Here is a 60,948-nt window from a genome sequence, read left to right as displayed (position 1 = left end):
CCATTGGAAACTGCATAAGTTGTGTTGTCGTGTACATCTCCCCAACAGCTTTGTTGATGCCACAAGTGCATCCTCAGGTACATTTAGGTGACGGAGCCAGACAAAACAACTCATTCCATAGCTTCTTCACCTTGGTTAAGTATCTTGCCAATGTCATGTCGCCTTGTGTAATCGTAGAAATTTCACGCTGCAGTTGATAAATCATAGGACCGCTGCTTCTTCCATACCGAGCTTATATTTCCAGCCATAGCTCATGTGAAGAGCTACATACATGAAACCTTCTACAATGTCTTTGGAGATTGAATTCCAGAGCTAAGAGGTTACCATGAGGTCTGCTCATTTACACTGTTCAAATAGAGCAGAGCCTTTGGCAGGTCGTGGGAAAGTTCCATCTACGAATCCGAGTTTCATCTTGCATCCTAAAGCAACATAGACTGCTCTGCTCCAAGTCAAATAGTTGGCACCATTCAACGACGAGGAGGCCAGCACGAAGCTAGAGTTGTCGGAGCATGCAGGTACAAAACCTCCCTCTCATATTGATCTGTCTGCGAATTTTGCGAATCTGCCATGATCACACTGCAATTTGCAGCAAGTTCTACAATTTAATCAAAAGAGATATCGAGAGACCTTCATAATGAAGGCTCTGATACCATGTCGAAGTCTTGAGCAAAGGAAAAAATTCAGAGAAGATTGGAGGCTGAATTGAGCCATGATTCTCATTCAATCTATAATTCTATTACAGAGTTCTGCTATGAAGAAGGTGGAGTTCTGTTTTAAATAACAGATTGCCGCTAAGCTAATAACAAATCAGCAACCGCCTCGTCATCCTACGTGGACCAATGAGATGAAATATAAATGACTGTACAAGTGACTGCACAAAGAATAAAAGCAAACACGACTACACTTAAGAAACACGCCTTCTTCTTCTGCTATCCTTGATCAAGAAGATCAGCCTCTACACCAGTAGAAGCTTGTACCTGCGAGCTTGGAGGAAAAGAAAAAGCAGCAGCAGCATCTGCTGCATCATCATCATCAACACCAACAATAATCGTGTATGCCCGATCCCTATGACCAACATTGCACACGAATATGGAAAATCGCCAGTAGTATTCATAGTATTCATATAGGGGAAGGGACATTACTTGGTAAAATTCCATAATGCTGATAACTTTCATTGCTCTAGCTGGCGAACCATGGTTTCTTTTCAATTCTTATCTACATGTTCAACAATGGCAGTCTGCTTTGTATCGTTAGATGAGCTACCAAATATGATGTTTATTTGGATTCAACTCCCTAATTTTCTGATCGAATATTTTGATTTTGATGCTCTATTTCAAATTGGTAAACATTTGGGTAGGCCAATTCAAACAGCCTCGCACACTCACTCTCAAACAAAAGGGCGATTCGCTAGAATGTGTATGAAACTGAAACTCCAAAGTGGCTGCCTCCAAAAATAGTTGTAGATAATCATCTTCAACAAATTACTTATGAGCTCCATATGGCGTTCTGCACTAAATGTGGTCATATTACGACGTCCTATACTCTTGTAACCTCTGCACTTCGAACACCTGAGACCCCCAAAGTTTAGATTCCTTCTCCTAGCCATCCATGGTCAATTATAAAAGAACACAGGAGAACACGTTCTCAAACCCAGACTCTACCATACTCTTCTCTGAACAAAAATCACAAGAAAACAAAAGCTTGTAATCAAGCTAATCGTCCATTCTTGTCTTCACTATATAAAAGCTCACAACGACAACTTATTACAAAAAAATGGGGTCAGAAAAATCCCAAGGCATAGACAGGCAGTAATTCTTCCGCATCTCCAATCCTAATTCATAATTCTTTCCAAGAACCGCAGGAGTTTGCTCCTCTTGCAAAGGGGCACACTAACGGCATCAAAATACTCTTGCACCCTCTCCTCAAGATGTGAAGTGCAATTATAATACTCCGCATAAAACCTTTCATATACAAGATAAAATATATCTCGTTCGTGGTTTTGAATACTTCATTTTTACACTTCTGACAAGAACAATTAATTTTCTCACAGTTCATATATGCATGTTGAGACTTTGCCCATTCTATAAATGTAGTAACACCATCCTCAAACTCCAGAGTAAAAGTTGCCCTCCTTGGCAGGTTCTTCTCATACTTCTATCTTCTCAACTATCTTAACATGATCAGTCATACACACATATATATTATTATAACATTAAATTTAATTGAAAAAAGTACAATAAATATAATCAATTGACAAATAAAGGGTTAAAGTTATTACTTGACTAAAATAACTTCAAATGTCAACAAAAATTCAAGAGAGATTGATGAACGAGAGTGTCAAAATATTACTGGGATAGTGAGAGATCAAGAAATTTAGAGAGAGATTGAGAAAATAAAGAGAATATAAGAAGAATGGAAGAAGATAGTGAGATTAAATAGAAAGAGAGAAATATATATATATATATAGAAAAATTTGGAACGGTCTTTAAAATGGTTACTGGAACACATAAATAGCCATTACTTTACATTTTTTGATGATCTTTGGAACACAAATTGGGACGGTTTTTTATCCGTTGCATTATAGCCGTTCTACACTCTTTGGAACAGTTTTAGTAACATAATATTAATAATATACACAAACCATTCCAAAGTGTAATACAGTTAGTCACGATTTTTGTAACACAATAATCTTAGACCAGTTGTGCACTCATACCATTCCAAATTACACCTCCTTTTGGAAAAAATTTACTAACTATTTTTTTTTAACATTAATTGTCTCACATATAGGAACGATAAGCTCAGGATCGTTCCTAATTTAACTAATGTGTTTCAAAAATAGTTCCAATTGTTTACCATTACAAGTTTGGAATGGTCGTAAGAACAGAAATTATAACTGTTGTTTTGGAACACTATGTGGAATGGTTTGGTCGTTCCAAAAACATAACACATAAAAAATATGGATTATGATATCATCGACCACTTTTCGTTCCTCATGGTTCCAATACCCGTTCGAATATGACACAGTCTTTGGAACGGTAACAGGATTCGTGCCAAATCCCTCTTTGTAGTGAATAAATGTGAAAAAAATCCTATTTCATGCCATTCTAGTCCAATATGATGTTTTCGAAGTTCTATAGTTGAATTGGTTGTAGTGCTTATGGTACATTTGGAAAACCCAAAATCAGGCTCTTTTTAATAATGCACCTAATAACATCACATAGTTATGGAGATTATTAAGCTATTAATAGAGAAACGCCCAAGCAAGCCAACTAACAACACCTATTCTGAAACTAAATTGGGCTATACCACCACGTAACTGGGTTAAACTTAATATCGATGACTCTGCAACTTCAAATCCTGGTCAAGCAGGAAGTGGAGGGATCTTCAGAAACAATCAAGGATCTTTCATTATGGGATTCCCATATTCCATCAGCACTACAACCAATTCCAAAAGGAGAAAGACCGTAAAGCTCTTTTTGGAACAAAGTAGGCTTGCTAGTAGTCTGTTGGATTGGATCCAATGAAACATCTATAAGTCATTGAATACACAGGACTAGTATAGCGTTCACAAGTCTAAGGACCTTTAGAAGGTTCAAGGAGTTAGACTTGGAGTGGAGAACCAAATTGGTTGAAAAATTAATCCCTTTGATTAGATCGAGGTGGCTTGTACCTAGTGGTAGTTCTTGAATATCTAAATGAAAATAGAATTCTCACTCAGTGGAACTCTTCCTAAAAGGATCATGGTTGAATAGTCTTTGATAAGGAAACAATAATACTTAGTTGAACTTTGTTCAATCAGTATTTTATTGAACCACCTTAGGCCCAATTGCATGACAAGCTTGTGCTCTACAAAGTACTTGAGTCTGTAGGATAGTCCTACACGTCAAGGAACTAGTGGGAGTCTGGTTTAATGCAACTTCTTGCAAACATCATCTCTAATAATTTGTTATTGTCCTACTCAATATATTCCAGTCCTCCAAGGGGTGACTAGAATACTTTAGATACCTAAGAGGCACAAGTTTTTTGGATCTAACTGGTTTATTGGATTGCAATCCAATACGACATAAGGAGACGGAATGTTGGACATCAGCTTAAATTGATGGCTTGGAGCATACGATTCCACATAGAGTTCAAACCAAGTTTGGGATTTCATGCTATTGGGATATTCATTTTGTCAAGATCATACGGTGTATAACTCGATAAAACAAGCTTAAAGGTCAGCGGGAGCTTGGTTGTGTTCCAAGTGTTGACTGTATGATGCTTTACTCATTTGGAATGAGGTTAAGATTTTAGGCAATACTAAGACACGGGCATTATTCATGCAATTCTCTATATAAGGAATTAGATTCCTACATAAAGGGTTAAGCTGTTGAAAACTCCATCACGGTAGACTAATGAGAAAGATTAGATGTTTGGCATCCCCTATGTCTTTGTTGTAGGTAGCATGAAAATGTTGTTCGGTGTATTGAATCTGATATTGTGTATGTTTTGGGCATGATAAAACAGATATTAGGAATACATCAAAGATGCAGAAAATAGTTGTAGAGAACAATCTGTAATAACTGAATAAGAATTAAAGATGTGTTCTTGGTGCACATTTTGTGGAGAGTTGATTTTGTAAGACTAAAGCGGTATTAGCATCCAAGTTCATGTAATTAATGAGTAGTCCTCAATATGTAGGTAAGTTGGGACTTAATAGTGAGTGTGGTAGCTTGGAAAGATTTCAAGCAGGAAACCACAAAGTTTTCATCATAAAATTCGAATGTATGGCGACTTTGGAAGTCGTTTCTGGAAAGTGGTTTGAATTAAAAACTGCATCTATTAAATGAAAGTGGTGCCTAGCACAGTCGAGCCAATAGTTGCCTGGCAAACAACAAGGCTAGGGCAAAACTTTTTGGGCCTGAGATCTCATCATAGGATCCATGAACAATTCTTAAACAACCAACATCTTCAAGTAGAGATAGTAGAAAGTGGTTGGATCTTGTAGCTAAAGTAGAAAATATAGTGGACCCGCAAGATCGAACCTATATTGTAGATTGCTCATTCTTAGAAAGTTCTAAGGGACTTGAGTATTTGGCTTATTGGACAAGTGGGAGATTGTTGACCAAAAGGCCAATTATTGTCCTCATGAATATAGTAAGGTTATATTTACTAGGGTTTATAAAGACGGATAGTTAAGTTAATAGACTCCAATGGGCTGTTTACTAGTATAAAAGCCGGCCCACTATCAAGTCATATAGCCCTCTACAAGTTGGTATTCAACCCCCTAGAACAATATGAGGCATGCAGGTGATATTAACAATTGGTGGACCCCGCCACTCATACAACTAACATTTTTTCCATTTTTTCTCCCTGCATTTGCTCCCATTTTGTTTGAATTTCCCACACTTTTAAATAAAATTACCTAAATCATTAATTATTATTGTGACAGGAAGGAAATAAAGAGGCAAATTTAGTCATTTTTTCTCTCCTCCAATGGTGTCTTCTCCGGAGCTCAAATGTGAGGCCTCTTCTGTTGTATGCATTTCTTGAATGAGGTACTGTAAGTAGATTGAGTACTTGGACGGTAGTAGAGTGAGGTTCTTCTTGGGGTTTGGGTATTTGGGGCACAATTGGTATTGGCTGCCATTTGAACCAAATAGGCAAGTTGTTAGTGAATCATTTCTGCCCAAAGTAAATCCCACACCAATGCAATAGCTGTAGTCACCGACGGTGATTGGAACAGGGAATATTAGGGCAGTGTATGATTCAGAATCATGTTTTTCGAATTTACGTTCTTGTCTTCTGCCTTCCTCATGCTCAATCCATCAAGTTAGCTTTCTGCCATCCAACTGCAATAAGGGTTTTATCTCCCACAATCTGTTTAATGGTTCACTTTTATTGTTGGAAGTTCCATAACTTCAAAATTCACTGATTCCTTTTCCTTTTCTTTTGGTATGTCTTATGTAGAACTTGTAGCTTTGAGCTTCGACGTGATAACCACTCGGTGCTACTTCAAATTGAGAATGCTAGGAAACCTTGTGCAATTAAGATGATACAGAAAAGGGATGGAAGAAAATACCCTGTTCCATTATCTCCTATATGAGATTTGACATGGTTGGCGGCAATAAGAAAATGAAACAACTTTGGGGTTACTGTTCTCCCTTTATGTAGATAATCGGTCTTACCAGTTATACCTCTGCTATAGGAAGGAAATGAAATTTACTCGGAAAAGGAAACAAAACCTTAGTAAAATGATAAATAACTGCTATTTATTGAGTCTTGCAACTTCTCATGATTTCAGGCTGGAATAGTTGATTTGGGTGGGTAAAATAGTAAATTGATGATTTTGTCCTTGTTGCGATCTATTAGATTAAATAAATTTTCACTTGTCTGTTCATATTAACCACAATACTGTATGCAAAGTAAACAGCTCTTATCCAAGTTAATACAATATATAATGTGAAATTAATCCAGTTGGAGTATATAGCAAGAGGGATGGATTTCAGGAAAGAATTTGTCACTTATTAGCATTGTGAAAGCGAGATCTCCTATGCATTTTGAGATAATTTAGACTCTTTAAATCTATGGCCATAGCAATTGATTTACTGGAAAGATATTTCATACGTCTATCAGTAGAGTAAACACATCTCGAATATGAAGTAAACATGTTTTCGCCCCGCTCAGGTATTGTTTATTCATAAATAAATTTTATTTAATTATTTTCAAGAGTCTTATACCAGAGGCTACTCAAGGATGCTGCAGAACTAGAGTAGGCCAACAACCTGCCACTAGAGCCATTAGATTAGAATTTATTTTACTATTTAATTTATGCGCTTTGTAAAACAACGGTATTTGTTTATTTTAATTAGTTATATTTTATTTTATAAATTATGGTCTCCAAACATTTATTTTTATAAAATACTAAAAAAATAAAAACAATATTTTTATAAAAAATATAAATACTTGGGATGAATTTTGAGACGAAAACTGTTGGAAATGCCATCTTATACTAAATTGGGACGGAGTATGGGACAGAACCAAGTCATTGCAACTTATTTTCCGAATACTTTGGGACAAAAATGTGACCAATTCGGTCCCATCCCAAATGCATTTCTATTCTCAAAATAATTTGTAACGGTTTCCGACGATATTTTCAACGACAAAATATACATCACAAGTTTTTCAACTAACTTTCGAACAAACGTTTCGATGGATTTTCCAATGATAATACATAAAATTTTCAAACCGAAATTTAGCAGAAATCCTCGAATTTTGTCTCAAAATCCATCTCAAAATTCATTTCAATAAACCATCAATTTTCCTTCCCATGGATGAATTTTCCAACAGCATTACATTAGAATATTTTGGGACAGGAATTGTGATCAATTTGCTCGCATTTTCATCCCAAATGCATTTTAATTCTCAAAATAATTTAGAACGGTTTCCGATGATATTTCCGACAAGAAAATATACATCACAAGTTTTCCAACTAACTTTCGGACAAATGTTCCACTGGATTTTTCAATGATAATATATAAAATTTTTAAATCAAAATCCGTCCCAAATATCATTTCACATAAACCATTACTTTTTGCTTCCCATGGACGAATTTTCCAACAGCATTGATGGACCATCGGAAGACCATCACAAATATTCCGACAGAAATGCTTGTCCATTAGAAATTTCATCGGAGATACATTCTGTAGTCCCTTTTTCACACAAGTTTCTGTTTGTCCCAAAACCATCATAAGTTTTGTCAGAAACCTTATAGCGGCGAAGTTTCGTTGAAAATTTCCTCCCAAAATTTCCGTAAACCTTTCGAACCATGAAAATTGAGGCCCAAAAGAAAAGTCTAAAGTGGAGGGCTTGAGAATTAGCATTTTAAATACCTTACATTGACCAATGATTCATAACGGGCTCCATGGATCGCATTGAACTGGGTTCATAATCATTCAACGAGGGTGTGTTAGGCTTTATTTGTTATGTGGTGCATATTTATCTATGTACTTGTGCAAGCAAACCTATACGCCTATATATATGTACATATATACTAGATAAGCAAGCAAACAAGAATTAAAAATATTATGATGAGCTCTTGTATAAATAAAAAAAAAAAAAAAGAAAAATTGAACTCTCACTGAAATATCCAACTTTAAAATACTAAGCTCATGATGGATCAAATCAAATTGAATTTAATAGCACAAGCCTTTGAAAATTTTAAAATTACAAGACTAAATTGCAAAAATCAATTAGTAACGCACAAAAAATGTCGCCCTTTAAGTTGCAAGATTTAAATTGCATTTTTTCCATTGGTGAGTAGTATTTTATGTTAATTGCACTTGATTTTATAATTTTATTAAATGTTTAGATTTATTTGACATCGTATATCGTTGTATACACATCTGGATGAGCCCTTACTGATTCAATAACATCTACCAATGCATATTATTCATCTCCAAGTATATATGTATTGCCAATGATACCAAATGATATTGTCAATGTACGATGATTGGTTGTATAAGGATAACATGGTAATAATATCCAATAGCATCTTATTATTGTGAATGCTATATACATTATTGGAAGTTAGATTTGTTTTAAGTCTTGGTGATATGATTTACATAATGTATTATTACATATATAACGGATATTCTCTTATTACTTTTGCTAATCAATTACTTTTTCACTACAACTTCAAGTTTGAGAATAACGTTTCATTATATTTTATTTTGAAACTTCTTAACATATACTAATGTCTGGAAAAATGCAATTTTAGTCGTGTAATTTAAGGGATGATATTTTTGATCTTGTACAAACTGATTTATGCAATTCAATCAAGTAAATTTAAAATTTTGACAATTTTAATCGTTTTCCGCTGGAATCCACAGTTAAATTTATGTCATTTGCAAGTTATATTAATTTTTCGACAAATTTGATCAAAAAGGGATTAAAACTGTCAAAATTTTAAACTTACTGAATCATCCAATTAAATTATATGATTGAAATTGCATTTAGCATTTAACCCGTGTTTTAATAAGGAAATCATATAATTTTCAAACTATCATCTATTTTCAGTAAAGGTAAATTGCATAAATAGATAAAAGGAGAAATATAACAACATGGTTCAAGTCAAGGTCCCGTCAAACCAAGGGATCCTCCAAAGTCGGTAAAAAGCACGTGTACTGACTATTGAGGGGAGGGTATGACTAAGTATGACATGTCTAATTGTTGATTTTCACAGAAGAAAACAAGAATAATTCGGTCATTGACACAGAGAATAGAGGTTGCAACTGTACTGATTCAATATTCCAGAAAAATCTGAAGAAGTGTCAAGATGGGAACTCGAACCCGTGTTTAAATACAAAGGCAGCAACTAACAAAACTACCTGTAACAAACTAACCACCTCATCTATGACTTGGACCAATAATAAGCAGAATAAATGACAACAACACCACGTCACTGATATGGAACAAAAGGAACAAAATAAAGCTATAAAGCGCACTTCGGAAATGCAACATCTACCCAACGTCAAATACAAAGGAAATAGCATCATCTCCATCTTCAACGTCTATACCAGTGACAGTAGCAGCCTTGTCATCCATTGCTGAAACATTTCCAAGCTCAACAGCCCCCCCACAAGTGGGACTCAGATGCAGAGCAGCAAGGCCCAACTTGGCCAGTAAAAATGCAAACGTCTTGAGAGGCAGTGACTTCGTGAAAATGTCGGCAAGTTGCAGAGAGTTACGAATATGCAGGGGAGTCAAGAAACCATCCTTGTACGCAGAACGAACAACGTGACAGTCAATCTCAATGTGCTCCGTCCGCTCATGAAAAACGGGATTGGCCATAATGTGTAAGGCCGCCTGATTATCACAAAACAAACGAACAGGAAGAGGCAAAGTAATGTTGAAGTCAGACAACAAATAGGATAACCATTTAAGTTCACAAACAGTAGCGGCCATGCTCCGATATTCCGCCTCTGCAGTAGAGCGAGATACCGTAGACTGTTTCTTGGTCTTCCATGAAACCAAAGCAGCACCCAAAAAAATGCAATAACCAGTAAGCGATCGACGTGAATCGGTACACAATGCCCAATCGGCATCACAATATGCAGTGAGTTCAAAATTGCAAGTGGCAGGGAAGAACAAACCTTTGGAAGGCTCACCCTTAAGGTACCGAACCACATGTAAGGTTGCTCGCCAATGAGCATCACACGGGCGAGTGAGGAACTGACTTAATTGCTGCACCGAATGAGATATGTCGGGGCTTGTGAAACCCAAGTATAATAAACGGCCAATTAAACGGCGATACTGATCAGGTTGAGAAAGGGGAGCACCAGAAGTAGTGGCAAGTTTAAGACCCAAAGGAAAAGGTGTCTTAATAGATTTTGCAGCCGACATTCCAGTATCCTTTATGATATCACGGACATACTTAGTTTGAGCTAGATAAAGTCCATCAGAGCTTCGCGCAATCTCAAGGCCAAGGAAGTAGCGTGCGTTACCAAGATCTTTTATGGTGAAGAGTGAGTGCAAATAGTCTTTTACTATCTGAATCAGTTCCAAGGAAGGCGTTGTAACGATGATATCATCCACGTAGACAAGAAGAGCTAGGAGTCCATTGTCTGTCTTCTTGGTATAAAAACAGTGATCATAGGCAGACTGTGTGAAGCCAAAATCTGTGAGTTTAGCCGTGAGTTTGACGTTCCACTGTCGAGAGGCTTGCTTCAAGCCGTAAAGTGACCGCTGCAATTTGCAAACAAGGCCTTTCTGGACAGGATATCCTTCGAGGGGCTTCATGTACAAGTCCTCCTCCAAACAGCCGTGCAAGAACGCATTATTCACATCCCTCTGTTGCAAAGGCCAATTATGAGCAGCAGCTATAGATAAGAACACTCGTACTTTGTCATTTGCAGAGGCTTCGCGACCGGAGAAAAATTATCCGTATAGTCAACCCCAGGAACTTGAGTGAAGCCCTTCGCCACAAGGCGTGCTTTGTACCGCTCCACAGAACCATCAAACCCGTAGTTTAATCTTGTACACCCACTTACACCCTATAGGCTTCTTTCCTGCTGGTAAAGGAGTAAGAATCCAGGTCTGATTGTCTTCTAAGGTATTGAGCTCGGCCTTCATAGCATCAATCCATTGTTGGTGTCGCGTAGCTTCTTGAAACGACTTAGGTTCCTGCAAAATTGACACAGGGGCTACAAAGGATGTATATGCAGCATTAGAGGGATGCACAATGTGAGGATTAGATGTGACAGATACAAAATCATCAAGCCATAAAGGTCTACGAGTAATTCTACTAGAACGACGGACAACGGGAGAAGGTGTTTGTTTAGGCGCTGAAACAGGGGTTGAGGCAGGAATATGTCCAGAGGGAGTAGGTTGAGATATAGAGGATTGGGTATGGTCTGGATGTAAGTGCAAAGAACCCGCGGAATCCAATGGAACCATAGGCAAGGGCAGGATAGTATCAAGTGATGCAGGAGCTTGAGAAAAGGGAAAAACTTCTTCATAGAACTGCACATCTTTGGAAAAAAGAACAGAATTAGATTCTATATCAAAAAGTTTATAGGCTTTCTGATTCATTGAGTAGCCAATGAGTATACATTTTAAAGCTCGAGGATGGAATTTTGATTTATGGGGATTTATGTTGGTAGCAAAACACAATGAACCAAAGGTACGTAGGTAAGCATATTCAGGAGGGTGTCCATGTAGCAACTCAAAAGGTGTTTTCCATGCTAACAGTTTACTTGGGGTTCTATTGATCAAAAAAGTAGCTGTAAGGATTGCATCTCCCCAGAATTTAATGGGAAGAGATGCCTGAAAAAGAAGAGCTCTAGCTATGTTTAATAAATGTCTGTGTTTTCTCTTGACACGACCGTTTTGTTGGGGGGTGTATGTGCATGAAGACTGATGAATAATGCCTAACTCGGAACAAAGGGATTGACACTCATGATTCATGAATTCTGAACCATTATCAGACCGCAAGATTTTGATTCTCTTATCAAACTGATTTAGGATCAAGGAACAAAAGTGTTTCAAAGTAGTAGGTACTTGGGATTTTTGTTTAAGTACGAATGTCCAAAGACACCTTGAATAATCATCTAACAAGGTTAAGACATATGTTCCCCCTAACAGATTAAAAGCAGCATAAGGACCCCATAAGTCCATGTGAATAAGATCAAACGGAACATTAGAATGAGACACACTAGTTGGAAAAGGAACACGAGTTTGCATTGCTTTGTGACAGATTTCACAAGGAATTTGATTAGCATCAATACTAAGATCAATGTCAACTAAACGTTTAACAGCTTGTAATGAAGCATGTCCTAAACGCTTATGCCATAGGCTTGAAGTACAATTTACAGAATCAGCAGAAATAGCAGAGGTGAAACATGAAGGGTGCTGTCTAAAAATATAGAGATTCTTGAATAGATGAGCTATGGCCTTGGTCGTCTTATTTTCCAGGTCCTGCAAAAAACAAGTGTCTTTAGTAAAGTGAAGTCGGTAATCCGTATGGCTGCAGAGTTGGCTAACAGAGATTAGGTTGACAGAAAAATATGGAACAAAGAAGACATTGTTCAAGGTAATATCATCATTCAAGGTCAACCCACATATTGAACTTGATTTCTGGAACCATCTGGTAAGTATATGAAATGAGGATTAGCAGGTTTAGCAAAAGAATGGAACAATGCAATGCTAGCACGTACATGATTGGTAGCCCCCGTATCAATGATCCAAGTACTCAAATCGATACAAGAAGGTTTAGCAACGTTACCTGCAAACTCTTCTTCAAATTGTGCGAAGTTTGCGTGATTGGTAATTGGATCCGGGGAAACATTCGCCTTCCTTAGCAATTCAAGCAGCTGATTCATCACCTCTGCAGCATTGCCTGTGTATTGTCACCTTTATCATCAATATTTGCTGCAAATGAACGCCCCTTATTCTTACGATCATTGAGAGACTTGTACCAATCAGGTACTCCATGTAGTTGAAAACATGTTTCTTGCCCATGCCCCGGCTTATGGCAGTGAGAGCACATCAAACTCCGTTTGTTTGCAATAAACTTCTTTTTCTGTGCATATCTGTCATCCTCCCTCTTGTTCCCTTTCAAATTCAGCTGGTAAGCCACATTACTAGAATTCATGTCAATGGATGTATGGATTGCTCTCTGTTGCTCAACACTGAAGATCATCGAAAATGCCTTTTCCACGTTACGTAGCGGATCAAGCATGAGAATCTGACTTCGTTCGTTATTGAAGACTTCATGAAGACCCATCAAAAATTGCATTAGCTGCGTCAGTGAAGCTAATGCATCGATTTCTTCGTTGATCCCGCAGCTACAACCCCCACACTTACACTTCGGTAGCGGTGCCAAACAATTGAGCTCGTTCCAGAGCTTCGTTATCTTAGTCAAGTATGCCGTGAGACTTAAGTCCTGCTGTGCCATTGAGGACAGTTCCCTTTATAGTTGATAGATTAAAGGTCCGTTACTCCGTCCGTATCGCGCCTGTATCGCGAGCCAAAGTTCTCGCGAGGTGTTGCAATACATAAAAGATTCCACTATGTCTTTAGACATAGAATTCCACAACCATGAGGTCACCATCAGATCAACGCGCCTCCATTGCTCAAAAATAACCGATCCTGCAGCTGGTTTGGGAAAAGAACCATCTATGAAGCCAAGCTTCATTTTGGTTCCAAGAGAAACGTATACTGCTCGTCGCCAAACCAAAAAATTAGTACCATCCAACGGTGAGGAAGTCAGTGATAATTGTGCGTGTTCAGAAGGATGGATGGATAAAACATCCTTCTCGTACTGAGCGGCCATTTCACCGGGTCTCTGTCCCATTGTCGATGAAGCTACTTCATCCGCCATCATTCGAGAGGTAAGAGCGAAATCAACGCAATGTATCACACAGAGACCTTCACGAAGAAGGCTCTGATACCATGTTGATTTTCACAGAAGAAAACAAGAATAATCCGGCCATTGACACAGAGAATAGAGGCTGCAACTGTACTGATTCAATATTCCAGAAAAATCTGAAGAAGTGTCAAGACGGGAACTCGAACCCGTGTTTAAATACAAAGGCAGCAACTAACAAAACTACCTGTAACAAACTAACCACCGCATCTATGACTTGGACCAATAATAAGCAGAATAAATGACAACAACACCACGTCACTGATATGGAACAAAAGGAACAAAATAAAGCTATAAAGCGCACTTCGGAAATGCAACATCTACCCACGTCAAATACAAAGGAAATAGCATCATCTCCATCTTCAACCTCCATACCAGTGATAGTAGCAGCCTTGTCATCCATTGCTGAAACATTTCCAAGCTCAACACTAATCTCCTCAACTATAATCCTAGCAAGTGTCTCATATGTACGGCTAGTATGCTGAAAGATCCGTTGATTCCGTTCTTGCCACAAGTGATACACTAACAAGGCCAATAGTTCTTTGGTATGAGGCGTTGATGACGTACTTCCCTCTTCATTTAAGTGACATCCACTCTACGTCAATATTCCACGATTGAATAGGCCATCGGACCCATGCAGTCCTCCAAATATCTGCAATGCACTGACGAACATAATAGCGCTAAAAGAATAAATGCTCACGTGTCTCAAACTATCATCTATTTTCGTGTCCATTATAAATGATTTTTTTTTTGGTTTTTTCTATCTATTGTTTTGACAAAACATTTCTTTTGAAAATTAATTTGTATTCAATAAAATTAATATTATATATTATCAAGTGGATTAGAAAATATTACGCCTCTTGTGTTTTGCCAAAATTTTAAATTGAGCGAAAATTTTTATCTAGATTAGATCTGGCCAATAAACATAATGTAATTAGTATATCAATCTTCATAAATTATATATATACCCTATGTATATAACTGTATAATAAAGATATGGTAAAATTATATTCTTGACACTGTAACTTTAGATTATCAACACTTTTAGTCCTTTAACTTATTTATTTATATATTTAATCTTTTTTTAACGAATATATTCCTAAACATCTCACATTTGATCTTTTCTGGCAAATTTAATCCTGTATTATAATTTTTATTCTTAAAAACTCATAGCTACAGGACAAAAAATGAGATTTATTGCAATGTGATGGCGATCAAAATTGTTAATATGGGACTAAATTTGTCAAAAAAAGAACAAACATGAGATCTTAAGAACTAAATTCATCAAAAAAAAAGACTAAATATATAAATAGAATAAGTTATAAGACCAAAATTACTAACGATCTAAAGTTACAGAATTAAAAATATAATGTTGTCTAAATATATTAGGGTGAATAGTAATATATCCCCCTGTGATATTGAAAATAAGTACATTACCCCCCCTGTGAAAAAGATATAGCAAATTACCCCCTTATACTTTTTAAAATGAAGCAATTTACCTCCTTATACACGGAAGTAAAATTGCTTCATTTTAAAAATCATAGGGGGTAAATTGTTGTATTTTAAAAAATATATGAAAGTAAATTACTATTTATTTTTTTATAAGGGGGTAATTTGCTCATTTGGCGATATCGCAAGGGGTTGTTTGTATTTTTTTTTAAATATATTATATTTGTAGTATGACGGATTGATTAAGCTCTCATTAATTCAGGCGAGATGTTTTTTCCCATCAATTGAGCATATTGTGAGCCCACAAACGTTAGCAAATGATACGGGTACATGCACATTGCCCATATTTTGGGAGTATCCTTGTCGTTTGCAACGACGAGGTCCATATGCAATGAATCTCTGATAAAAGAACAAACTCAAAAGCAGTATTAGCATCATCTGAATTTAAATGTTATTAAGCATTAGCAGTAAAAGCTGATCTGATTCATGCAACTACTGTAAACAAAGGGTCCAACTCCTATGGGAATAGCTAGAAAACCATCAGACTCTCATTTTCCTGAGAATAGCAGTCTTTAGAGCCTCCTCACTCGGAAGTCCATCAGGAACCCTGATTATAACATCTTGGAACATCACATCCCTAACACTGGACACACTGGCATGACTAATTTGAAACTCCAAATCTCCCAGCACATTCATTAGCCTGGCGCATGGATAATTCACGTCCGGGGATTGAACCCGAATCATCGCTTCTGATCCTAAAATCTTGACCTCAACATCCATGATCACACAACCAGAGGCTGACCTTGTGAAATCCACAGTTGAAAACGTGCTTTTAGTATCGTACATTTCCAACAAACCTGTTCTTGGCTCTTGTTTCAGGGATTCAACACGGCATTTGGCCTCTAAACCGCTGATCTTAGCCTTGAGTTCTTTAATGTATGTGACAGCATCTGCAAGTAGAGAGGCTTTGTCCATTCTTGAAACATTCGGGACGATGCTTCTCAGAGCGTAGAATCGTTGGTTGAGCTTCTCCCTTCGCTGCCTCTCGGCCTCTACGTGATTCGCGGGCGTCATTAGTTGGTTTCTTCCCACGTTTTCTGAATTTCTGGCACGTTTTCTTGATGGCAGAGTTTTGATTGTGGAGTGATCGGGGCCAAAGGGGTTCCCTGAAACATCAGAATTCCCCGAGTCCGGTGATGACTTCCCATTAATATTATTGGCCAAAACTTTCTTTTCATCTCCATAATGATTAATGTTATGGGTACTGAAGATGTTGAATGAGGAGGGGCTCTGAGATGATAGTGAGATTTGAGCTTGATCAGGATCATAATTTGTACCGTAATTGGCATTCAGCAACGACTTACCAATCAGCTGCATGAGCCCCCAGTCTTCCTTGATCAAATCCGAAGAGCCTAATTCAACAACTCCAAAAGAAGTTGGCACCCAAACCAGCGTCGTGATTCCATGCAGCTGAGCTTCTTTAGTCCTTTCGCAGTCAGAAAACTGCAGTTCTTGATGGCCCGCCAACCAGACGTTGGAGGCGGTGCTGAAAGCCCGGAAAACGAGATCATCGGCAGCTTCAAACGTCTTGGTGACTGAGGCCATGTAGAACCACTCCGACTCAGTTACGTCTCCACCGCAGCTCTCCCCGAACAGAACCTCAATTCCCAATGCAAGCTTGCTCTTCTCAATGTTGGGAATGCTGTTTTGAGGTGTATGGCCGTGGGTTACAGTCACATTGGCGGCGGACTTGGTGCCTTGGTAGTGACCGTCCCCCCAGGAGAGGACGAAGCGGCCGTCGGCATCCTTCGTCGCTTGCCAGAAAATGGCATAATTCCACCACTCACGGCGGCTTTGGAGGATAAATTGGAGGCGGTTTTGGAGTGTAGATGGTGGTGGTTCTTGGCAGAGAAGTGGAGAAGAAGAAGATGAAGATATGATGTCTTCCATAGTAATTCGTTTGTGTTTTTCTAAGACAAAGAAACCCTGACTTATCTGGAACTGTGGAAGGGGCAAGAATCGAATATATAGGATGTCAAGACCGCGTTTGGAGTGTACGAGAAAATGGGAGACTGAATTCAGAAGGTCTGTTTGGATGTTCACATGTGGGGGCGTGTAGACACCACTATCATGTGTGAATTGGGCACCGTTCGTTGCGGGAAAGTCTTTTTGTCATCACTCGTCAGCACTATACAGATGGCATGCAGAAAACTAAGATGGACCATTTTTAGAGTTCGGGGTTTGAAACCCATAATCCAATAGGACGTTGCCACGCCACAATCCTACTTCCGTGAGAGTGTATGAGTAGTATGATTGGTGGGATTAAAGTCATACTATATTCAATGTTTTGGATATTTGGTATATCAATTATTGTTTTATATTGTTTTAATTTAAAAATAGATATGCGACGGTTATTTAATTATTTTGATGTATTAAATATTGAGTACGTGATTCGCAAGACCATTTGTATCAGATGGTTGAGCATAAGTGTGCATGATTTAAGTTTTTATTATTTTTATTTATGATAGTATTATAAAAAAAATTATTTTACTAGAATGATGTTATTGTAATGATCTTTTGTTAATTTGTATTGACTTTTTTGTTTGTAACGATTTTTGTAACAGAAAGGCCTATCGAGGCTGAACAAGGCATTACAAATTTTTTGTAACGACTTTACAGAAAGCCATAACAATTTGTAACGGTCTTTGTAACGATCGTAGGTAGCCGTTACAAAATTGGTGACATGGTAAAAAATAAATTTGGAACTGCTTTTGTAATGGTGCGGTTGAATTTGATTTAATTCTTATTGTAACGGTTTTGTAATAAATTTAGGTATGATTGTACTCGATTTTTGGAACGATTTTTGTATTGCTCTTAGGATTTTGAATTATATTGTATCCATTTTTGCCTCTAATTTCTAACAGCTTTTTTCACTATTTTTGTAACAGTTTTTGGAACGACCTAGTTCAAAATGAATAGCTGGTTTTGGCACTTTTTTTTTGTAACAACCTAATGATTTTATATGTTCTTTGTGTATACAAATGCAATTACAAAAATTATTATTTAATTATTTAATATATTTTAATATTTATATTTGTAAAATAAACTAAATAAATTTATATAAAAAAAACACATAATATAACAAAAAAGTAAAAAATATTATTACAAAATTGTACTTTTACAAAATACAAGCAGCCACTTGTTCGTTGTTGTCGTCGTCGCCATCAGGTGTCGGGGAATCAGTTGGAGGCTCGAGTGCTAGATTATCGGGCCAGTAGGGATCGATGCTTCTGATGTATCTCTCGAAGGCCAACACCAGATCATCTATGTCGGGCGTTGCGGCTGTGGTGGCAAGAGTAATGGAGCAGTCGAGCGGCTGGCCTGTGATGGTCCAGCAATCCAGTGGTGGGCTCGGAGCTGAGACCGAATACTCGGCCCTCTTCCGGCCACCCGTTGCTGACATCCAGACATGGGCCACGAAACCTTGAGACGACAATAGAGGCTCTTCATTGCTCTTGTATTGTCTCTAGCATTCCTCCATCATTCTCAAGAATATTTCCCCCAAACATGTTAAATATTTAGATTCAAAACAATAATTTAAAATTAAAAGAATAAATTACGTAATTTTTTTTAATTACTCACGACGACCTCCTCCACCCTCGGGCAGCTGCACTATTCTTTTATTATAACGAAATAATTTACTCATTTATAATATTACACTAAAACTAATTACATTAAACCCAAAAGAAATATAAGACTATATAAAGAAGGACAAAGGTAAACTTAGTTAAGGATGGCAGAAAAGACAACAACAAACTACCTTGAGTAATGAGTAGTTATTCCAATGTACAATCTTTTCATCTTAGGGTTTTCAGTGACTTGGCCTGTTGTTCTCCACTCATCCAGAGGTTTATGAATAATGGGATGAAAATAAGTGAGGGCGATGTACCAAAAATTAATTAGACATGTGATCCATTAAAATTTTTGGTCTGCATCATTTTCGTATATATACACATCTAATCATGTTAGTGAAATTGGAAGGTCTGGAGAAAAGGAAAATCTTGTCAACAATTATGAATTTGCTTCACTCATCAATCAGACTCATGTCTTGCAAGTTGGCATCGACGAGGATTAGACACTAATTTCTAGTAATTTATGGGAAAAATAAAAATAGGTGTAAATGACAACACGGGTAAATAAAATTAGGTTTTCATTCTCACATCTCAGACTACCTCCAACTAATAATAATAATAATAATAAGTGTTCCCTATAATATAAATGAATGTATGGCTTGAAAATCATAGTGGACGCATGCTATCTATCACAGAAAAATAAAGATTAATACGAAAATTTAGGGCCCGTTTGGTTGTGTTTTCATTTTCATTTTCAGTTTCCAACATTTGGAAATGGGTAGAAATGCTTTATTGGTTTTTGTGCGAAAACTGAGAATATGTTTGGATTAGTTGTTTCCAAATATAGGTATATAGGTGTGAGAATGTTGAATATAGGTATATGTATTTTTGATGTGACAGATGACCAAATTGATTGAATATGTGAAATTATAAAATAATCAAAGTGAGTCTTGCTATTTGAAATAATTTTAATTGATTTGAAATAAGAAAAGACATGTTGACAAGATAAGACAAGTATGACAAACCCATGTGACCTATAATTTCAAAAATTTGAGAATTAAAATAGAAATGCATTCTCAATGAAAATGGCTTGACCAAACAAAATCCCAACTACCCAAATAGTGAAAAGTGGAAAAAATCTCATTGAAAACACAACCAAACAGGCCCTTAAATTTCGATGATGATTAATTAATATTTAAGATTTAATGTGATTTACTTTCCTATAATATATATTGTAAATAAGCAAATTACTCTCTCGTAAAAAACTAATAGCAATTTATTTCTTGTGTTTTTAAAAATAAAGCAATTTTTCTCCCTGTCTTTTGAAAAATACATCGGGGTAAATTGCTGTATTTTTAAAAATACGAGAGAAATAAATTACTAAATTTTTTATAAAGAAATAATTTGCCTATTTATAATATCACAAGAGAATTATTTACTTTTTTTTCCTTAATATTTTATAATTTTAAGTATGATCAAAATATATATTATAATTTTGAAATAAAGTTAATGTTTTGGGCTTGACCACAAATAAATGATGATAGCTTTTGCGCGGAAGTGATTTTAAAAATAACATTTGTTGTCATTATTAAGCATCATAAAAAGTTATAGTTTTTCTAGGAAATTGGAGTACACACGCGCAGGTAACTTATGCAAAGATATAGTAATTTGAACATTTTACTATATATTGGTGTTATATTTTGTATTATATATTTTTTTTTTTTGGGGGAAAAGTAAATTTTATAAATAAAAGGAGGTATAATACAACAGTGCTCGTATGATATATTATCCCTCGATAGGCTAAGGAATACGCCATAATCTATAAAGTGCACTAGAGCTAACAGAGCTAGGAAGATTTTTGCTAAGAATCCGTAGTCTGACGTCCTCTATGATTAAGCTAGCTAACGTAGCCGGCGACCTCAAAGTGTACCCGAACCGTCTCATGTTGCGTTCCCTCCAAATGTGGTAAACGCATGCCCCACGGTATGCCATATTAATAATGTGTTTGCCCCTCCATTTTCTAGAAGTCTATTCAATATCCATCCGCCACTGTTTGTTAGGCCAAAGAAATCGAATAGTTCGTCTGATAATAGTCAAACAACGTCTACTATACTGACAATGAAAGAACAAATGCATGTGTGTCTCCAAGTTGTCCTCAGTACATAGGACGCATCCTCCTAAATGTGATAAACATTGCTTGTCCGTCGTAGCAAGCTTTTTCTGAATAACGAGCCAGAGAATGAACATGTGCCTAGAAATTTTTAGAGGTCCAGAAAGTAGTGAATACCAGCCTACTTTTGGACCCGGGGGTTCAAATAAACGATAGAGGGCTTGTGTGGTGACAATATTGCCAGAGAATCACCACAAAATTTGGTTATTACCTCCGTGAATGACAGGTAGTACTTGCAAGATCTCCAGACATTCGAAGTCAGTGTAGAAGGCCATTGCCACTGACCCTCGTGAATGAAAGCCCACAACCTGCTGGATTCCTGCAATCCCATAACACTAGGTCCATGGGGAACTCTCTCAATAAGAGGGCTAAATAAAAATCCCGCCCATCACCAATGCGGTAAACAACCTCCGATCGCAGTCATGCCCTTAACCGTATAAGTTTCTTCCAACACCATGAGCCTCTCTTTTCAGATACAGTCCAAATGGAAGAGTCCCCAAGTTATCCTTGGTGTAACCATTTCACCCAAATGGATATCCTGTCACAACGAATAACATCGCACAATTTTTTACACATGAGGGCCCGATTCATCGTCCCAATGTCTTTCAATCCTTGACCCCCCTCATCTTTCGATTTATACACTTCCCTCCAAGCAACTTTAGCATACCCACTACTCCCCGTGCCTTTCCATAGGAACTTCCGTAAGCGTTTTTCAATTTCATTAATGACTGTTTTTGGGAGAATGAAAGCCGAAGACCAATAAATACTAAAAGACGAAAGCACAGATTTAATAATTTGCACTCGTCGCGCATATGATAAAGCCAACCCCTCCCATCCAGCAATACGAGACTCAATTTTATTCAGCAAGGGTAGGCAATCAAATATCAAAAGTCTAGATGATATTAAAGGGAGTCCTAAATATCTTATCGGCAGTTGTCCCTCTTAGAACTTAAGCATCGTCAGCAGTTCCTCTTTCATTCCTTGAGCCGCTCGGGACAGTATGAGTTGTATTATATTTTATGGGAAAATTATAATTTAGTCGTTGTGATATGTACAAAAATATCTTTCTGAAAAAAAAATAGTAAAATACTACCTTGTGTTTTTGGGTAATTTTAATTTTGTAATTTAGAGGGTTGAACTTTTTAGTCCTGTATGAAGTTATTTTTATAATTTAGTCCTATAATTTTAAATGTTTGATAATTTTAGTTCTTTTTTGGTCAATTTGATCGAAAAATTGATTTACACATGACCCAATTAAATTGCAAATGTCGTCCTATAAAAGTAATTTGTTTAGAATTAAATGCCCAATTCTTTAAGTTATGGGACTAAAAATTTCAACTCCTCCTAAGATATAGGACTAAAATTATAATTTAATTTGGTCATGTGTAAGTTACAAGTAATATTTCAATCAAATTATCAGAAGAAGGACCAAAGTTGTGAAAATTCAAAATTGCAGGACTAAATTGAAACAAATTGATTGGTGTAGGACTAAAAATGCTACATGTCATAAGTTGCAGGATTAAAAATTATATTTCTCTCTATTTCTTACAATCAAGCAAAATAACCCCCTATGATCAGGGGTGCAACACACACGGTCGCAATCCCCCCCCCTCCCCCCCCCCCCCTCTCTCTACACACACGTATATATAAATTTATATATATTCAACTTATTTTATAAATAATATACATTCAAATTTAATCGTTATATAATATAATAATTTTAATTGTATATCTTCTTAAATTTAAAATATTGGTTCCAATTAAATAAAATCTAAATCCTCCAAAAACATAAGGAGGTAATTGTTGCTTCTCTTATTTCTTTTATAGCAAAGGGGTAAATTGCACTTAACCCTATATTTTATATATGTAATATACTAGGTATATAAAGTATTTATTGAAGTACGAAGAATGTAAATATTTTATGTCAATGTAAATATTGACCTTTTGATCTTCTATTGACGTATTTAGAGGGTGTTTGGGAGTTAACCTTATTTAAAACATCTTATAAGTTCATATATTTTGTAAAATATTTTAAAACTCATAAAATATTTAATCTTTATATAAAAGTAAACTCTTGAACTGTTTGGATGAAATAAGATCATAGAGCTTATAAGCTGTCAATTATTATAATTTTATAATTTCTATTGACACATATCAAATTTTTAGCTACACCACAATGGCCGAAGGATTTTAAAGAAATCCTAAGATCAAAGGGGACTAAACCTGCAAAATAAAAGTTAGCACTCTGATGCTTAAGTCAGTAACGGTAAGTCAGTAACGGTTTACTGAAAAACATAAAAAAATACTTGGATCAAAGTAAAAATAATAGTTAATGATGAGAAAGTAGTATATGTTCGTGTAGAGTACAAAATATAAGCTTACAATAGCCTAAAATCAAGAGAAAGTTGAGATACTAAGTGAGAATTTGAGAGTGAGGATCGATTATACCATATAACTACACAAGGTTTTTATTTATAGTCGTGTACGGAGTAGAATATGGAGTTTGTCGTAGAGAGTCATATACCATTTGAAAGTTCTTTGAATTAGTTAACTAACCAAAAAATTTGTGCACGATTTGATCTTGAATTGACTAAGATAAATCAAGTTAACTAAGTCTTACTAGATTTACCTGAAAATTCAATAATTGGTTACTTGTAGATTACGCCCCCCCCCCCACCCCCTTTCATTTTAAAGAATTGGTTATCGTTCAGTAACAAATACGAGTAATAGATCCTATTTGATGAAATAAAGCGAAGAATGAAGAAGATAATTGAAACCAATAATTGTAATGAATTGTTGGAGTGGATCTCAATCGAAATCTTGGTCCAGCTACAAGGATGAGACGTTATTTTAAACTATGGAAAGAAAAAAATGGACAAATTGTATTCCATAATAGTTTGATTCAAAACTAATAACTCAAAATCTTTTAATAAAGTTATACGATCCAGTTCATATTATTAATTTATGCTCAACAACTCCATTGATAGGAATAGCGAGATGGTTAGCTCGTTTGTAATAAATCCACTATGACCCACTTGGTGACATTTTAAGTTGACGTGTCTTAATGTATTGACAAATTGTATGATGTATCCGTCTAGTTGTATGATGACGTGTTCGGCTTGAATGAGCTCATTTGTTGAGTCTGTCATTCAGTAAACTTAAAGAATGATAACTTTATAGGTCTTATCTTCCAACTGGTAGACCAACTGAACGTGCAAGTAGTTGGACTGAAACAAAAATTATATATATTTAATAACAAAAATTTACCATAACATGCAACAAAATGAAAAAAAAGAATCTCACAAACCAAATCTGTATTTTTAGACTGTCTTTCTTACACAGTTTCTGAACTCGAATCATAACAACTTAAGCCAAAATTAGGAGGCGGCGTAGGAACAGAGAACTGAAAAAGGGTTGTCTGTGCAGACGTAGATAAGGGCACGTTTGGTGAGCCCCACAACTCGACACTGTGGAGATGGTCCTCCTAACTACTTAAGACATGGCCCATTTTATGACTTAATTAATTCCTAGTCCCCAATTATTGTTCTTCTTAGGTGAGGACTACGTGTACTGATTTGGTGATCTGAATAAGACAACATATGCAGTTCACGGGAAATAAAAAAAAAAATCATTTAATTGTTCAAAATTTAATTAAGTTCATGTTTGGCTGAACTTATTTAAAATGTATTAGATCACACATTTTATAAAATAGTTTTGAAATTTATAAGTATATATTACTTTTAATATAAACTCTTGAAGTATTGAATATAATAAAATTATAAAATTTATAATATGTTATTAATAGCGAATTAATTAATTTAAAAAATTTAACTAATTTGTGTTATGATTTTTAAAATAAATTGGGAACTCATTACGGTTTTTTTTTAAAAGGGAGGCACTGCTTGGGGTGGGGTGGGGTGGGTGGCTGGGAAAAAGAGGAAAAAAAATAAAAAAAAATTATTATTTTTATTTTACATTTTTGGTATATATATATATAGATATTTTATTGTATAAAGTATAAGGAGAATTACATAAATCATATATTTATTATTCTTGAAAGGGGGTGCTACATTAATATTTTGGAGAATAGCAATGAACTCATATAAAATTTTATTTATTATACCAATTTTAAGTATTATATTTGTAATCTTTATGAATGTTTATAAAATTAATATATATTTATTATTTGTTATCCTTTAATTCTTTTATAGAACCTATATATATAATTACATCTTCTAATAATTAGAATATAAATTTATATTTTTATATGATAATAAAATTAATTATTATGTTTTAAATTTCAATTGTAAAAGTATCTCAATCTTTTAAAACTTATTATATTTTTTTTACATTAAAGGATTTTTTATTTTTTAACTTAGCATTTATTTATTGTTTTTTATCTGCTAATTTTTAATAAGTATATTAAAAAGTATAATTCATTAACTAATTATAGTTTGATTATTTATAATTATATTAAATTTTTATAATTAATTACAAAAAAAAATAAGAAACAAGAAACGCACCCTTGGTCCCTTGTTACGGGACCTAACGGCCACGCATGCCCGACTGTTAGTTTTTTAACGAAAAAAATGCAAATAATCTCTTTGGGATATTATAAATAAATAAATTATTTTTTTATGAAAAAATTAGTTATTTAGCTCTCTATGTTTTTAAAAGTGCAACAGTTTACCCCTCAAGATAAGGAGGTTAATTGCTTCATTCTAAAAAATACAGAGAGATAAATTGCTATTATTTTTCACAATGGAGTAATAAACTTATTTGCAATAGGGGAAATTACAACAACCTCTCCTAAGGTTTGACATAATTTCAAATATTCCTCATTTTTTAAAAAATTTCAAATACCCCCTGATGTTTGATGAAATTATGTAATTTTTGGATGGAGATATGAATTTATCAACTTTGCCCTTATTGTATTTTTTTATTTTTTTAAAACAATTAAAAAACTTTAAAAAAAATCGGACAGAATGAATACAAAAATTTTTAAAATTAAGAAAAAATTATCCACTTAATCCATAAAAAAATCTATATAAGCTCATCCAAACACCCTCTTAGTAGAACCCATCGCCCACAAGGGAAATTGAATATAAAATCAATTCTTACATAATTAAATTTGAATTTTATTAGTCGAGTTTTTGTATTTACATGTGTTTTTAGAGTAGGATTACAACCCATCGCAATTTGGGACCGCTTATTTGTACTGTGCAATTACGACAAGTTTGTGCATGATTGGTATATATATAATTCTAATCTTTTATTTAGAAGGTATTTATTAAATTTATGTAAAATATCTCATCATTTTATTCATCTTATAAAAATATTTTTAGCATTTATAAGATATTGAATTTATTTTACAACTAAATATTTAAAAGTGTTTAATTTGATAATATACATATGAAATTATGGAGCTTATAAGAGCAGTGATAATTTTATAATTAATATAAGGGTAAATTACAATCACTTCTTCTGAAGTTAGACATAATTATGAATACCCCCTCGTTGTTTGAAAATTACCGATACCCCCTCTGATTTTAATGGTTGCCTAACAATTAGCTCAATCCGTTGGTCTCCATTAAGTTTTCATTTATTTTTCATGGTGAACTGACCAAAATGCTCTTATCCACTAAGAACTATAATTTTATTTATTTTATTTCTTTATGCACCGAGTGGATAATTTTTTATAATTTTTCAAAATTTCTCATCCACCACGTTTGATTTTTTTATAATTTTTTTATTAAAAAATATACAGTAGGGACAAAGTTGATAATTTCATACCTCCATTCAAAGATTTTATAATTCTATCAAACATCAGGGGGGTGTTTGTAATTCTTCAGACAACAAAGGGGTATTCGTAATTATGTCAAACATCAGGTAGATTGTTGTAATTTACCCTTAATATAATTAAAATAATTCCTTAATTTTAAAAGCATTCTTATAATTACATAACATTTTTTAGTTTTTGGGATTGTATTATAAAGTCATGTTTTTTCTTTTACTAAACATATTATGATATTGTATAAGTTTTTAAATATTTCATAAAATATTTTTAAAAAGCTTGTATAAAATCCTCACAATACCAGTTTTGTGTGCTAACACTATTATTCTATACTATAAATTATAATAATTTAAAAAATATAATAAATTAATGCTATTTTTCATAGTAAAAAAAAATTAATGCGAAAATTTTAATTTCAACTACAAATAATCGACATTTATCATGATTTAACATGTAATCAATATATTCATCATGATTTTACTGGTAGATTATATTCTGGCCTCATCTGCGCTGTTGTGCCGTCGTAATATATGAATATTCGTCACGATTAATCTAATGAATATTTATATATTTCTGGATTAAATACACTTTGCACCCCTGAATTATGCATATAGTCTCATTTACACTCCTAAAATATGAAAACTAACAAAAATATCCCTGACAACAATGTTTGACATCGCTAGAACAAAAATGTCCTTCTCACTTATTTCCTATACTTTTTATTTTGCTCCTTAAAATATATTTTATACAAAATCTCCCCCGAAACTACTTATAGTGATTTAAAATATTAATCAAATTTTATTTGCAAAATATAATTTAAAGTTTATAACTTTTTATAAATTATGTCAGAGAAAGTATGTGATGTGAATTATAAATTTTTATTCAATATCACGCCCACAAAATAAAAATATATTATATCATCACTTAAAAAATTAAATAATATTATATATTAATTATATTATAGATTTGTATATTTTACAGTGTCTACGTATATATTCGGTGTAATATTTTAAAATTATATTGGATAATTTTTTTTTTTAAAAAAGTTTAATATATATAACAACACAAGAAAAAATTACATAAAATTATTACCAATTACTTTATATAAAAATTATAAATTTTAGATAATATTTATTTAAAAAATATTATAATAATTCAGATTATATTTAGAAGAATGATTGTAACAGATGTATTTCAGGAATGTAAATACTAAATGCATTTTCGTTATACCAAAAATTGATCCATATCATGAGGGACTATTTTGTTATGTTTTATAGTTTAGAAATATAAATGTAATTTATAAATAATTGGGGTTGCAAAATATATTTAACCCTATATTTGTTTTAGTGTAATTACCCAATGGATCTTAAATTCAGAGGAAACTAAAAGAAAATGACTAAAATGTAAAGTGGCATTTACTTAGAATAGCTTTAATTATAACAATTCTGAAATATAAATAGTGTGCCCAACCTAATTATGCCCCCACCCCCATCCCCACCCCTACCCCTAACCCCCAAATAGCCTTTGACGAATTCATATCATTTATATCAATTTTTTTATCTATCAGGTTCGAAAGTAGGTTGGACTTCACTATTTTTGAGCGCTTTAAAGATACTTGGCCACATGTTTATCTTATAGCTTGCTATATTGGAGAAACCACCTACGACAGACAAACCATGGTTATCTCACTTAGGTAGATGTGTATTATGTGATGAGGATGAGGTGGAGACACACACACACACATATTCTTTTGATGTCGATACAGTCGCCAATGCCTTCACATTATTAGACGAGTTGTACGCTTTGCGTGGCCTAATAGGGATTGGACGACAGATGCTGAGTGGTCTGCAAGGAAGTTGAAGGGTAAACATATCGTCAATGTGGCCTATCGCGCATTACCGGGTGAGTGTATCTACCATATATGGAAAGAAAGAAATCTTAGACGATTCGAGCATATTGAGCGGAATCCGAAAATTGTAGCTAGCTTAATTGTGAAGGATGTTAGACAGTATATACTTAGCATTACCTTAACTAGCTCTGTTAGTACATATGCACTTTATAGATTGTGGTGTATCCTTTGGCCTGTCGAGGGAAACACTACCTGATTCATGATTATTGTACTATATATTTTCCTATTTATAAAAATTGCGTTTACCCAAAAATACATATCATCAACTTTGTGATATAGAGAACCATACTTGATATCTGCTCATAATTTAAACTTTTATTATATTTATTTAATAAAAAAATTAAATAATTGTCAATATTAATAAAATAAATTAATTTTAAATATGTATGATTATGAAATTATTAAGTATAACTAATTACTTAAAAAAGAGTTATTTATGAAAAAAATTAAGTAAAATAATTAGGGTGTTGAAGAAAATTTATATTTTGTGTATCAAGATTATTACTTTAAGGCCTTGAGACTTAATAAATAATTATTAATTTTGGCACATCCTATGTGTATGAATTCTATAATATTATAATTTAAAATAAAATATTTATATTTACTAAATTATATATAAAATAGTAAGTTAATAAAAATTTATAAAAAAAAATAGTGACAAAAAAGATGCACAGAATTTTAAAAAAAAAAAAGAAAGTATCAAATGACAGTGGGTGAATAAATAAAGATGTTAAATTTAATACTAAAGAAATACCAAAAAAGTGCTGTCTGTTAATATATATAGTACAGATACAAATAGTTCAAGACCAAGAAAACAAAAGGGTAAAAGACTTGGATAGATTGATTTGAATTTGAGGGAATAATTTGGACAAATAATTTCAAAGGACATCATATTACAAGAATTTAAAATCTTATTCAACAAAACATAATTAGAGGTTGAATGATTTTGAAATATTTTGAATTTAGAATAATCAACACAAATTCAAAAGTTTTAAAATTTATGACCTCAAATCCAACAATCCAAATATTGCCTAAGATAACTTTAGGTTATATTTAGATTAATTTGCATACAATCCCTACTATGCATGGTTATATATTTTTTCTATTTTGGGATTAAATAAAATATTTTGTAATATATTGATCTATAAAGGAATTCTTTATATATAATAAATTATTTTATATTTAACAGGTTAAGCATAATAGTTTTGAATTTTTATTCTACTTTGATTATTATTTAAAATGATACTTTCTTATACATACAACATACTTCTACTTATCAAAATTTGTATTTATATGAGGATTACTTTCGAATAATTATGGTATTCTATTAAATATACAGATCACCTTTTATATATATATATCTAGTCCTATATTAAAGTATAAAAAAATAAAAAATTAGTTAAATATATATTTTTGTATTATACAATTAAACTTTTATTAAAAAATTATATCAAAGTACATAAATCTAAAATTATTTTACTTAATAAAATTAAATAAAATATAATGCAAAACAAAAACTTACATTTAGTGAGTTATCAGAGCTTAAAGGAAAAGAAAAAATGAAAGATGGACAATAGAAAGAAGAAAATCATTTCAAACAAATTAACCAAAAAGGATACGTAATAAATTATCATGAATGACAAAATAAATAAGGGGCAAAATGCATCCTGCCCCCTTCTGTTGTTCGAAGATAGCAATTTATCATGATGCGTGCAAAAATTGCATGTATGAGATGATCTGTGGCCGTGAGATCTTTTGGGTCAAATTCCTTCGTAAGTCTGAAATCGGGATCTCCGAAAGAAACGTTAACACTCCGATGCCCAAGTTACACAATTTTAGAATGATAAAATTAAAAGGCAAAAGAGTAGAAATGAGATAATGAGCTATAAGGCAAGAGCAATTGACATGTAAGCATGTGGGAGAGATTGCTTGTATGAATAGTCGAAAATGTTACCTCGATTGGAGGTGAAACCTATTTTTATAGTCGAAGTCTCCTAGCGGGTGACGAGGTGCTTGGAGACTCAGGTCGTCAATAATTTATAGATACGCCTTCTCAATGTCTCAAACTATTTAGTGGATACCTTCTTGGAATCCTAGACATGTGGGGGATCTTCAAAGGGATAAACTCTCTGAGGGATATGCCCCGAGATTCTAGAGAGCAGTTGGAGGTGTGAACCTTATCCAAAAGCTTGTCCTTGCCTCCGTCCACATGGGTCCTTCCTCCTCCTAGCGTGAATGGTTCCCTGGCATTTAAAAAGAATAGCCAACTTAGCCGCTTGGTAAACAAAATATCTTAGGCTAATGAGCTTAGGGCGCAACCCATCTTCGGGAGCCTACTTCTCCTGGGGCCTGGCCCAACAGAGGGTTATTTCCTCTTGCGCTTTGTGTACCTCCAGCCCCATCATTCCAAATTTCCTAGCACCTTCAAGTGGGCCGGGCCACTTAATCGGGCCGATGTATTATTTTAGGCATTATTTAGTTCCCCACTCTAAGGATGAAGGTGCTATCTCCTTATTAGAGTAATGGGGCTTATGACCCAGAGGGTCCACCATTCCCCATCTTAGAGGGGGAGCTTGCCACTTGTCTATTTCATGAGCCAGGATTGAACTGTATTCTGGGAACCGTGCTCCCTAATAGAAGATCCATGGTGCCATCACAGTCTGCAATGGCGAGGGTCCGACAGTTCAAGGAAACTCATCTATCATGACCCAATAGGGAGCCACCACAGATACTTAAGTTGTGGCCATAAATTACACCTGCACCATTGAGGCGATCATTTGTTCTATGGTCTCGAACAGTCTTGAAGATAGTCTTCCTAAAGAGATATTCAACAAGGTATTTTTACATGGTGGATCTGTCATAGGCACAATCAGCCAGAAAGATCTTGTGATTGCTGGCCCAACAGGGGCCAAAGGTGTCTTCGACACCACCTAGCGAGTTGGAGTGCCCCCGGATGCTTCCATGGTCATTTTCTTGTGCAGGTTGTTGTTTAGGGTCTTCGTTGATCCTCACATCTTAATTATGTGTTTCTATATAAGGCTTATTCTGAGAAAGCTGAAACGGTGTCTGCCTGGGGGTAGGGCTTTATTTTTAGGAGGATGCTTGCCTAGGGGGGTGGGGTAAGACTTATTCTTTGAGGAGGATACATACCTGAGGGCTGGGCTTTTGGCAAGAGGCTTAGAGAAATTTCCATCATGAATGAAATCCCCACAAGAAGGCACATCTTAGCACATCGAAGGTGGTAAAAACATACCTCCAAGGCTACTATATTAAAATATTAATGATACTCCCTGAGCGAAGCTTGTGTATGAAGATTTATTCGTTGAGGGGGGTGCCCTCCTGCTCCTATATGGGGATCCCTAAGACATGCCTCTACAGGTGTAAGAGGTCCTACTGAACCTTATCAATTTGCGCCCTCCAATCCCTTGGGGCATCTTCTTATGGGGAAGGGTGCTCTCCCTTTCTCCTTGAAGGGACATCCTATCTCACGATTCCCTACACATCATTAGTAGGGAAGTTAGTATTAGGTAAAGATACTATTAGGCAGGGGCCGTTGAAATTGGGCCTTGAACTGAGGTAGTAATCATCCTTTGGAGATTCTCTAGCATGATGAGGACCATCCTTGGGGGGGAGTCATCCGAGGAGGTTTTGCTCTAATGTTGATAGCTTCCATTTCTCATGTCTCAGTTCTGTGTTTCCACAGACGGCGCCAGTGATGCATGCACAAAATATACGTATCGAACAATATTGCGAGAAAAAATATGGTGCTCGATCCACTTTAAGTGAAAAGTGGTGAAACAAGTGCTAGATGATAAAAATGTATAAATTAGTGAAGAAGAAAGTGTTATTGCCTGATTTCATGTACAATAGAGAGATTGGTATGAAATCAAAGCTCTAAGTTCAAAATCACAATGCTCCTTTAATCTAACATGGTATAAAACAGGATAAAAAGTATAGTAGGTAGGCTCATAGAGTGTAAAACATATGCATGTGTGAAGATGTCCATCTGACCACGTGTTTCTAATGATGTCCTTCTCATCTTTCCTCTAATGATGTCCTTCTCTCCAGTTGGAGGAGCTCTCAATTTATAAGCAACAATAAAATTGTTGGAGAAGTTCAAGAATTTGCAGGAATCATGGTTCAAAGTTGTTGGATAATGTCGATCTACCTCTAATTTAAGGGGTATCTAAAGGATCCCCCCAAATTCAGGGGACTATTGGAGTATGTTATGTATCCACAGGGGGAAAAGGATGTTGCCTTCTTAAATTTTCAGGGATGGAGTTGAGGAGATCTCTCCCAGTTGGAGTCTAATCTTTTTAAAGTTTATAGTACTTGTCTCTAGGGGGCCACGTGTCCCTAAGGGGGATAATGGTTCTCATCCAATTTTGTAAAGGGGGACCTCTAGAGGTCTTGCGGTCGCCTCCTAGGTCTCCCATGGGGGCCATGTGGAGAACCTTTGAATTGAGCTAGGGGACTTGAAGTCCCTAAGTCTCCTTTTGGGTCTATGAGGGCTTCATAGATCAAAGTCCTCTAGAACTTTGGACAGCTGGACTTCGATTTTCTAGGGGAAGCTTGCTTGTCGCCTTGGGCTTCCTAGGGTTTCTCCTGAACTAGATCCCTCGGGGAACACCATAGGTCTTGTACTTTTTTCTTCCTTTTGGTCTGCTTGAACCTTTTTGGGTTAGCCTATTTTTATGCAAAAATAACAAATATTTATCAATCATTTATCTAATAGGAAGGGGAGGGAATGATGCTGGTGGGGTAGGAGAAGGGGCAATAAGGAAACGAGACGGCAAAAGGGGCGTTTTGAGCATTTGTTGGGGAAGGGAAGAGGAGGGGAGGGGAAGTGGAGGGAGAGGGGAGTGTTGGTGGATCAAGGAGGGGAAGGGGAAGGAGTTTCCAGGTGTCACTGGCCGCACCTTGGCCAGCACGCAAAGGCGCAAATGGTCTTCGAGCAGAGACTCTTACCGATTGGAGACTGCAACACTGTTCATATGGAAACTTCCTTAATGTGTGGGGATGCTGTCCGTCAAGTATGAAGTCATTCTGAGGATGTTTGGCCATGGAGATATAAGGGCGATGATCAAGTGCCACTCTACGCGCGAGCACGAGAGAAATGTGTGAAGTAGAGTGCTTTATCCTTGGAGATTTGCAATACTATTTCAACAGAGAGATCCATGGAGTGTTGGGAGCACCTCCAAGATGTTTCAGAGGTAGACGGTTTTGTTTCCGTAGGAATGATGACGATGTTTAGAGTCTGCCAGTGAAGTGGCGAGACTGTAGTTTCAGAGTATTGCTGAGGCAATTCCTCAGCCATGGATGATCAGATGGGGCTGAAACTCTATAGATATTATGTGGAAATCGTAGGCAACGCTACGGTTCAAGCGGGACGTGATTTGAACGTCGGCTGAAGGAGATGCGGGAAAAGTGCACTACTGTGCCCTTTTAGTATTCTACTCTTGGAACAAAAGAATATTTTCTTAATCATGTTATAAGGGGGGCATGCAGTGGTGGGCTCCAGTCAGCCCTCCCCGTGCACGACGGCAGTAGCTTGAGAAACATCTGCACCAAATGAGCATCTCTTGGGGGGCATGATGGGGGTATTCAAGAGCCAGCTCTAGACAGCTCAGAGGAGTGCTTAGAGTCCCCGAAGGGCTTGAAAACCTGACGGACAGCGTAGGGCTAGGATGGCCTACGTTGGACGCCAATACGGTCGAGAGGCTCCGTGTGACACACAAGGTTGCCCCGCGGGCTGCGAGATATCAGGGGCAACACCTCTCGTGCGAATGGATGATTGAGGCAAGCACTCGAAGACCTTGTGATCCAACTCATGGTATGCGCTATCGAGTTCTAGCCGTCCATGGGGTCCATTGGCTAAAGATGAGCAGTCGTGGGACGACGCCGCACTGTGGGCATATTGTGAAACCAAGCCAAAAGGCAAGAAGACATGTCAGGCATGCCGTGTGAGATCAAGGCAAGATGTTGGCATATCGAATGGGCCTCGGACTTATGATGCGGTCCTACTCGGGCAAGGCATGGAAGGCGGCCATGACGAAGGCGTGCACCTAGGATGCACTGAGTGAGCGTAGGGCATGAGATGGGCGTTGCGGGCGCACGCGTAGAGCCGTAATGCCGAGGCGGAGCGAGGATGCTCTTTGCCAGTGAGGAATGCGTCGGTAGGTTTTGAGATTGTGTGCGAGATGCTAAGGTGAGAGTGCCGAGAGCCTCGGCCAATATGGGCATTTCGAATAGGCGAGCGCAAGCGCATGCGGTGCCACGCAGGGATGCGTTTGGATATCGCACTAGCGAGCTCCAGTGTCGAGGACACGCAATAGACTGTCGGTATACTCTGATATGTGCAAAAGCTGGTCGAAGGGTAGGCGTAACCTGAGACGCCGCACGAAAAAAAAATATATAAGAATTACATTTCGCTACGAGACAAAAGAACACGCTCGTGATAGGAGGAGGGGGTGACTAGTGGGAAGGGGGACTGATTGGGCTATACATATATACATATATATATTATATCATAAATATATATCATACATATAATTAAAAAAATATATTGAGAATTTCTGTATATAAATTATATATGAAATTAAATATGGCGTGTTGATTTAATAAGATTGAAAAAATATCATTTTTCGTCCCATGATTAGGGTTTTTTCACTTTTAGCCCCATTGGTTACAAGATTCTACTTTTGGTCCCATAATTCTTAAAAAATAGCACTTTTAGTCCCATGACACTTCTGTTATATATGTTAAGCATGTGGCTATTAGAGCTTTTATACTTTTGGTCTCATATGTTACTGAATTCTCAGTTTTGGTCCCATTCAAAAAGTAGCATTTTTGCAATTAACAGCCAAGTGGGCTTTTTGATTAAACATCTAATGAAAAAGTGTCATAGGACCAAAAATGTTATTTTTTGGTCCTAAGTGAAAAGGCCCTAAGTTATGTGACGAAAAGTGTCATTTCCCCAATAGAATTTTATATGAAACGTAGATTATTATAGATGTTTAATATAAACCGTTGATTTGCGTTAAATAAAATCTAACGGTTGTAAAATAAAGATTCAAATAAATTTTGTTCTAGAAAAAAGAAATAAGTGCGTGTATTACACTACTCGAGCGAGAGGGGTATTTTGCTTCGTTTTTAAAAACACAAGAAAGTAAGTTTTTATTTTTTTTTTTAACACGAGGGGATAAATTGATATTTTTGAATAACATGGGGGTGGAAAGCATTTTTCAAATAAATAAGTAAAAATAAAATAAAATATTTAAGTGAATTAAATTAAAAATATAAAAACCTTGTCCTTGCAAAGAAATCTTGAAAGATAAAAGTTTAATCTGCAAATAAAAATATAAATTAAAAAAATAAATCAGCAATTAAAACAATAAATATTTATCAAACATTTATCTAAAGTCTATAATGATGAAAAAGAGAAAATAAAACACATGAAAACAAAATCTATAATGATGAAAAAGATAAGGTATGTAAAAGTTCAAAGTACAAAATAGATCAAAATGAGTAAGCCACAACAAATATGTCTTTTATTAAAAACAAGACAATACCAAATTGCCAACTGCATTTCAAAGTGGAAATCCAAAACCTTATCTTATGCAGGCCGATTGGAACTTATTCGTTCGGTTATTCAGGGCGTGGAGTGCTTTTGGCTCCAAGTTTTCCCTCTTCCAGAGGCGGTCATCGAGAAAATTCACCGACTTTGTAGGAATTTTCTATGGAACTCAAGGAGGGCACCAATCGCTTGGGAGGAAATATGCCATCCCAAGGAGGAAGGCGGTCTCGGTATTAGGCACATTCAATCTTGTAACGTTGTGCTCCTTGCACGCATCCTATGGAACATCCACCGCAAGACAGACACGTTGTAGGTGCAGTGGGTCAACGGTGTCTACCTTAGAGGTGCCTCGATTTGGGACTGGCAACCGAAGAAGGGGGATTCTCCACTCCTTCAACAGCTTGCTGATATCCGCAATAGGGTTCACTGCTTTTGGGTCACCGGCGACAATAATTGAACATATGACGGGATGGGCTACCACTAAGGGTCTCCAAATGTCGAAAGCATATGAGTACTTTAGGCCGAAACTTACGAGACAGCCTTGGAAAGCATCTATCTGGAAGGTTTTCATCCCACCGAAGTACTCGTTTATTATGTGGCTTGGCTTGCGCTGCAGATTAGCTACAAAGGACAGACTTGGATTCCTCCATGAGGAGGATTTGTGTTCACTCTGCATCAATATCAAGGAATCGGCCAAACACCTTTTCTTTGAGTGTCCGTTCAGCAACTACATTTGGTCCCATATCCGACAATGGCTTGGGATTAACCAACGTATGTTCACCCTGCACAGTGCGGTGAAATGGCTAAAGAAGGATAAAACCGACTCTTCCGTTCATAACAAAGCGCGACACCTAGCTTTGGCATGCACGGTCTACACCCTTTAGAAGCATCGCAATGAAGTCATCTTTGAAGACGTTAAACCCAGTCCCGAGGGGCTTATTATCTCAGTCAAGATCACAGTGTATAGGCTCCTCTTGACACTTTCACCACACGGTTTAATTGCTCTTTAAACTTTAGTGAGGGTCCTTTTGTATCTCTCCGGGTATGCCCGGAGTACTCTGTAAATATTATTGGATGAATGAAAACTTACATTCACCAAAAAAAAAAAAAAAAGAAGACAATACAATATGTTATAAATTTATAGCAACTTGTAGCTCATATTCTATTTTCTTAAAAAAAAAAAGTGATTACAAAATAAGATTTTCTCATTTATCAAAGGAGTGAAATAAATGATCTTGGTAATTTTTTCATTGTAATTCTTTATTAGAAAATAATACAGATTATAACGAAAAAAGACCAAAGTTCACTACAAAAAAAAAAAAAAATTGATTATTTCCAATACTATACATCACCACGATTTTTAAAACTTAATTCACTACTATCTAACACAATTAGATAAAATTAATACGAATATTTATTTTTTAACCACGATTAATTAACATTCGATATAGGTTTATCTATGAACAAAATATTTGCCACAGTTTTTAGCTGTGGAGAATATTATGAAACTGTGATAAATACCCTCACTTACAGAAATAAAGGTTAATAATCGTTGTGCATCCATGTTTAGTGAGTATCCACTATGATATTTTACTTTTAACTGTGATAATTAATCATAGTGAAAATCATATTTCTTCTAGTGGTTAATTACCTCATTACTCCATTTATTCGACTGTAATAAATAATATTAATTTATCATATTTCTAAAGTCATAGCAATTTATAATATAGGAAATAATTTTTTTTATAATAATATCCAGCATCTGCCTACTAAAATTAAATTACTAAATATAATTATAAACGTCCCTATATGAGTTTTTTTAACTTTTTTTTAATATAAGAGCGATGAATTTTTATTAATTAAAATAAATCGATTGCAACTACAATAATTCCTATCAACATCAATATCTAATAAAAACTATCACAATAATCATATTTTGTTCAATAACACCTATTATTACAGTAGACAACAACTCGTATTATGTAGTAAACCAACTCCTACCATACAACAGACAAAATCCCACTCATCTAACGGGATTCATACCCATCACTTCTAAAATCATAAGACTTCGACTTCGTCATTCAAACTAGGCCTCATTAGATAACTTTTTTTTAATTTATTCATCACATTCCTCATCCCTAATACGTAACCCAATCCCTATTATTGTAATTTAAGGAAACAAGTCGTTTTCATCGTTCTTCATAGTTCAAAAGTTCCTTAACATGAAAGCTCAAATAAAACTTGGACGTCCAATCAATGTTGCATTTTTGTCTTGGTTTGTGTGTACGGATTCTAAGAACTTGCCCCCATTTTTCTATAGCCCCACATTATGATTCTGTGATGAGAATTGAGTGGGAGTTATTGACAATTTGACAGTTTGGGAATCGACCAATTGTTAAATTCCTTCTATGGAAAACGTGGGAATCGTGTTTCATGTAACTATTTAGGGAGGAGTAATTTTAGTCTTCTAGATTATAGAGAGTGACATTTTGGTATGATGTGAATTGATTTTTGGAATTTAGTTACATAATTTTATAGTTTTGATAATTTTTATTTTTATTGTATGTGATTTGCATATAATCCCATAAAATTATAATTTGGGAGGTGTTGGCATTTTTAGTTTTGTAATCTAAAAGAGTTGGCATTTTTTATTCTATGCTAATTAATTTATAGGATTAAAATTATAATTTAATTGGGTCATGTGCAAGTCACGATTTAAAAAATGGTTGATCGGCCATGACAAGTCTATACTTGATAAGGTTTTGATCGGATAGGACTCAAGTTGGAACAACCCTTCGAATAAATTGACACTGATCTGACGTGTTTGTAGTTTGAAATAAATTTGTGGATATTAAGTATTGACACGACCTTCAAGAGTTTACTCTCATATTGGTGTTCACACTTCATATCATTCTTATGGACGCTTTGAATTTCGTCCACGTCAAAGGTAAATTATAAATTATTGATTTGTGATAATTAGTAAAATGTTCAGAACAAGTCTCAATAAGAACAAAAATAAGAAGAAGAAAATTCAATATATTTGTTACATTCATACAATTTTATAAATAATTGAATGATTAACCGATTATTATTAAAAAAATTTAAATTAATCGTAAATAAATTATAGATTGAAATTTGAAACAATTGGAGCTTTGTAAATTATTTGGATAATTATATAAATTTAAAAAAAATAGGGGATGTAACTACAATTTAAAAAATAAAAAAATATGGAATATTATAAGAATTGGAATTTGGAAGCAACCTTCACCGGGTCACAATATGGAATATATACTGTCAGTTGCATTTTTAAGAAAATAAATTCGCACACACACACACATTCGAGGGTGACGGAAACGGGTAAGAAATTAGCTATAACTTATTAATTAATTAACATATTAATATTATTTGGTTAGTGTATTTATTAAATATACTTTTTATTATCCAATTTAATATTTAACTTTAAAAATTTAATGAATTTGACTATGTACACATTATTGATTCATTAAATATTATAGTCGATTAATGAAATAACTTGATTTATTATATTGAATCATTGCTATAATTGATGTACTCAATTTAAGCAGATTTATGAATAAAATACTTAATTGTATGGACCAGTGTTCAATTAAATTTCATAGTAGTAGAAATTGATAAAAAAAAATATTTAAGAAATATTATATTTATTAAAAAGAATATGAGATTTTCGTGGTAATTTAATTCAGTAATGTTATAAAAAATAATAGTTAGAAAAATATGAGAGGGTTGATAAAATAAATTCTTATGAATTAATTGAAAAATTATATATAGTAGCATAACTTTCAAATAGCATAAAAAATAATATATGTAAAATAAAATAATATCATGATAAATAACAAATAATAGTCTAGCCACACTGGAGATGGGCGTAAAACATAAATAAATATTAAAATTTAATAACAATAGGGATTATTAATTAAATAACTTCAATAAAAAAAGTATCATGAAAAAGTGTAAGATATCTACTTAGCATAGAAAAGCAACGAAAATAAGCATACAGAGTGTTAAGTTTTGAATCTGTTTAATGGAGAACATAAAATTGATAGAAATTAGCGTATCTAAAAAATGTAGAGTTTCATTATAAATTTTGTTCTCTTTAAATACAAATCTGATAGAGACCATCATCATTATATAATTATTTAAAATAAATTCAAATTAAATTAGTATCATAATCTCGGGGATAAGATTTTGGATAAATAAAAATAAATATTTAAAATATATGATGTTTCTCACCTTAGTAATAAAAAAATAAAATTATAATATTAAAAATAAGAACGGTATCGAGGTATTCTGAATAGTGAGAAATATCATGTGTTGACGACTGCACACTGGAACGGTAGGAGGTGTCATGTTCGATGTGATGTACTGTGGACCATTTGCATGAGGTGTTTAACGTGCGATTTTGCTTGATTGTTAATCGTGAAATGACATTTATCCTCATAATTATGGACCATTTGATCTTGCTTATTATATATATATATATATATATATATATCAATTGTCTAATTTTAATAAACGCAAGTAAAACATTTGATTTTGTGTCTGTTATAATAGTTCAAATTTAATGAACAAATCGATAGTTTATATATATATATATATATATATATTTTCATTTAAATCGAAAGTCCATGTTTGTAAAATTTGTTCTCATATATACAATAAGTTTACCAGTGATGGTTATTACTTCATTTTACACGTTTAATTTATGCAATAACTATGTGAAAATTGTCACGTTATACAAAATTAGCATATTGATAATAAAAATCTTATCACAATCACAGTAACATTTTTGTTGACAAGTATTAATTTTTAAAGTGATCATTCTGGAATTATTTTCTTGTTACAATTAAGGTCTGAAAAGCATTTATATGTGGCCAAACAGTGAATACTTTTTTTGTGGGGTGAATAACGATTTACTCCCTCTGATATTGAAAATGAGCATATTACCATTCCTATAAAAAAAATAGCAATTTACCTCCCTACACTTTTTAAAATGAGGCAATTTACCTCTTTATACAGGGAGGTAAATTATTGTATCTTAAAAAATACAGAGAAGTAAATCACTATTTATTTTTTCATAATGGGGTAATTTGCTCATTTGCGATACCACAAGGGGGTTGCTTGCATTTTTTCTCCTTTTTTTGAGGAAAACTGAAAGCAATATCATTGTGATATTATAGATGAGTGAACTTATATTCGTCTATAAAAAAATAATAATTTATTTCTCGATATTTTAAAAATGCAGCAATTTATCCTCCTGTGTTTTTCAAAATGATGCAATTTATCTCCTTAGACAATGAGGTAAATTGCTTCATTTTAAAAATATAAGAAAGTAAATTGCTATTTTTTTTTATAGGGAGGTAGTTTACTTATTTGTAATATCACGAAGAGATAAATTACATTAAATTTAAATCCTGTTTTTTTTTTTTTTTTGGAATTGTGTATTAGTTAATTTGTTTAACCATCCAGCTATTCAATAACAAACAATGTAATTAAATAAAATTTAATCGTAACTAATGATATTTTGAGAAAGGAGTAAAAATATTTATATTTGTATTCGAGTTTTATTATTAATGTTATTTTGGTATTTGAAGAATGGCAAATAATTCAATTGATACCTACATTTCACCATTATTAAAAGTTTGGTATTGATTAATGTTTTTCATTTATTTTTTGAATATATTTTTATGTAGTGACCATTTTATATTTTGATATTAAAATGATAAACGTTAAATATGAAAAAATTAACATGAATATATTTAATTTTCTTTTTTACTTTAGCCATTTTATTTTCATCTTTTATTTTTGATAACTATACTTGAAAATAATATTTTCATTAATTCATTATTGCTCACAAACTTTATTCATCAGTATTTATATTAAAAATGAAATCCAAAGGCATTTTAGGTTTTTACAATTTAAACTTTAACTCTTGAATTTGAATAAGTTTTTGAAATTAAATTTTAATATCTTAATTAAATTTAAAAAAATACCTTGGAGATGAATAAATATTTTATATATCTGATATTTTTTAAATGATTATTTTATAAATAAAAATAGTAAAAAGAATAACAGAATGATAAAAATATCATAATAATATTAATTATCAAATACGAAAATGAAAGTCAAATGGCCAAAATATATAAACACAAAGTATAATTGAAATTTATGTCAAGTTTTTGTGGTATATTTATTATTTTAAATATAATTGAAATTTATGTCAAGGTTTTTGTGGTATATTTAATATTTTCTTATATAATATATAACATTAAATGCGCATTACATAGAAAATAATAGAAAAAGTAAATAAAAAATTAATTTGATACTAAATTAACATTAATTGTAAAATTAGAGTATCAATTCAATCTTTTATAATTATTCAAAAATTAAAATAATATAATTATAACCTAACTCAGATATCGATATAAATTTTACGCAAAATTATTAAGAAAACATATTAAAAATAGCTAATGAAAAAGCCAAATAATTTTGTATGATTGTCTGAGTGGGGACAAAAGGAAAATTTCAGTCCCTTGGTTGCTTCCACTAAACATATTTGGGTTAATTATATAAATATTATTAAAAAAAACAAATTTTTATAAAAATAATTTATTTAAAACTATAATAAAAATACGTCGAGTCGTGGATGGACATAAATTCCTTTTTTTTTTATAAAAAAAATGCCCATGTCGTGGATCGGATCCACGACTTCGTGTTGTGGATTAATAAATTTATTTTTTCATTTTTTATTTAATTTTATTTTTTATAAATTAATTATATTCAATTAATTTTTAACAACATATTAAAATCCAAAAAATCATAATGTTAAAATTGTATTAATTTTAAAAATACAATGGACTATACAAATATAATATTTTTTTATACAATTCTAAAAAACACAATGAACTATACAATAATAATGCAAATATAAAAAATGTCCCCGTTCCACAATTGCGTTTGAGGCGTTGACACCTAGGTCTTCTTATTCCTTCTCCCATATTTTGCATTGGTTCATTTTGTACCTCATTATCATCACCATCGGGATTAATGTCCAACTGACTTGATGTTGTTGTAGAACTAGACTCCACATTATCACGATATGCACAAAATGATGGAAATAAATTGGTGGTATCGTGGTGCATATGGTTGATTAATACCAAGGTCAAGGTTAAGATGTACTTGTGAAGAATAATCTTCTATTTGGGTTGGCATATATGGAGCTGATTGAAACCAATCATCTTGTAGCGGTTGGGACATGTAATAATCTTGAGGCGGTTGGGGCACATAATAAACTTGAGGTGTATAAACTGTAGAAGGACCAGCTATATCCACCCCAACATCATGCCGTTCAACTGAACCAATAGACATTTGGCTATAACTTCTTCTTTGCCTATGGGATGTGGTGGGAGCATCATCCAATGACGAAGCAATTTATTGTGGCCGATGGGTTATGACTTCCTTGAATGCAATTCGGTATTTTGACGACCAACATATCATAATGAATCAATGGAGTACTGAAACAAGCTCGCTGCCTACCAATGACAGCAATAGTTGAGATGATGCTTCAACGTACTATCCATTATTTAGGTTTGCAAAGAGTAGTGTACTGTTGACCAACAACCAACTGCAGACAGATTTTGCATACAAGATGTTCACACGTTGGCAACAAATATTTGTTGAGCATACCGTCATCAAATACTATCAGTTTCAACAGTCCGCCTCGGTTGTTACAAGATGTTAGAACGGGCATGGACTTAATACCCATGTTGTCAAAATTGCGAATTGAGAATATTCATACGACAAGTGAACTTAATTTGGTATCCCTTGCAGTGACGTTGAAAAGGTATACGCTGCATGCATGATTAATGTTGCATCAATGGTGAAAGATTATTATGATTTAATGGCTTACAAGAATATATATTCTAAGTCATTTGACCATGTACATTCCAAAGATTATTAGAATGTCCCGGAATTTGAGTTGGTCCACGACACTACTATTCGTATTTCTATACGTCCTGATCGAAACCAAACATCACGTATTCAGAACGAGATAGATTGGCCACAAACGCATGAAAAGCAACAAACCGAACAAAGAGATTCTTCTACACAATCAAATGTGCCGGTGCGGGATTGTCAACAATAATTGTATAGTTCATTGTATTTTTTAGAATTGTATAAAAAATATACATTGTTACATTTGTATAGTTCATTGTGTTTTTAGAATTAATACAATTTTAAACTTATGATTTTTGAATTTTAATATATTGTTAAAAGTTAATTGAATATAATTGATTTATAAAAAATAAAATTAAATAAAAAAAAAATAAATTTATGTCGTGGATCGGATTCACTTGGTGTCATGGATTCGATCCACAACATGAGCATTTAAAAAAAAGAAAATTTGGTCAAGTCGACATATTTTTACTATAGGTTTTAAATAAATTATATTTATATATCTGTTTTTTAATAATATTTATATAATTAACCCAAACATATTTAATGTGTAGGTGACATATCATGAGTGGCCATGTTCCTGTGTTGCTCTTTCATAATTTGTCTTCTTGGTTACACATTTGCTAGGTATATATAGCTTTTGTATTGCGATAGTTGTAGGACAATACATCTTCTACTATAAGTATCTGTTCAATGTTTTCAAATTTTTCCTTTTTTATTAAAAAATATTTATATTGCTTATTGTATTACATAACTTTCAAGTATACGTGTCAGATCAGTATTATAATTCAACATTACTTTATGCGTCACTCACTTGATCAATACTAAAAAGTATAAGTGAATTATTAAATGGGATAATTATATCATCCTTCTCTTGAAGTTTGATGTAATTACACGTAGACTCTCTATGGTTTGGAAAATTACATCTAGCACCCCTGAAGTTGCTTCCGTCTAACAAAGAAGTCCCCCATTAGTTAAAAAATTCACTAAATTTGCTGATATTAACAAAAAAAATTAAATAAAAATTGATATTTTACCCTCGATTGACTTATTACTGACTTATTGCAGGTGAAATATTTTTTTGGATTAAACTACCCTTATAACGGTAAAAACATACCTCTTCATATGTATAACCGTGAAGACATAGGAGAGTAATTTGGTAATAAAAAGATTTATTCAATCTGCAATAAGTCAGTAGTAAGTCAATCGGGGTAAATAGAGATTTTTTTTTAATTTTTTTTTTTGTTAATATCAGTAAATTTAGTAAACTTTTACTAACAAAATAACTTATTTGTTAGACATAATCAAATTTCAAGAGTGCTAGATGTAATTTCTCAAACTATAGAGAGTTTATAATTACATTAAGCCTCAGCGAGGAAGTGTAATTATCCCTTATTAAATTATATGTAATAATTTCATTTTGACATCACTGTATGTATATATATATATATATATATATATAAGTATTAGATTAGTGTTTCCGCTTGTGCATAATGCCATTGCCAGGTATGCTGTGATATACATTGATGTTAGGTTGTTTTAGGTAATTAATATAGGAATATGATGAAGATGGTGATCATCATCTTGCTTGTTTTGGATTGAGGTTATCTATAGGGTTTTCAAATTATATTATATAATTCAAATTATTAATAATTATAACAATCAACCATAAAAGTAGTTATAATTAGTGACGAATAACTATTATTAACATAAATTAATGGCTGTACTCATACGTTGGTAGAATTCGAAAAATCCATGACCTTATACATATGAATCTCACATTCGCCAACTAAAACTAAACATATTGACGAGATGATGTACAATAAGAGGTGGATGCATTTTGAGAGTGTCTGAATCGACGTAAATTGAAAGTGTAGTGCTTGATGTGGAACTTCAGGGGACATTTAATTTTTGGTTCAAGAGCATTTACGTCGCGACCTATCTATCCATGCGATCATCTTTCAGATAATAATCTAACCCCTCCAAGTTTTCATCAAGAAGGGCCACCGTCTGACACAAAGTTCCATCGTTTCGACCATTTTTTCAAGATTTCTTATTTTTCAATAGACTTTAATTAACTTTTATATTTTTTGTTATTGTCATTTAGACCACATATTCTATGATATTATCGCTATTATAGTTCAAAATTTAGCCCGTTTTTAGCCCTCTTTGACGTATTAAAATTATGATTCTTTCTTTTAAATACCGCAAAATTCTATTTCTTGGAGTTCATTAGGAAATAAACTATTTTTTCTTTTCCAAAATCGAATTCTTTGAGAATTGGAAGCAAGTTTTCAACAATTTCTTCAAATTTTATCACTATGTTTGTTTTTATTTTCAAGTTATCATCGGGACGAGTCAAAACATAATTAATGTTTGTCATCATTCAAAAACACCTTATTTAGGTGTTTTTAACTGTTTTAGCATAAATACATGCACGTATGTATATACATACATATACATAAATATATATAAAAAAACATGATTTGACAATAAATAGTAATTTTTTGTCTCCCAAAATACAACATTAAACATAAAATACTTATTAAATTATCTCCAGAAATAAATCCAAACATACATACCATCTCTAACACATACTTATTTATATTTTTTTTCTCTCTATCTCCACAAAATACAACAAAACACTAAAAAAAAAAACAAATCCAAACGCTATATATACTGCTTCCGTTCCATCACAATATTATCTATACAGGCAAGAGGAAAGTGATGTACTGGAGATAGAGAGTTGTAATTGAAAAAACCGATACATGCGTGTACTCAGCGAATTAAATGTTAAAATGAGTTTTAGGGTTTGTAGGTGGTGGACTTTGTAGAGAAAATGATAGTGTAAGGAATAGGGACCCCAGCTCCTTGATTTCTCCAAGTGTAAACCCGTAGCTGAATATGCAGAAGCCTAACCTGCTAGAGCAGCTATCACTGACCTAAGGCTAAGAGGAGGGACTGCACAATATCACTTATGAAGGGGATTTCATAAATCTTAGGGATATTTGCGTTCTCCTCTCATTCTCAAATTTGGTATAATTACATATAGTTTTCTGGTGGTTTAAAAAATTACATTTAATATTTCTGAGATTTACTTCCGTTAAACAAATAAGTTTCGCCATTAGTCGAAATTCAGCGAATTTCCTGATATTAATAAAAAAATTAGAAATAAATCTTTTATGTCCAAATTACCTTCATACATCGTTATAAGGGTAGTTTTAGTCCGAAAGAATTGTTTGACCTGTAATAAATCAGTAATCAGTCAATCGAGGTTAAATATCAATTTTTATTTATTTATTTTTTAATATCAGTAAATTTTGACTAATGGATGAACTTATTTTTTTTAGTTGGAAACAAACCTTAAGGATGCTAAATGTAATTTTTCAAATCATAAGATATTTATGTCTAATTATACCAAAATGGAAGGAAGAAGAGTATAATTATCCATAAATCTTATCAATACATAATCAAACCTTGGTTGGAACCATTGTTACGGAGCTAGTTGCAGTAGAGTTTTCTATCTTTGGTTAAATGCCAATTTGTCTTTCGCTAGGATCTATCAATTGATTGGCCCATAGTCTAGTTAGCTTGGGATTCCTTATGCCAATTGATTTGACATTGGTTTTGCGAGGTATAATGAGATTCATAATTTTTGTTATGAAAAATTTGGGTTTTTAAATTTGACATGGGTAAAACTCAACTTTATCATAAGAGGACAATTTTACTCTTAAAATGGTATAAAATTACGTCAAAATCCGCGCACTTTTAACAGGATTGGGTCGCGACCCGACTATTTTAACACCCAAATCTATTTTTAACTTTCTTCTGAAAACTTAATTTTATTTTAATTACTTTTAATTAAATTAATAAAGAATTAATTTTCTTTTTATAATAACTCCACCACCCCTGCATTGCTCCTTTCTCTCCGTCGTTGCCCTGCCACCCCTGCACTGCGCCTTTCTCACCGCCGTTGCCCCGCCACCCCTGCACTGCACCCTTCTCACCGTCATCGCCCATCACAGCGGAGGGCGACCTCACCCTCGTGGTCGCCAACCACAAAGACGACCATGCCGCTGTGGTCGCCCAGATTTATTTTTGATATATATATAATATAATTATATCTAATATGTCTTACAATTCATATTTAAAGCCACAAAAAATTAAAAATTCCTAAAAATAATTCAGTTGGCATGCCATGTTATTTTTCAACAAAAAATTAAAAGTTCGAATACCGAAAGACTAAATTTCATCAAATTTTAAAACTTACAGTACTTAAAAAAAATGGGTATAATTGCCGGACTAAATTAATATTAGGTGAACACAACAAACTAAAAGAATAATTTTTCCAAAGCCTAAATTGGTTATAAATTTTAATTTAGAACTCAGTAATTAACCAATTTGTTTTGGCTTTTAATCACTAATTTATTGGATTTAATGTAATTTACATCCCTGTGATATTGTAAATGAACAAATTACATCTTTATAAAAACTAATAGCAATTTACCTCCCTGTCCAAGAAAGTAAATTGCTTCATTTTGAAATATACAGAGGATAAATTGCTATATTTTTAAAAATACATAAAGGTAAATTGCTATTTTTTCTTCATAGGGGGTAATTTGCTCAGTTGCAATATCACAAAGTGGTTGCTTGTATTTTTCCCATAATTTATTCCATAACTTTTTTTTTTTTTTCTGCCAATAGAGATAAAGTAGTTTTGTACAAGAGGGTGTTTGCGCTTTCTAAAACATCTTATAAGACGTTTCGAGTTTATAAGTGTTGATAAACTTCTAAAACTATGGCTTATAAGCTCCTTCGAAATAAGTAAAGAATTTTCAACTTACTTAAAAATTTGAACAAGTTACTTAAATTTCTTCAAATTAGTTGTAAATTTGTCCTTTGAAATATATTATAAGCTCCCCGGTATTTTTTCTTTTAAATCAAACACTTTGATGGTTATTTTAAGATCAAATTTAAGGAAAAAATGCAAGCAATCGTCTTGCGATATTGTAAATGAGCAAATTATCTCCGTATGACAAAAATTAGCAATTTACCTTCTTGTATTTTTTAAAATAGAGCAATTTACCCTCTTTTGTCTTTTACAATGAATAAACTTATCTCCTCAGACAGGGGGGCAAATTACTTCATTTTAAAAAGTAAAGAAGATAAATTGCTATATTTTTTTAGAAAGATAAATTATATTATATTTTCAAAATTTAATATTTTATAAATTTTAAAAAAAAATATTCTATGAAATGTATGAACACAAAACATCTTGTACATAAGTTTAGTGAAACCATCTAAGATTTAGGACATAATCATGAGCTTTTAGAACTTGGAACGGAAAACTGAGGAATGACAAGCAAGGCCACCAACGTTGTTTAGGACCAGGAGAAGCCCACAACAGAATCTCTGCTGGTTTTGAACTCGTCTCTAATACCGCCACCAAATCTAAGTTACTTGGCTCATAAACAGTATGCTTGATGGGCCAAACCAACACACCTATTTCTTTTCTTTAAACACTATAACAATCAGTAGGTTGAGAACATTGCAGTTTTTGAAGCTACAGAGGACATTTTTTGTTTTGTTTTTGGATAAAAACTACAATCAAGATGTGCCTAATATTACCAAACTTGTAGTTAAACTTTGTCATAACAATAGGGAAATCAAGACCTAACTAAACCGTGCCGATCGATTGTACCAATTTTTTTTTAAAATATAATCGAAAATTCAATCCAGTCGGTTTTTGACTGATGCATGTAAGACAATAACATAACCACATAGGTCCTTGTTGTGCAAAATAAGAAAAGTCCTTGTTTGGGACAAAGATCCGGGTAGTTGAGAAAAAATCTGTACCAAAATAAAAAAAAAAAAGGTAAAAGTAAGGTTTTTTACAAAAAGAAGTAAATTCTTCAAGATGTAAAAAACCAAAAGGAAGACTGTCAATAGAAGAGGACAAAGGCACCAATAGTCAGAAAAGCGAAGGACACCAGCTGGCAAAAACATGGCCTACAAGCTATAATGACCACAATTTGAAAATTGAGAGCCAAAATAGGTGATAAATGCAATAGCGTCATCTAAGAATAAGTTTGAAGCTCGTGTTTGAAGTAAAGAGGTTGGAATCAGATGGTGGATCATCAGAATCTTCTCCAACTCTTCAGAAAAATACATTAAGTCTTTTAATTTTTATTTTCTAAGTGTTAGGGTCTTCAATGTATGGGAATTTCCTCAACAGGCCAAGTCCTTTTTTTCATGAAAGGTTAAATAGTTATCTCCTCTGATAGAAAAACAAAAAAACTATGTAATATTTCAACTATTTTTTTTCAATAAATTTTAAGGCTTTTATTCAACCTGTCTATCCAAATTTTTTATTAAGTCTTGGTGTACTTTTACGCTCTAAAGTAGGAAACAAAATAGGGTTGTGTTGTTTATTATTGAAAAAACCAAGTGACTGTAAACCATCTATTGCGGTAGTATGATTGGAGGAAGTCCGTAACATTAAGGACTTCGAATAACTTGTGGCAAGACAGTCAAAACAAGGTATGAATTTACGGAGATTTAATTTTATGTGTGAAGCATATTGGGCATGATAATGAGCATAGGGATCGTTTATGGCTGGAGTATAGGTTTTTCCATTAAAACGACAAAATGGTCACTAATTGGGCCTAAAGATCAAAATTGTTATTATTTTAAAAGTTGGAGAACTAAAATTTTAACCTCAATATATTTAAAGATAAAAAATGAATTAATAAATTATACACTAGGACTAAAATTCTAATTATCCAGTATAATGATGTTCATAGTTATTTTGTTAGGGAAACTTGCCAACATTTAAGCTAGCTGTATTTTGTTGGGTAAAAAGAAAAAACAATATAAGAATTACATAGAAACCTACAAGGATAAAATTGACATCTCCACTATATATTACAAGTCTTATCCTATAGATATATCAAATAATTTTATTTCATATATAGTCTTATTTTAATTTAGGATAAATTATATTGACATGACTCCTGAAGTTAAATTTAATTATACAAATTATTTTATTTTTTATAAAATTATAAATATATCCCTGAGAAGTGTTAGTGTAATGCAACTCAGTGATATGTTTGACAAGTGTGTAATTATAACTCAAACTCAATAAGTGTACTTATAATTTTAAAAATAACAAGAAATATTTATATAATAAGAAATAAGAAAATATAGTAATAATTTTAGTTAATATTATCAGTAAATATATACAGCGACAATAAATTTTATTTTGTCACAATATGAATTTTAATATTTTAATAGTGATAATTATTTTGTATAAATTATAATTAGTAAGAATTAATGACTAAATATTGTATATCAAATTGTCACCGTAAACAATTAGTGACATATATATATTAACAAATATTATTATTTATCACTATAATTGTGTTATTGTCATCAAATTGGCATTATAGATATATCATTAATTATTTTTAATGATAACTTTATATAAAGTTCTTGAAACTTAAAATTATATATAATGACAATATTAAAATAAAAATCATTTAATATATATCTTTCATCATAATACTAGATTATTACTTAATATCATGCCATTAATTTTATATTTTTCTTTAATGGGTGCCGGCATAGATTTAAAATTTCGTTTATTTATACTAATATAAAAATAAAAGTTCTTCTATACTTACAAACGACGGTTAGTCACACCGTTGTATTAATTTTTTATGAAGTAAAAAATACCCTTTCTAATAAAATAACTAATTTATTCAACTTTTTAAATTTATATCAATTAGTAAATTATTATTTTTTTCTTTTTATTAATATATAATATATTTATTTAAATTAAAATATTATTTATTATATACACGTCCGTACCAACGGCTGGCCGTCTCCAAAAGTAAGTGGAGTTGATTTAAAATTTTTGTTAAGACAATCCTTCAATTCAATTTGGAGCCCGGGAAAATTTGAGAAAGACTGAATGGCGCCATTTAATTACCTCAGGATAAGCTATAAACAATACTGGCGTCTGAAAAGGAGTCTGACAAAGAGAAAGAGATGTCGAGATCTTCACGACTACAGCTTCTTGCCACCGATTCTCAGGTAAAAGAAACAAAAACCAAATTCTTTGTATTATTTGAAGCTAGATGTTCTCAGGGATTGCATTTATTTTCTCTTCTTTTTTTCCGCAGCAGGCGTTAGATCCTCCGGACTCGCTTTCGCTTCCTTCAGGTCCGTATAAGTATAATCTCTTGATATTCGTAGACTCCGAGCCGGTCTTCGGGTGCTACGTATGTGATTGATGAAATGTTACAAAGAACGTTCTTCCACTTTTCCATATATGTGTTTTCCTCTGTTTGTTTACAGTATCTCATCGTTGTGTTTGACAAATTTTTCTTTTGTTTCCTTGTGACAGAACCTCCTGATATCGGAAAGTGGTTTTCGAGCTACATATACGAGTCGCCAGAGTTGAATACTTTGGATGGTTTTGGAGATTGTAATGGGTCTGGAGAAATTTGTCTTGACGAGGAAAAGGAAGGGAAATTTGGAGAAAACTTACATGTGGACATATCTGATGATGGTTGGCTTTCTCCAGGGAAGGAATCATCAGATGGGATTGCCAAGTATGATGAATCTGTCAGGTCTGCTGCCATGGTAATTGAATTTCTACCTTATCATATAGGTTTAAGGACGGCTGTTGGTGGGATAGCTATGGTAGTTTTATTTTGTCTCCACTGGATTAGGTGAATGTAGTCAACAATCAATACATTATTGAATCTGACCTCAAATTGAAATCATACAGTTGACGTACAGTTGATTCTGTCTATTTTGATCCTTAAGGCATCAAGTATGGAGTTTGTTAGAAGCGACAGTTGGGTTAAAAAGTTACAAACTCCATCCATCAGACATGAAGAAACTATAAACAAGATTATCTGCTATAGAAAGTTACTCCCATATATTCTTATCTTTGAGTTTGATTTCACAATTGATATCTGAACACAAGTTTCCGACCAGTAAAGTAATTTTTAGATAAGAGCTGAAAATGCACCTACCAAATTTCTGGTTCAGGTTTTGACATTCCTAGAATACTTGGTTCGAAACTTCAGCTATTGAAGTGAGAGACCTCATTCATTAAAATGAAGTAATCATAAAAAGCTTATATATGTATATTGCTAGTTTAATGTTTTCGCCATATTTAGAAATGTTGGGTTATTACTTATGCCTAGAAGGTAGCCTGTGAAAGAAATAGTACTCTAAAACATGTAAAAAAAAAAAAGAACCAGTAACCAAAGAACTGCTTGGCTAACATACTAATTTAGATACTCGATATAAATGATGTGGAAATGCTAGAATAAGAACTAAAAGAATGGAGACCCTGAAGACTAACTTTTCTGTTGTGTTCCTTGCTAACTTGCTATTATGTTTCTCCACTGTCATGACCTTTGCATGGGATGAAATCCACCATTACACTTACTGGAACCTCACAGCTAGGGGAAACTGATGAATTTGTCTGCAATAGCATGATAGAAAGCTGGAGATTGAAAATCTAATGTGGGGCTATAGCTTTGTAGATGCACACTGTTATATTCATTGTGAACCTGTTACAGAATATGCTGTTTCTGACTAAACTTTTAAACTATAAATAAAATCTATTACAGACCTTTAGGAAACTTCCCATTTGATGTTTACTTGCAAGTATGAGATATGTTCTGAAGTAATATAAATAGGAACATCAAAGTATAATTGACCTATTGTTTTCCCTAAAATAGACTAGGACAACCACAGATCAGTTTTTCTAAATGATATGTTATTAATTATGCAATCCTCTTCAACAAATACTCTTCATAGTTATTGCATTACACATGTCTTCCAAACTTCAAAATTTTGTGCAACCAGAATTTTTGCATCAGACACTTCATCATCCATACTAAGAATTTGAGATACAATGCTAGTTTTCTTGCATCTCACAAATTGTAATGAACTCTTTTTGTAGGTTACTGGATCATCAGGGTCCCTTTCGTTTTGTTCAGGTATGCAGGACTCTTCTAAACATTTATGGTCCATCAAATTGTTAAATGGCGAAATAATACTCCATAATTTGAGTCCTCTTAAACGATGATTGGTTTGAATGTCTATTCTAAAGTTCCAAGGTTTTTATATTTGCCATTTTTGTCCAACTAAACTTCCCTTTTTATTGCAATTGCAGAGCCTCCTGACATTAAGAACTGGTTCTCGAGCTATTTACATGAGTCACCACCCTTAGATACTATAGATGATTTTACAATTTCTGATTGTGAAGATGGAAAGTTATCTACTACTCAAAAGAGCTGTAAAAAAGATACAAAGGATGTGATGAACTTCATTCATGTTGAAGAAAGTAGAGAATTGCTCAGTCATAACAGAAAATCAGATGTGGTTATTGAATGCACGAACTTGGTAAAATGTACAAACTTGAACGATCAATCAGTCTGCAAGGTGACATACCCTCCCTGTTTCTATATTTGTGCTGACAGTTTATGCTGATGCTGCAAGCAATATCAAGTTTTATTTTCTTCTGGTCATGCCTAGTTAAGAATACATGAGACTGAGGTTCTCACAAATTCAAACTTCTAAGATGATGAAATCCAGGTCTTCGTTCTTAGTCAAGTTTGGGCACCGGTCTTGCATATTTTGACTTATTTGTTTGGTCCCTCAAAATTGTGCAGTGGTGCCAAAACTGGGAGTTGGATAAATAAATAAGACTTCTCATTGCAATTGGCACGTGGTAGGAAAGAGAATATTGTATAGGTTGGTTGCAGATGATACTGTATTGTAAGAGTTCAATCAATATGTGATTAAGGCTTACTACAGGTGCACTTTTAGTATAACATTGAGTTATTTTAGGATAACAACACAATGCTTTCAATTTGTTCTGTTGGTACACTGACTTAAATACTTTGGTAACCAGTATATTCCAATTGAATGTGGCCATTCGTCTTGTTTTTATTTTGGGGACGAGTATAGTGACAAGGACTGAAGTGATTTATTTCCATTACCTTTTGAATTTGCTTCCTTTTCATTTATTACTCTTAATAGGAGTTATCGTGTATTAGCAGCCATGTTCTTAGTTTTATCATGTGTCTAGAAATTTCAAGTTTGATCCCAAAATGTAGGGTGCTTTGCAATATTAACCCCATACTTTTTGAAATAGCCAATAGGAGTCCCACACTTTAGGAAAATGTTGCAAAGTTAGCGGTATTGTTGAAATATTAGTCTCACACTTTCGTAAAACTTTGCAAGGAAAACGTAGAAAGTTAGTCCCACAATTTAGAAGAACATTGCAAAGTTAGTACTAAGCGTTGCAAATTTTTTACTGTGGGACTAACTTTGCAACAGTTTCATAAAGTGTGGGACTAATATTAGCTATTTCAAGAAGCATGGGACTAATATTTCAAACCATCCTATAGTTTGGGACCAAAACTGTAATTTTCTCATTTGGTATCGATAATTAAGAAAATAAACTTTTACCCTTTCTTGTTCCTTTAGTACTCTTGATTGGAATGGTTGTGTATTTGCAACCATATGCTAGTTTTGTAAGGTGTTGATGATTGTGAAGCTAAACTTTTACCTCACAATGGCAATACAACTGAACAATTTACCTCTGACATGCATGTCATTATATGTTTACTTAACATAAATTTTAATCGGCAATCTTGTGACCAAACAAGGAATCTTCATTTCCCTTGTTTATATGAATAGAAGTACAGATTCATTGGAATTAATCTTAAATGCAACTAGAGTTCTGCTATCGGAGCCTTCATACCTATGATTAATCTGTGGTTAAACATCAAGATCATGGCATGATTTGTCTGGTGGTGTTTATCTGATTGTTACCCATTCTTGATTTTTGATACTGCAACTGAGATTGATTTTTGTTTTATGTAACTTGCAGGATAGCCATGATGTTCATCTGAAGCGATTATCATGTACACCGAGTCTGTTGACATCTAAAATGGAAACAGGGAATCATGATCATGATTTTGGTGGAAAATTTGGAAATGAAGATACATATGGTAAAACTTATCACTTGAAGTTGGATTGCAGTTTGATTGACAACACAAGTCCCAAATTATTGAATATGGAGAATAATACAGGAAGTCAGGTTGGAAAATCTCTTCATAAGTCGGTTGGAACCAAGAGTTGTGTTAAAGATAGCCTAGTAAAGAAAGAACTCCATGAAATTGTATCGGCTGGGGCCTTAGATTCGAGTGAACCTAAACGCGATTCCTGGAGAAGGCCTACCGACAAAAGAAGCATAGGGAAAGAAAATAAGGAGACTAACTTACTAGGGAATGATTTCATTTCTACAAGGAAGAACAGTAGTCAAACGAATACTGGGAATGTAACGAGGCATGTCCTAGTTCAAACTGGATCCCTTAGAAATGAAGTAAAACCTGCAGTGATCCTTGAGAAGGATGCTAAGACGAGCAGGAAGGTTTTATCTGACACATCTAACCTTCATTCCCCAATTGTTCTTGAAAGTACTGGAAAGTGGTGTTGTCCTCAGAAGAATAAACCGAGTCTTGGTCCTCCTCTAAAGCAGCTTCGGTTAGAGCAGTGGGTGCGTCGAGTGTAAACTCTTATTTATGAAACAGATATCTGTGTGTAGAAGTGTTTTTCTGTTTGATATTTCTGAATACATGCAAGAGGCTTTCTTAAATTAGGCCAACGGGCCTTGTATTTGAGAAGGTGATGACATTGTCAACTGCACCAAAAAGATCCTACAGTTGATTTCTATGAATGCATGAATCTTGTCCAAGTGTTTACAGAATCGGTAGAATTGTGGGAAATATGAATAGAGGCAGGTTTGAGTGAGATAACCAGTGGGTTTGATGCAGTTTTATGGTTTTCTAACTATCTACTAAATTAAAGAGATTTAATGTAATTTATCTTTCTGTAATATTACAAAAGCAATTTCTACTCCTATGAAAAATAAATAGAAATTTACTCCCTTATATTTTTTAAAATTAAGTAAATTACCTCTTTATTTAAGGAGGTAAATTGTTTCAATTTGAAAAAATATAGCGGGTAAATTGTTGTATTTTTAAAAATATAAGGAGGTAAAAATTGTTATTTTTTTCATAAGAAAGTAATTTGCTTATTTGTAGTATCACAATGGAATTTGCTTGCAGTTTTCTCTAAATTAAAGTATGAATGTTTTTAATATTATAAAACTTGTATAATATTGCAAACAATATGAGAATTATAAGTGAGGAAAGAGGAGCGTATTATTATATCATTTTTCTATGTCATCAAACAACATGAAAGGGCCTATTTATAGGCTCTTAAATTACAACCAAGAGTCTCATTTTGATGAGGGGAGATGAACCACAAGAGTCTTCAATTTATGGCAGATGAAGATGAACATTTAAAACCTTTTGAATTTCTTAAATTTTATAATACCCCCCCTGAGTGTTCATTAATCAAAAATATGCCTCGTTAAAACCTTACTAGGAAAAACCCAGAGGAACAAAACCTATGATGGAAAAAGAGTACATTATTTTTCAATACGTGAATATATACTGTCTCATTAAAAACCTTATCAGGAAAACTTAGTGGGAAAAATCATGATCAGGGAAAAAAGAGTGCAGTGCCATTTTACACCCCCTCGTTAAAATATCAGTTGAGATCTTTGAGGTGACGAGCACCAATATTACTGACTAACTTCTTGAATATTGCAGTGGGAAGTGCTTTGATGAACAAATCTGCTAGGTTTTTACTTGAGCGGACTTGTTGAATATCCTCACCATTCTTTTGAAGATCATGAGTGAAGAAGAATTTTAGTGAACTATGTTTCGTTCTATCCCCTTTGGTGTACCCTTTTTTCAGTTGAGCAATACATATTGCATTATCTTCATATAGGATCGTCAGGATAATCTTTTCAAGTGATAATCCACAAGTCCCTCGAATGTGTTGAATCATGGATCTCAACCAAACACATTCTCAACTTGATCATGTATTGCTATACTTTATGCATGATTTGATGATTTGGCTGTTATTGTTTGTTTCATAGATCACAATGAAATTGCTATACCACCACAAAGAAATAAATAGCCAGTTTGCGATATACCATTATGAGGATTAGAATAGCCAGCATTGGAATAACCAATTAGATCAAAATTGGATACTTTTGAATAGAATTAACCCATATCCATCGTACCTCTAAGATAGCGAAGTATATGCTTAATACATTCCAATGACTTCGTGTGGGTGAAGAACTATATCTTGCTAATAAATTAACAACAAATGTTATATCAGGTCTTGTATGGTTATTAGATACATCAGTGCTCTAATTGAACTAAGATGTGGTACTTCAGGACCAAGTAGTTCTTCATTACTTTCTCAAGGTCTAAAAGGGTCTTTCTTCATATCTAATGATTGTACAACCATTGGGGGGTGCTCAATGGATGTGATTTGTCCATATAGAATCGCTTTAACACCTTCGCGATATAAGCTTCTTGATGCACAAGGATCCCATTTTTAAATGTTCAACTTGTAATCCAAGACAATATTTTGTTCTTTCTAGATCTTTCATCTCAATTTTTTTTTTTAAAGCAGTTTATAGCCTTTGGAAGCTCTTCTGGAGTTCCAATAATGTTTAAGTCATCAACATAAACTGCATTATAACAAATTCATTTCCCGATCTTCTCATGAAGATAGATGGACAAATGGGATCATTTTTATATCCTTCTTTCAACAAATGATCATTGAGACGATTATACCAAATTCATCCTGATTGCTTCACCCATATAGGAATTTATTAAATTTGATAGAATAATGTTCTCGAGAACTTGAATTCTATGCTTCGGGCAAATGAAATTCTTCAAGGAGTTTCATATAAATATCATTATCAAGTGAGCCATGTAGATATGTTGTTACGACATCTAGTAGACACAAATCTAGTCCTTCTTGTACTGCCAGACTAATCAAGTACCGAAAAGTAGTTGCATCCATCATAGAGAGTAAGTTTATTTATAGTCAATACCGGTTCTTTGCTAAAATCCTTGAGCAACAAGTCTTGCCTTATATTTGGCAATTTCACCTTGCTCATTTTGTTTTCGCACAAATACCCATTTATATCCCATTGGTTTTACATCTGTAGGTGTACGGACTACAGGTTCAAAAACCTTTTGTTGGGCAAGCGAATTTAATTCTGCCTCAATTGCATCTTTTCAATTTGGCCAATCATTTCTTTGTCTACATTCTTGAGTAGACTTTGGTTCATGATCCTCATTATCATGTATTACATTGAGTGCTGATTTATATGCAAAAATATCATCGATGATGACTTCGTTTCGGTTCCAACATATTCTATCAGGACATAATTTATAGAGATCACTTCATTTTCATGAATTTTAGGTACTTAAGTTTCTTCTGGAACTGACATATTATTTATGCATGGAGACTCTTCCAGAGTTGTATCCTCGACTTGGCCATTTTGATTCATAGCTCCTTTTTTTTTTTGAGGGTTTTTATCTTTGGAACCGATAGGCCTACCTCGCATCAGGCGTACTTTAGGCTCACTTGCAATTTTAACTTGTCCAACAGGGGATTCTATTTTTATCGGAGCATCATTTAGAACATGAGATTTAGTTACTCTTGGGTACTAAACGCATCTGGAGTTGATTAGCTAAACTTTGAAAATGAATTATCTTTTAAACTTTTAGTTCACTTTGATTCGTACGAGGTTCAAGATGAGATAATGATAATTCATTCCAACCAATTTTCTTTTCAGCTACTTACTCTCTCCCCCCAATGTTGGAAATTCTGATTCATCAAAATGACAATCAAGAAATCGAGCTGTAAATAAGTCTCTTGTTAGTGGTTCAAGATACTTTACTATAGATGGAGACTCAAATCTAACATAAATTCCCAACTTTCTCTGAGGACCCATCTTAGTGCGTCGTGGTGGCGCGATTGGAACATATACCGTGCACCCAAAAACTCTTAGATGGGAAATATTAAGTTCTTGACCAAAAACAAATTAAAGGGGATAGAATTTGTGATAACTTGTTGGCCTAATGCGAATTAGTGTTGCTGCATGCAAAATAACATGTCCCTAACAAGAAATGAGAAGTTTTGATCTCATAAGCAATGGTCTTGCAATTAATTGTATACACTTAGTGAATGGTTCTACAAGACCATTCTGTGTATGAACATGTGCTACAAGATGTTCAACATCAATTCCAATAGATATACAATAGTCATTGAAAGCCTGTGAAGTGAATTCTCCAGCATTATCAAGGTGTATTTTCTTAATCAGATAATCAGGAAAATGTGCTAGTAATCGGATTAATTGAGCAAGCAATCTCGCAAACGCCAGGTTACGAGATGATAACAAAGACACATGTGACCATCTACTTGATACATCAATTAAAACCATGAAATATCGAAATGGTCCATATGGCGGGTGGATTGGTCCACAAATATCGCCTTGTACTCGTTCCAAAAATGTTAGAGATATATTCTCTATTTTTGTTTATGATGGTCGA

The 60,948-nt window shown here is 33.6% G+C and overlaps 3 protein-coding genes across 6 annotated transcripts; 1 reads left to right on the top strand and 2 right to left on the bottom strand.

The window, feature by feature from the left end:
- Positions 1-12,859: 12,859 nt before the first annotated feature.
- Positions 12,860-13,435, bottom strand: LOC148787854 (uncharacterized). Its single transcript, XM_088881416.1, has one exon. It carries the CDS (start codon positions 13,433-13,435, stop codon positions 12,860-12,862), a length of 576 nt encoding a protein of 191 aa, XP_088737542.1.
- Positions 13,436-15,783: 2,348 nt separating this feature from the next.
- On the bottom strand, positions 15,784-17,735 carry LOC105164397 (transcription factor MYC2). Its single transcript, XM_011083042.3, has one exon. The coding sequence runs from the start codon at positions 17,303-17,305 to the stop codon at positions 15,896-15,898; it is 1,410 nt and encodes a 469-aa protein (XP_011081344.1). The 5' UTR covers positions 17,306-17,735; the 3' UTR covers positions 15,784-15,895.
- Positions 17,736-52,316: 34,581 nt separating this feature from the next.
- Positions 52,317-57,227, top strand: LOC105164459 (uncharacterized). 4 transcript variants are annotated; one of them, XM_088881137.1, is made up of 7 exons: positions 52,317-52,519; positions 52,609-52,648; positions 52,833-53,071; positions 54,411-54,447; positions 54,624-54,892; positions 56,349-56,469; positions 56,551-57,227. In XM_088881137.1, exons 1-7 carry the CDS (start codon positions 52,475-52,477, stop codon positions 57,030-57,032), a joined length of 1,233 nt encoding a protein of 410 aa, XP_088737263.1. In that variant the 5' UTR covers positions 52,317-52,474; the 3' UTR covers positions 57,033-57,227. The 4 variants fall into 4 exon arrangements, with proteins under 4 accessions (XP_088737263.1, XP_088737262.1, XP_088737261.1 ...); XM_088881136.1 differs by having other exon boundaries at positions 52,612-52,648; positions 56,349-57,227; XM_088881135.1 differs by having other exon boundaries at positions 56,349-57,227.
- The last annotated feature ends 3,721 nt before the right edge of the window (positions 57,228-60,948 follow it).

This window comes from Sesamum indicum, linkage group LG6 (assembly GCF_026168435.1).
Source record: "Sesamum indicum cultivar Baizhima isolate 11 linkage group LG6, ASM2616843v1, whole genome shotgun sequence".
Taxonomy (NCBI): Eukaryota; Viridiplantae; Streptophyta; class Magnoliopsida; order Lamiales; family Pedaliaceae; genus Sesamum; species Sesamum indicum.
Note: the sequence above shows the minus strand (reverse complement) of the source record. Positions and strands in the feature narration are given on the sequence as shown.

Bases quoted from the DNA above. Each gene is read 5' to 3' on its own strand.
- LOC148787854 (XM_088881416.1), bottom strand. From the start codon at position 13,435: ATGGCACAGCAGGACTTAAGTCTCACGGCATACTTGACTAAGATAACG.
- LOC105164397 (XM_011083042.3), bottom strand. From the start codon at position 17,305: ATGGAAGACATCATATCTTCATCTTCTTCTTCTCCACTTCTCTGCCAA.
- LOC105164459 (XM_088881135.1), top strand. From the start codon at position 52,475: ATGTCGAGATCTTCACGACTACAGCTTCTTGCCACCGATTCTCAG. The intron at 52,649-52,832 runs GTCCGTATAAGT...TCCTTGTGACAG, and splicing joins CTCGCTTTCGCTTCCTTCAG to AACCTCCTGATATCGGAAAG. The intron at 53,072-54,410 runs GTAATTGAATTT...CTCTTTTTGTAG, and splicing joins CTGTCAGGTCTGCTGCCATG to GTTACTGGATCATCAGGGTC.